Source organism: Cololabis saira, chromosome 2 (assembly GCF_033807715.1).
Source record: "Cololabis saira isolate AMF1-May2022 chromosome 2, fColSai1.1, whole genome shotgun sequence".
Classification (NCBI taxonomy): domain Eukaryota; kingdom Metazoa; phylum Chordata; class Actinopteri; order Beloniformes; family Belonidae; genus Cololabis; species Cololabis saira.
The window spans coordinates 2,334,661-2,399,428 of NC_084588.1; the positions used below are offsets into that span (position 1 = coordinate 2,334,661).

Here is a 64,768-nt window from a genome sequence, read left to right on the forward strand (position 1 = left end):
TTTTAATCTCATATCTGCTTAAGGTCCCCGAATAAAGAATTGGAATTCTAGGACATTGCAAAATTGCAGGGCATGACTAATTGATTGATTGATTGATTGATTGATTGATTGATTGATTGATTGATTGATTGATTGATTGATTGATTGATTGATTGATTGCTCCCTCTGGCAGGAGGCTGCGGTCCATCAGGACCAAAACCTCACGCCACAAGAACAGTTTTTTCCCGTCTGCAGCTCATCATCAACAAGGCCCCGGTCCCCCCTCTCCCCGTCTACCACGGACTGCCCCCCCACCCAACTCTACGTTACATTAACGTAAAGATTCCAATCCCGTAACTTTTGTACAGACTCATATCCGGCACTTTAAAAACCCCATATTGTACATTTCTATTTATACATTTTATTTTATCTCTTATATATTTGTTTTTATATTTTTATTGTATTGCACCAATAACCACAACAAATTCCTTGTGTGTGTTCAACAAACTTGGCAATAAACCCTTTTCTGATTCTGATTCTGATTCTGACATTCAAAAGAGAAAGACAGAAAAACAGAGTATACAATGCAACAATAAATATAAACACCCTGTTGGTCCAACAAACTAAGGCTGCTTTCAGACCTGTGGCGCGTTTGATTTGTTCCGATTCAGGGGCTAAATCTATACAGTTGTTTCGTTTTTCGTTTGTGGTGTTTGTGTTCACAAGGCAACCGTCTGTAGCGGTTCAAAGCTGTTAACAAATGCCATGAGAATGATCATTGGTCATTCCTCATTGGTCAGAAATGAACGCGAAAGGAGTTTCCTCTTCCGTACCCCGGGATAAACAACAATGGTTATAAATCCCCTTTCACATAGAGGGCGCAAAGCGCAGACCGTCGCCGGTGATCCCGTTCATTGTGTATGTGCTACCGCGGCGCAAGAGCAGACCGCGTTTGCGCCGCGCCTGCCTGCCCGAATTGAACATTTTTTCATTTCAACGTGCCGCGCTGTGACGACGTCCAATAGGAGAGAAGGGAGAAGAGAGAAAGTTGTGTCCAATAGGAGAGAAGGTGGTGGAGGCTTCGCCGACTCTTCTCCTTGCGCCGGGGTAGCACATACACATTGACTGCGTTTACATGCAGTCAATAACCCTTTTAAAACCCGAATATTGGCAATAACCTGAATTTGCATGGCCATGTAAACACCAATAACCCCTTTGAATAACCAGAATTTGCTCATATTCCGAATATGACCCATGGGTTACTCCTTTTAAAACCCGAATATTGGGTCATGTAAACACCAAACGGAATATCCCCATCAAATGGAACAGGAATTTGTTTTCTGCACATGCTCTGTTCACAAGGAATCCTGGTCTTTTGAGTCCAGGAAGTTCTTATAAACACGGAGAAACCAAGACCAGGAGGAGACTAATCACTTCATAAATGTAATGAAGGATATGAACATTTCTGCATTTGTAGACGGTAGAAAGTACCGGGATAGAAGATTTACAAGAAGGAGAGTGAAAAGTTGCGTGAAGCAGCATTTGTTTTGAATTTGGATACAGGAAGAAGAAGCAGAAATGACGGGAATTGCGTCATGATGTTGTCTGTGCGTCGCTGGTTTGATCCAGATATCCTGAATGATTAATTACCATGTAAACGGAATATTCTGAATGTTTCAGTAACCGGAATATTAGCAATAACCCAAATTTTGACTGCATGGAAACGTAGTCAGTGTCTCCTTTAGGTATGTCTTGAAAATTTCAGAAAGACAATGGAAAACCACATCCTGCATCCATCACAACAGCAAGACTTCACAGAAGAAGCGTCCAGGTGGTAAACTGGTCTACCTGCAGTCCAGTTCTTTCACCAACAGAAAATATTTAGAGCTTCATGAAGCGAAAAATCCAGCAATGTAGACACAGGTAGAATCCTGCACCAAATCAGGATTGGAGAAAGTTCCTCTCCTAAAACTCCAGCATCTGGTCTCCTCACTTCCCAGATGTTCACAGACAGCTGTTAAAAGACAAGAAGGTGGTATACAATAAACATCACTCAACGTGTTTGAGACCTTTTAAGAAATGAATACCCCATTAAATTTAGTTCAAGTTCAGATCTTGTAATGCTCAGGGAAATGTATGTAGATTTCTGAGTCCCACACCTTTGTTCGATTTTCTAATAGTTTCTAATATATATATATATATATATATGATGTGGAGCTGCCATAACCCGCGTCAGAGGGTCATCTTAACTGTGGGTCAAGTCTAATTCTATACACAAGCTCCTCGGCCTTTTTTCTCTTTTGTGCATGTTTGCAGGCCGGAGCTTCGGGAGCTGCGTGCTGGCCTGCGGTCCCGGTACCCCCCCCCCCCACCCCCGGTCATCCCGTTGCTGCTTCCGCCTGCCTGCGCCCCCCTCCCACTATGGGAGTTTTTACCTGCCATTGTTTATGTAATAATTGCTCGGGGGTTTATGTTCATGTTCTGGGTCTCTAGAAAGCGTCTAGAGACAACATCTGTTGTATTAGACGCTATACAAATAAAATTGAATTGAATTTGACAAACTGGGTCTTTACAAAAAGCTAAATGCTCATCCTGATGTTCATCCATCCTCGTTTTGAAAACTACACCTGTCTGACAGTGCATATCACCCTGCTCATGTAGGGACGATACGTCATTCTACATGCCGACGCATCTTATGTTACGCAGATAACGCCTCCCGACTCGCCTTCAGGCATGGGGTGGCAAATAACACGCCTTGCATTCTTATTACCCAACGTGTTCATCATTCAGCGATAATAGCAGGGGGTATCTTTTTTTTCACTCGCCCAGATGCTGATGCATCTGAGCATCTCTGAATGCACAACACCGGAACCTGCAGCGTGGGAGTGAGAGGGGCAGGGTAACGGCCCGGTCAGGCGGGGGAGAGATTTGTCCGTCAAGACTCCTCTCCCTGGGGCCGCTCGGTGGCGCTGTGGGTTATACCCTATTATCATACCCTATTATTATGGAGTTAGAACAGTCTCATAATTTGCAAACGCACACACCGATTCGCAAATGCACACAACGTTTCGGAAATGCACAGGACAAGTTTCACAAATGGACAGAACAATTCACACGTGCGTAGGACAAGATATACAAATGTATTTTTGATGCACACACAAATATAACCTGATTTACAAACGTTTTTTTTTTTATCTGTGAGCTGCGCTGGATTTGCGTGTGACTTTTGAGACTCCCCTGACGTGACTCGATCCACAAATACGTTTTTTTTTGTATTTGTATTTTTTTTTCTGATTGGTTGCAGACGGAAGGATCTGCAACCAACCAGAAATCTTCCTTTGTTTCAGCCAATCATAAGAGTGCACCCCACGTGGGGAACAAGTCACTGATTGTTCTGTGCATTTGTGAAACGGTGTGTGCATTTGCGAATTATGAGACTGTTCTAGCCCCATATATTATCATACAATCAATACACACACACACACACACACACACTGCAATAATACATCTGTTACACTATCATATATTATATGGGGGGTGCAAAGAACCAAACAAAAGCCCAGTAATAATAGTTACACTAATTTGGTGTCAATTACAATATACCCGTACAGTTTATCACAGTATTTTTTTATACCCGTTGATAGTCTTAATTTTAAACATTCTTTTGAAGGTATAGATCGAACTACACATTCTGTCCTTTTCAAAACAATTCCATAGTTTTACACCATTTACTGAAATACAATGTTCTTTTGACTTTGTTCTTGCCTTTTGGTTTTTGAACAACCGGCATTTCTCAGTTCATATTTGTTTTCCTGGATTCTGAACAGCTCCTGGATGCTGTGTGGAAGGAGATTGTTGTGAGCTTTGAATGGGACCAATAAGGTTTGCAACTTGGCTATTTCCCAGAATTTGAGAGTATTTAAATTTATAAAAAGAGCGTTGGTGGGCTCATGGAACGCTTTTCTCTTTATTACACGTATTATTCGTTTGTGTAATATAAAAATTAGTTTTAGATGGGTCTTGTATGTGTTTCCCCACATCTCCACACTGTAAGACATGTATGGAACTACAAGGGAACAATACAAGAGGTTGAGTGACTTTGAGTTTAAAAATTATTTTGATTTATTTACAATTGCAATGGTTCTAGACATTTTTTCATCTTTTTGACATAATTAATGTGTGATTTCCATTTTAATTTATGATCAATGAGTGTTTGTCATTATAACTATGTACATGTACAACGAAATTAAAAGTGCTCCAAATCCCTGTTGTGAGTTGCAGAAGGAGGTTTACAGCTGAGTCAGCTCAGTCATCTCTCCTGAGGAGCTCTTATTGTTTCAGCGTTGTTCTGCTTCTGTGTCAGAGATCTTATCAATGATGAAAATGTCACTTCATCTTCCCCTGATCAACTGCCGATCAGACTCCCTCACCTGAGTGGGAAGTGAAGCAGATGTACTACAGAGATAACAGGAATCTCCCTATCAGATGTCAGAGCAGATCTGAGGGCCATAAAGACTCCAGAAACCCTGCTGGTCTGACAGAAGGACCTGAGCCGGACCCGATCGACAACATGAAGCTGCCAGGGATTCTGCTGGTGAGCATTGATCAGCTTTAGTCATTCCTGTCTGTCTGTTGGAGCTTCCACACTAGTATGACGTACAGGACTGTTTCAGAAAATTAGAATATTGTGATAAAGTCCTTTATTTTCTGTAATGCAATTAGAAAAAACAAAAATGTCATACATTCTGGATTCATTACAGATCAACTGAAATATTGCAAGCCATTTATTATTTGAATATTGCTGATTATGGCTTACAGTTTAAGATTCAAATTCCCAGAATATTCACATTTTTTGAGATAGGATATTTGAGTTTTCTTAAACTGTAAGCCATGGGTCCTCGGCTGCAAATGTAGCACACTAATGTCTTTCCACATGACTCTTTGTTACGCAAATCTATGGAAGATTGTTAGGGCCAGGCAGGAGAAAAATAAAATAATATTTTAGAGGAGGAAGATTTTTTGTTTCATTATGCACTTCGAGAAAAAGTCAAAATGTCGAGAAAAAAGTCAAAATTTCGAGAAAAAAGTCAAAATGTCAAGATTAATGTTGAAATACAATCTTGAGAAAAAAGTGGAAATGTCGAGAAAAAAGTGGAAATGTTGAGAAAAAAGTAAAAATGTAGAGAAAAAAGTCAAAATTTAGAGAAAAAAGGAGAAAAAAAGGACAAAAGTAGAAAAAAGGGAAAAAAAAGAAAAAAGGAAAAACAGGAAAAAAAGAAGAAAAAAAGGGAAAAAAAAGGTCAAACATTTTTGAAAAAGCTCCAGGAGCCACTAGGGCTGCGCTAAAGAGCCGCATGCGGCTCTACAGCTGTGGGTTGCCGACCCCTGGTCTAGACACTAGACATCCATAGACAGGTGGAAGCAGCAGTGGGATGATCAGAGGGGGGACTGCAGGTCAGCACGTTCAAACAGCAGAATATAAACAAGGCACGCATCATAAAACGTTTGTTGAAAAGTTTGTTGAAAGTTAAAATATGAAATAGAGCAGCAGAGCAGAGCAGTGCAGGTAATAGTTTCTTTATTGAGGAAACACTAATTTCAGCTTTGCAACCTCCGGGCCATCGCAGAGTCTGGTGTTTGGACTCGATGCTGATATCATTTTCAGGTTATCCTCTTCCTTTTCAGTCAGGGGCACACAGCACAGAACAATCCAAAGACTAATGGGGAACATAAATCAGAGTGTCATCTGCATATAAACTGACATTTGTATGAATTAACAGGTCTAGAATTGAAAAAAATTATGAATTGTTTTAACAGATGAAATTAAATTCATAAGAAATATATTTTGTGTTTTTGTAAAATCACAAAAGTCAAAGGAAGAATCACTGCCTGTTTTTCACTTTTTATTTACATTTCATCTCCTTATTTTTATCTGACATAACTCTTACAAAGATGTTACTAACACATTTTCACTGAAGATTAAGCTAAATGTAGAGGAAATTGCATCAATATTGGAATAATTTATGGGACTGGAATTTTTAAGTTATTGATGAATGTTTTTTTTTTTTTTAAAGTAATAATGATATACCATCAAATAGATGCAACAATTTCGAGCTTAAAGATGCTTTTATCCAGAGCGACTTCCAGCAGAGGGAAACAATCAAAGTAGGTGCAGATAAGAACATATTTAAAAAAGAGCCACTGAGACAACGAAGACTTATTTATTTAGGTTGATAACTGAATAAATGTCTTAAATTTTCGGATCTTATGAGGATTTTATCAAAGATAGATATTTTATTGGACAACTTTAGTGTCATATGACATATGACGTGTCTCTTGTTTATACTCCATGTTTAAGTGTGTTAGGATGTGACCCAGTCAGGAACCCACACCACTTGAATCTAAAAAGAGGACGTTCTCAAATGAAATTAAATTCTGGTTCTGGCTCAGCTCTCTTTGCTCTTCTGTCCCCAGCTCTGTTTCAGTGCAGTGTTGGACTGCTCGTCCTCTAAGGAAGCAGCTCCTGATCCTGGCCGCCCCCCCGTCTGCGGGTCCACGCTGACCTTCTCCTCAGGGGTCCGGTCCTGGTCTGAAGGGAATGGAAACATCCACCGGACCTCTCTGTCTCCGTGGAGTTGGAGGTCAGTAAATGGCTCAGATCAGGGGTTTTCAACTCCGGTCCTCGGGCCTCCCTGCCCTGCATGTTTTAGATGTTTCCCTGCTTCAGCACACCGTGATACAAGTGGCTGTGTCATCTACAGAACTGTGCAGGCCTTGATGACAAGCTAATTAGGACCATAAACTAGAATCAGGTGTGATGATGAAGGGAAACATCTAAAACATGCAGGGCAGGGAGGCCCGAGGACCGGAGTTGAAAACCCCTGGCTCAGATAAACCCTCTGGTTCACAGGTTTTTCTCCCACTAGGGGAGTTTTTACCTGCCATTGTTTAAGTAATAATTGCTCGGGGGTCATGTTCTGGGTCTTTGGAAAGATCCTAGAGACAACTTTTGTTGTATTAGACCAGGGGTCAGCAACCAGCGGCTCTAGAGCCGCATGCAGCTCTTTAGCGCCGCCCTAGTGGCTCCCTGGAGCATTTTCAAAAATTACCTTTTTTTTCCTTTTTTTCTTCTTTTTTTCTCTTCTTTTTTTCCTTTTTTTCTTCTTTTTCACTTTTTTTCTTTTTCTTCCTTTTTCCTTTCCTTTTTAATCTCAACATTTCGACTTTTTTCTCGAAATTTTGACTTTTTTCTTGACATTTCAACATTTTTCTCAACATTTCGACTTTTTTCTCTAGATTGTACTTCAACATTAATCTCGACATTTCGACTTTTTTACTGAAATTTCGACTTTTTCTCAACATTTTGACTTTTTTTCTCGACATTTCAACTTTTTTCTCGAAGTGCATAATGAAAAAAGAAAAATCTTCCCCCAGTTATAAGTAATATAGAAACATGCAGCATGTGTTGTCTTCATTCTAAGGCTGATACAAAACTTACTGTTTTGTGGCTCCAGACATATTTGTTTTTTGTGTTTTTGATCCAATATGGCTCTTTCAACATGTTGGGTTGCCGACCGCTGTACAAATACAATTGAATTGAAAATTGAATTGAATTGGTTCTGGAAGAGCTGACGTCCCTGTGTCCCGATTCACCTGTGAAATGTGTTTGTTCAGATCGACCACGGTGAAGACCCGGATCCCGTCCACCCTCTGGGAGGCCGAGTGTACCAGCCGGGCCTGCTCTAGTCCGGACTCAGGACAGACGGACGTCAAGAACCTGAACTCCGTCCCCATCTACCAGAACATCCTGGTCCTGGAGAAGAACGGCAGCCGCTGCTACACGGCCCTGTACCGCTCCGTGGCCGTCGGCTGTACCTGCGTCTGGGCCGAGCAGAACTAGACCAGCAGGAACCAGAACAACCTGATCTCACAAAAATCTGTGAAATGCCCACGACCTCTCACCACTATTTTCCGTGGCACCAACACGGAAATGGTATAATTCTGTGTGAGCACCACGGATATTGTACCTATGTGAAGTCAATGGGATCCGTGGTCGTGATATAGACACGGATTATTACATTATTATTATGTATATATTATTCTTTATTATAGTGGCTAAGTTATGAGTTTTTGACGCGCAAGTTACTGTTTGTTACTGTCAGTTTGTAAAAACATGTTTTTAACGCTGTTTTAACAGTGTTTTAATGGTGTTTTGATGATTTTTAACAGTATTTTGACGGCGAGTATCTAACCGTGTTTTGTAGTATTTAACGTAAATTCGATTATTTAACCATGTTGTTTGCTGTCGCCATGACGACGGAGGTGGCGTAAGTGATGTGAAATTATTATTTTTAGCAAAAACCACAAGCGTTTCCTACTTCTAACCAATCATAAGTGGTGCCTTAACCTAACCAGACCTTAACCAGAGCGTCGTCCAGCCACAAAATATCATTTTTAATTGATTTTGAACCAGGAAGTGGAGACAGGCGACAACGGATCCCATTGACTTCACATAGGTACAATATCCGTGGTACACACACGGAATTATACCATTTCCGTGTTGGTGCCACGGAAAATAGTGGTGAGAGGTCGTGAGGGGTTTTGTGAGATCAGGTTGAACCAGAACCTGAACCTCAGGTTTTTTTTTACTTTATTTTATAGAGATTTTACTAATAAACAAACAGGAACATGCAGCAGGTAATACAAATAATCTGTAGATGAACAGAGAAAATCCACATGGACTGGGTCACTCCGTGTCCTCCTGCAAAAAACAGGCCCCAACATTTACCTCCCAGGACCAAGCCTGTCTTCAAAAACATCACATGAAGTCCATTTGGGGACAAAAACTGTCTTCTCAGAGGGAGCGTCTCATGTTTGACGAACGACAAGAAACAAACAAGGGAGCCACATACCAGCGGCTCAGCATTTTAGGCTTTTAAAGGTTTGATTTGATTGATTCGATTTGATGGAATTTGATGATTTGATGATTTGATGGAAAGGTATAGTCTGTAATGTTGGAGAGCTAGCAACATTTGAAAGTGGCACTTCCTCTAAGCCCCGCCCCCCATCTAAGCCCCACCCCCTCCCGTCAGTGCTCCGTCCAAAGCCACGCCCCCACAAACTTTGGGGAACGCACATTTGCAGGAGTCGAGTTTTCCAGGACCTTTTTTGACAGCACATTTTCATGTTTATTTATTGTTATTTATATTTTGTCATATTTGAATAAAAAATAGAAAACGATAAATGCCTTTCCTTTACTATTTCAGCATAAACAAGCTATTACATTTCTCACCTTCTTACATGCTAAATGAATAATGACAACGAATGTGGCAAACACTTTGTTTTATTAAAAAAATTACAAAATAGAACAATTATAAATACTATTTTTACACAAGTATCTATCCACCTTATTCCTACGGCCCATGAGGCTTTGCACGAATTGTGGGAGCTCCTTCCGGTGCTGCCAGAACCGCGTTTGTTTACATGCTGAGTGAACGCGTTAACCCTCTTTCTCTGAGCGTTGGGGATATAAAACATGTGGAAACACCACCTGTCACAGCTCAAACGGGACAATATCATCTTACCGCTGCCTCCTGCTGTTGAGGGATGGGAGGACGACCTGAAGAAGTGAAGAAATGCTTAGAAGATGAGAAGTATCTCATTCTTCCCAATGGGCAAAGTGGATACTCCTCCAGGTGGGTAAATATTGTTACTTATCAGTACTCGAGATGAGAAATAAAAACGGTCCAAATCATCCCCCCTTTCCATCCCTTATGTCATTTCATTAATGAATGTGGTTTTACTGCTATTTCAACATTTAGAGTCATCACCAGAAAAATAACATTTGACAATTTTCACCTGAAATAAGTAGAAAAATCTGCCAATGGGACAAGATTTATCTTCTCATTACAAGCAATAACATCTTGTTCCACTCGCAGATTTTTTTTACTTATTTCAAGTGAAAATCTACTTGAAACAGGTGAAAATTGTTGTTTTTTCCAGTGATGAGTCTTGTTTTAAGTGTAATGAGATTTTTTTTAACTAAAATTAGACATTTTAAATAGAAATAAGACAAATATTCTTGTTAAGATTGTGAGTTTTTGCAGTGATCCATGTTACTTATCCTGTGAAGGACAGAGTCATATTGATAAGTTCAGAAAACTGTTTTTTATTGTTGTGTTTTGATGTATTTGATGTAAGCCCAGTGGATATTTAAAGCTTACAGAAGGCTGCATTTAACTGCTGCTATGTCATTCCTGCAGTATTTCTGGTGTTTTGGTCACTGCTATTATTTGTAATATATTATATTATTTGTAATCAGCACAAATAATGCCCCATATGATAAAATCCACCATCCCCCCCTGGTTTTTTTTTTACAACTCGAGTACTGCTTATAATCTATGAACTAATGTGACAGGTAGGCTACTTGTGAACCTTCATTAAGACAAACTGTAAGCCATCTTTTATATTTATTCTTTCAGGTCCAGCTGGCAGTGATGTTCCTGGGGCTGCAGAGCTGCAAGCTGCTTATCTGGACCAACTGAGCACCTGGAGTTACAAATTTCATTTGACAAAGACTTCAGATACACACATGAAACACCTCCAGAACTTTCACATACTTCCAACATTTGTAGATGAATTTGGTACAAAGAAGATTCAGCTCTGCCCCTCTGTATAAAGCTAGGGGGAAAACAGTACAACAGACTTCATTTTTGATTTCAGTTTTATTAAAAACAGAACCTGAAAGATCCCCTCCTGACATATTAGGACATACAATATAGGGACATGAATCAAAACATTTTAACACAAAAATATTGTTTAACAAAAGCACATTACATTTGTGTCTTAAGTGAGAGAGATTCAGTTTACTGTCAGAGGACTATTTGAACTTTTATTTCCTCAAAAAAAATAACAATTGCAGCTGGACCTCAGTTGTTTTCAGAAAATGTTAAATGAATGAAATATGTAAGTGCAGCTCTACAAACTACATACAGCACTTAACCTGTTGAGAGTTATGTGTTAAAGATACTGTAAGTTTAACTGAACCTCAATTGTTTTCAGAAAATGTTAAATGAATGAAATATGTAATTATGTTTAAGTGCAATATTAAATGTCTTCTCACTTTTCACTTGAAATAAACTCAGCTCTTTAATTCACTAAACCAGCACAGATCTTGAGCATTTTGTCAATTTTGGGCACAAAGTTAATTTGGTCCTGTTTGAGAAAGAATCTTGTACATCTCCAGGTTCCTTATTCAACATGAATGCGGGCATGAGCAATGCGGCGTGTGTGAGTGACCTCCTCACTGGTCAGCTGGCATCCTTTGCGTGTGAATGCTGGAATGATTAGCTTCCCCCTACACTCCTCCAGCAAGTCTCTAACTGTGAAACCACAGTCACCCATCACCTCATCTCCAGCACGTAAATAATAGAATAGGTGTGGTCCTCCATCCCTGGGTCTGACCACTGTGTTTGGGCATCACAGGAAGCTTTGGTGTTGATCACAGCTCCTCGTTCTGATCCATCTGGTCAGGCTCATCTGAGGGAGCAATACAGTACACAATTATTAACCACTAACACCCCCAGCCCCCTCATCAAATGTACCTGGGGGAAGACCCACAACCCCCAACCTGCAACCACATCACCTAAGCCCTCCAGAAGTTTAGGAAAATACCGGTACATTATCACAGCCAGTACTGGAGTTGAGGGGGGATGAGGGGGATGGCATCCCCCCCTGAAATAAAAACGGTCCAAATCATCCCCCCTGTAAACTGCCACCCCCCCTTTCCATCCGTTATGTCATTTCATCAATTAATGTGGTTTTACTGCTATTTCAACATTAACATTTAACATTCTGGTTAGAGTCATCACCACAAAAATTTGACAATTTTCACCTGTTTCAGGTAAATTTTCACTTGAAATAAGTAAGAAAATCTGCCAGTGGGACAAGATTTATCTTCTTACAAGAAAAAAAATCTTGTTGCACTGGCAGATTTTTCTACTTATTTTAAGTGAAAACCTACTTGAAACAGGTGAAAATTGTTGTTTTTCCAGTGATGAGTCTTGTTTTAAGTGTAATGAGATTTTTTTAACTAAAATAAGACATTTTAACTAGAAATAAGACAAATATTCTTGTTAAGATTGTGAGTTTTTGCAGTGATCCATTTTACTTATCCTGTGAAGGACAGAGTCATATTGATAAGTTCAGAAAACTGTTTTTTATTGTTGTATTTTGATGTATTTGATGTAAACCCAGTGGATATTTAAAGCTTACAGAAGGCTGCATTTAACTGCTGCTATGTCATTCCTGCAGTATTTCTGCAGGTGTTTTGGTCACTGCTATTATTTGTAATATATTATTTGTAATCAGCACAAATTGTCTGTCCCCATATGATAACCCCCCCTTATTTCTTTTTCACAACTCGAGTACTGATCACAGCTAAGATTTAAAATTAAATTAACAAAAAACTTTTTTCTTATCAACATGTCTGTAGTGAAACTATTGTATTTTTATTCTAATGCTGCCCTGCAGTCCGTGCCATAAACACACTTTGTATTTTAACTGCACAGAAAATAATAATAAATAATACTAAAGGTTGTCATTACAAATACTACAATGCTGTGTCCTCCATACACCTGAAATCATACCTGATATTTCATAACATTAACCTGAAATCATACCTGATATTCTCATGACATTAACCTGAAATCATACCTGATATTTCATGACATTAACCTGAAATCATACCTGATATTTCATGACATTAACCTGAAATCATACCTGATATTTCATGACATTCCTGTCATTCCTCTGAGGATTCGGCGTGTCTCCTCCGGTGGTTTGTCGGATCTCAGCCACAAAGTATGATGCAGGTTTTCCTCCACAAAACGACGTACCCGAGCTCCGCAAGGACATTTTAGTAAATGCTACGGTTGATAAACATGTTAAACATTAAATGTCAGAAAACAAAACCGTAACTTCTCTGCTAGATTGAAAGCAAATTGCTTTAAAATAAACCGCTGTTCATGCTCAGCTGCCCATGTTAGTCAATGGCGTTACGCAACTTCCGGCGTCTAACCGGAAGTAGCTCCCACAGCGGTTTCTACAGTAGAGCCTCCAGGAATAAGGTGGATAGTTTTGCCACCTCTGGGTGTCAAACAATCAAGCTTTGCATGAGGTGTCACTGTGAGCTGTGGCCATCTAGTCCTTGGGCAGTGATTTACCTTTAGGGGGAATATCACAATTAGACATCTACGGTGGCCGACAAGGTGGCCCTTGTCGGCCAACAAGGTGGCCCTTGTCGGCCACTGCAACGGCCTAATGCGTCTCAGTTAAGGAAAACGGCTTCAAGTACAGAAACGATTAAAATTCACAAACTCAAAACGAGGTACAAAAAGAGGAACGTGGTGCAAATGAAAAAACGTGCTGCAAAAAACAAAGACAAATGCAGCATCATCAAACGCTGCAAATAGAGAAACGATGCAAAGCACAAAAGAAAAACGCTTCATAGGCGGTCACTACAACCGGAAGTGCTCCAAACCTGCAGGGGGCGCTCTCAGCGTAACAGCTCAATGGACAGACACACGGTATGTAGAGAGAGACCGAACAGCTGACTGAACCACAGTGTTTACGTCCATGGTTTAAACTTACAGCGGGAACGGTAATGTGATATAATTTGGTTTATATCACATATCATAGACGTTTCTTTATTATAATTTTGTCAGGCACACAAAGAATGGACACAAATGCAGACAAAGGGAAAACGGTTCAAAAGATTTATTTGAGTAAATCTGAGCAGGCAAGGGTCAGGCAAAAATCCGTCGAGGGGCAGGCAAAGGTCAAGGTCCAAAAAGGCTGTCAGCAAAGGCAGAGGTACCGGCAAGGGCTAGGCAAAAACGTGGTCTGGGGGCAGAAAAAGATCAAAAGGTCAAAAAGGTCAAAAACTTGAAAAACTCACTTGGCTTGATAAACGGCTTGAAGGCTTGGAGAACACAAGACAATCTGGCATGGACTGAAGAGTGACTGAGGCTTAAAGGACACCTATTATGGCATTTAATGTATATTTTAAACAGGCCTTGAATGTCTTAAAAACAATCTAAAGCTTGTTTTTTCTACATAAATCAGAAATCCGGCCTGTGGGCCCTGTCACTAGTTTTACCGCTTGTAACCCCTTTTTCTGTGCTCCATTCTAAGGGAAGGGGGGGGTATGATAATGAGGCTCTAACCCCATGGCGGGCACAGATCCGCTCCGGGGCGCATCCGCGGCGCATCGCCCGTTACCGGGGATCAAACCGACAGATTTGGCTGAATATCTCGGAGGGTGAAGCTGGTCCGACCTGGGACGGACCCCCGAGGACCCAGCTCCCAAACCACCCGGGAACCTGGATGATTTAACCCGGATCCGCTCCGCCGCGGCGCCGCGTCCGACTGGCTCAATGAAAGCACCGCTCCAGCCAGAGCCAGAGAGCTGTCTTAGGGACATCAAGGACTGGATGTCCAGAAATTTCCTGCTTCTAAATTCAGATAAAACAGAGGTTATCATTCTTGGTCCAGAGCATCTTAGGAAGGGATTAGATGGTGTTGCGATGGCTTCCAGTGCAACTGTGAGAAACCTTGGTGTTATTTTCGATCAGGATTTGTCGTTTAAACCATATGTCAATCAGGTTTGTAAAATAGCCTTTTTCCATCTCCGTAATATTGCAAAGATTAGGAAAATCCTCTCACAGAGTGATGCAGAAAAACTAGTTCATGCGTTTGTATCTTCTAGACTAGATTACTGTAATGTGTTGTTAGCAGGATGTCCAAGTAATTTGCTGAATAGGCTCCAGCTGATCCAAAATGCAGCAGCACGAGTACTGACAGGAATTAGCAGGAGAGACCACGTCTCTCCAGTGTTAGCGTCGCTCCATTGGTTACCCGTAAAATTCCGAATCCAATTTAAAATTTTATTACTTGCGTATAAAGCCCAAAACGGCTTAGCTCCGCATTATTTGCAAGACCTGATAGTGCCTTATGTTCCTGTCAGAGCTCTCCGTTCTCAGAGTGCAGGTTTACTCGTAGTTCCTAGAGTATCTAAATGTAGATTTGGAGGGCGGGCGTTCTGCTATCAGGCACCACTACTATGGAACCAACTTCCAATCTGGGTTAAGGAGGCTGACACCACCTCCACCTTTAAAACTAAACTTAAAACATTTCTGTTTAGTAAAGCCTATAGTTAGTGTTTAGTAAACCTCTAGCTGGTGTTGGTAAATCTCTAGGTAGTGTAAACTTTAGTGTGTCAGAGTCGCTCCTGTAGTTTCTTGTGCTGGCCCCCCCTTCTCCTCCCTTTTCTCTCTTTTGTCCATGTTGCAGCATCCTTTGCCGGACACCGGAACCTGCAGGTGGTCGTGGGTGGCTTGTAGCTTGCATTACGGAGCACAAGTCTTTCCCCGACCCTGCACCCCAACCTGGGACTTGCTGATTGGGCCGGAGCTTCGGGAGCTGCGTGCTGGCCTGCGGTCCCCACCCCTGGTCATCCCGTTGCTGGCCCCCCCTTCTCCTCCCTTTTCTCTCTTTTGTCCTGCAGGTGGTCGTGGGTGGCTTGTAGCTTGCATTACGGAGCACAAGTCTTTTCCTGACCCTGCACCCCAACCTGGGACTTGCTGATTGGGCCGGAGCTTCGGGAGCTGCGTGCTGGCCTGCGGTCCCCACCCCTGGTCATCCCGTTGCTGCTTCCACCTGCCTGCTGTGCTGTTGCCGTCCCTGACCAACCAGTCTGGCCCTCGGCAGGAGGGTCCCCCCTTATGAGCCTGGTCCTGCTCAAGGTTTCTTCCCTCCTAAAGGGGAGTTTTTCCTTGCCACTGTTTGGCTTAAGGTTTTTCTCCCTCTAGGGGAGTTTTTACCTGCCATTGTTTATGTAATAACTGCTCAGGGGTCATGTTCTGGGTATGGGTCTCTGTAAAGCGTCTAGAGACAACTCTGTTGTATTAGACGCTATATAAATAAAATTGAATTGAATTGAATTGAATTGGTTGTGGGCGTGGTTTCAGCAGCGGAGGCTGAACCTATGGAAATCTGCTCCCGTCGTGACGTCACGACGGGAGCAGATTTTAATCGGCTCAAAAAAAAACACGTGACACTGGGGGACTCTGTAAGGCGGGGGTCAGAGAGCTTGCAGAAATTCATGGGATTTTGTCTCCCCTGTGCTGGCAGGGTGAGGGGAGACCACTTTATATATGTTAAAACAAGAAAAAACTTGTTTTTCATAATAGGTCCCCTTTAAATGCTGTGGGCCTGATTGCACCAGAGTGATTGCAGGTGTTGCCAGGTAGGTGGGAAGGAGCCAGACACACCCACTCAAACTCAGACCGTGACAAATTTAACGTTACAGTCAGCTGTTTCCGGCAAGATTTTCGACGTGACGAGTGCGCGCATGGGACAGAGGGGGGCGTGGGCGGGACTTAAAATGAAGGCATCTGATTGGTTCTTTTCCCCCTGCCAATCCTCTTAGCTGCTACAATGCTGCCTCTAGCGCCTCGCTTATTGATTCATTTTGAATTTTCTGCAAACCGGCCACTAGGGGGCGTCCCAATTTGTTTGTGGTGGTTTTTGAAAACCTTATATCCATAACTAACACCATGCCAAATATCAAAAACTTGTCACCAAGTGCACGATTTTCATAAATTCCCTCCCAGCTATCTGGTCCTCTGACCAATCCGTGCCACTCGGTGCGCAAAAAACAGATTGGTCAGAGTTTTTACAGGATTAAAGCTGTCAGAGAGGTCGGATTTTTTTCTTTCCTTTTTCTGAACACATTATTCACTGGCTACTCTCAGGATGGAAGGACCATTTCACCCAGTATAACAATAAACGTTTTTGAATACGATCACAGACTATACCTTTAAATATCACAATATCAAGCTGCCACGCAGTGCGACGTGATAGTCGCAATGCTGGCGTGCAGTTAGGACAGGCTGTTAGCGTCAAACATGAAGAGAACATCCGTCAGCCTCCACCCCTGGTCAAACATGAAGAGATCATCCGTCAGCCTCCACCTCTGGTCAAACATGAAGAGAACATCCGTCAGCCTCCACCCCTGGTCAAACATGAAGAGAACATCTGTCAGCCTCCACCTCTGGTCAAACATGAAGAGAACATCCGTCAGCCTCCACCCCTGGTCAAACATGAAGAGATCATCCGTCAGCCTCCACCTCTGGTCAAACATGAAGAGAACATCCGTCAGCCTCCACCCCTGGTCAAACATGAAGAGAACATCTGTCAGCCTCCACCTCAGGTCAAACATGAAGAGAACATCCGTCAGCCTCCACCTCTGGTCAAACATGAAGAGAACATCCGTCAGCCTCCACCTCTGGTCAAACATGAAGAGAACATCCGTCAGCCTCCACCCCTGGTCAAACATGAAGAGAACATCCGTCAGCCTCCACCTCTGGTCAAACATGAAGAGAACATCCGTCAGCCTCCACCCCTGGTCAAACATGAAGAGATCATCCGTCAGCCTCCACCCCTGGTCAAACATGAAGAGATCATCCGTCAGCCTCCACCCCTGGTCAAACATGAAGAGATCATCCGTCAGCCTCCACCTCTGGCCTGTCACCAACTCTCATGTGCAGCATCTGCTAACATAGTCTTGTAAATACATGAAGTGGAATTACATTTACTGTCTTCCATTAGTTTCCACCTGAAGCATCTGCACTAGTCTCCTCTACCCACTGCTAACTAACAGACTTGTGAAAATCCAAACATCCATCTGCAGTCTCAGCTGCTGAATGTTTTTTTTCTATTTCAACTTACCATATTTGTGTTTTCTTTGTCTATTATTGTGTGGTGAAAATCCGATCGCTTCTGATTGCAGTTCCTGCAGAAACCCAGTTAATTCCTATTGGGGGTGGGGGGGGTGACATCCACTGCCAATCCAGGAAGCAGGAACACACGGAGACACACGTCAAGGACTGGAAATCTGCAACAAAAACCACAAACAAAACACAAAACCGACACGGAGCCGACCAAAACACAAGCAGCAATCAACCCAAATCACAGTCTGAGCTAAGCTACCACTAACTAACCCCAAAACTACAGAGCAAGCATGCAGGTGAACAAGCCAGTGTGTATGTCTATGTGTGTGTGTGTGTGTGTGTGTGTGTGTGTGTGTGTGTGTGTGTGTGTGTGTGTGTGTGTGTGTTTGTGTGTGTGTGTGTGTGTGTGTGTATGTATATGTATATGATCATCCGTGTGTGTGTGTGTGTGTTTGTGTGTGTGTGTGTGTGTGTGTGTATGTGTGCGTGAGTGTGTATATGTCTATGTAGCTATGTGTATGTGTGTGTGTGTGTGTGTGTGTGTGTGTGTGTGTGTGTGTGTGTGTGTGTGTGTGTGTGTGTGTGTATGTATATGTATATGATCATCCGTGTGTGTGTGTGTGTGTGTTTGTGTGTGTGTGTGTGTGTGTGTGTGTGTGTGTGTGTGTGTGTGTGTGTGTGTGTGTGTATGTATATGTATATGATCATCCGTGTGTGTGTGTGTGTGTGTTTGTGTGTGTGTGTGTGTGTGTGTGTATGTGTGCGTGAGTGTGTATATGTCTATGTAGCTATGTGTATGTGTGTGTGTGTGTGTGTGTGTATGTGTGCGTGAGTGTGTATATGTCTATGTAGCTATGTGTATGTGTGTGTGTGTGTGTGTGTGTGTGTGTGTGTGTGTGTGTGTGTGTGTGCGTGTGTGTGTGTGTGTGTAATAAACCAAACAAAGCTCCACCTGAAGTGTATCTATAGTGGGGTAGGGGGGGAGCAACCCCGCCACCCGCGAGACCAGAGGCCGACACGGAAGAACCCGGAACCCAGGCCACTAGCAACCCCACAGAGGGGAGAAGTAGGAGGGAGGCAACCCACCGCCAGCGAGGCCCCCCCCCCCGGCGGCGGCCGAGGGGCCCCCGCAGCCAGAAATACAATGTTTTTTTTTAAATCAAATGTTTCATTTTATTACGCGGATTGGCCCGATGACGAAGAAGCTCGCTCAATGATTGGCAGAGGTGGGTAGTAACGAGTTACATTTACTCCGTTACATTTACTTGAGTAAGTTTTGGGAAATGTTGTACTTTTAGGAGTAGTTTTGAATCACTATACTTTTTACTTTAGTACTTTGAGTAGATTTGTGAAGAAGAAACTGTTCCTCTTGACCGCTACATTAGGCTACATTGAGCTGTTACTTTCCTTTTATTCCTTTTATCCACCTACGCGTCAATCTCATGACATCACTGGGTGATTCTTTGGGAAAAATGTTTGTTTTTGCATGTTTTGTCACATTTACACAGACTCAAACACACACAGAGTTTCTATGAGTTCATGGGCTTGTTCTAGTTCTGCCTGGTTAAAAAAGAAAAGTACAAAGGCTTGAAATTTTGTGCTACTTGTGCTTAATTTATTTTTTTATTCTGTTAATATTTTATTTATTTTATTATTTACTAAAGTACTTAAATTTACTTTAAGATTATTTTAATTTAAGCTATTTTTTATTAATTTTAATTTATTTTATTGATTTAATTTGCCTGAAGATGATTATTTTGTACTTTTGTCTGTTTGAATGGTTGTGTTAAAAAAAACATCAGACGTTACTCAACAGTTACTCAGTACTTGAGTAGGGTTTTCACCAAGTACTTTTTTACTTTTACTCAAGTAATTATTTGGATGACTACTTTTTACTTGTACTTGAGTCATATTATTCTGAAGTAACAGTACTTTTACTTGAGTACAATTTTTGGCTCCTCTGGTGATTGGTGGGTTGAGCCCCAACTCTGCTCAACGATCAATGATTGGTGGCTGTAGAGACTTGAGGAGAGATCTGGGGACAGCAGGAGCTGAAAGCTTCATCAACCAGCAGGGGGCGCTCTAGTTCAGTGTATGGACACATCTTTAACATGCCAGCAGGCAGAGGAACGGAGCAGTGACATCCTACAGTTTTCTGTACAAGGATAAGGCATCTTTACTCTAAAGAATAAGTGCTTTTAGAGTACCATCAACATCATCATACTATCATGACATATCAAGAAGATGCATTCAACCATTCGCACAACGTTGTACAGTATACTGATTCTACCAAGTACTGGAGTACTGGAGTTGAGAATAAAAACGGTCCAAATCACCCCCCCTGAAATAAAAACGGTCCAAATCATCCCCCCTGTAAAACTGCCATCCCCCCTTTCCATCCCTTATGTCATTTCATCAATGAATGTGGTTTTACTGCTATTTCAACATTTAGAGTCATCACCAGAAAAATAACACCAGAAAAATAACTTATTTGACAATTTTCACCTGTTTCAAGTAAATATTCACTTGAAATAAGTAGGAAAATCTGCCAGTGGGACAAGATTTATCTTCTTATTACAAACAAAAAAATCTTGTTCCACTGGCAGATTTTTCTACTTACTTCAAGTGAAAATCTACTTGAAACAGGTGAACATTGTTGTTTTTTCCAGTGATGAGTCTTGTTTTAAGTGTAATGAGATTTTTTTACTAAAATGAGACATTTTAACTAGAAATAAGACAAATATTCTTGTTAAGATTGTGAGTTTTTGCAGTGATCCATTTTACTTATCCTGTGAAGGACAGAGTCATATTGATAAGTTCAGAAAAGTGTTTTTTATTGTTGTGTTTTGATGTATTTGATGTAAGCCCAGTGGATATTTAAAACAGAAGGCTGCATTTAACTGCTGCTATGTCATTCCTGCAGTATTTCTGCAGCTGTTTTGGTCACTGCTATTATATATTATATTATTTGTAATCAGCACAAATTATCTGTCCCCATATGATAAAATCCACCATCCCCCGTGATTTTCTTTTACAACTCAGGTACTGTGTACAGGGCTGTCTCAGAAAATTAGAATATTGTGATAAAGTCCTTTATAATATTTAGCAATATTAAAATAATAAAAGGCTTGCAATATTTCAGTTGCTTTGTAATGAATCCAGAATGTATGACATTTTTGTTTTTGTAATTGCATTACAGAAAATCACAATATTCTAATTTTCTGAGACAGTCCTGTATGTGATAACAGCCCCCTCGAACATTTCCATAGCTCTCAAGCACAGTAGTAATTTCAACTTGCCAAGTCTTTGCTCGGGGAACCAATCACCGCTCGACTCTGTCCCGAGAGCGGCATCTGATTGGCTGAACGCGGCAGCTGTTCGTCTTCTGATCGCTGATTGGCTGAGCGGACCCCCGAAGCCCCGCCTATTTTCCTTTCTCAGGGGTTGTCGTTTTCCGTCTGGATCCAAGAAAAAAAGGGCCGAAAGAGGACAGCAGAGGCAGGAAAAGAAGGAAGAAAAAAGCTCACCAGAGTTGCTTCCCAAGGCTTTAAATACATTTTATACTAGTGCACATCAACATTGTTCACCGACGTTTTCGTTTCAGGTATGTGGTTGTTTGCTTTTGTTGTCACAGCGGCAAAAGCGTGATTTATGGTTCCGCGTCAAATCGACGGCGTAGCTTACGCGTCGAGGCGCACCGTACGTTGCGCGTCGACGCGTACTCTACGCAGTAGACTACGTGTTGGTGTAACGCGGAACCATAAATCAGCCTTCATGGTTAAACTGAGACAGAGGTGTCAGATTACACCAAATCATGCTCTGCTTTTCTCTCTATCTTTACACTTCTGCTTACAGACCTGAAGTGCAATGTTCCTGTAATTTTAGTAAATATTTGTTGTTAATTAAAGTAATATACATGCATTGTTGTTACAATGTAAACGTACTTTTGTCTGTTGAAACAGCTGTTGAGTGGATACAAGGGGTTTCCTGTTTTAGGCTATAATATTAACAATTCACTGCATTTACTGTAAAGCTGGATTCATGTGTTCAGGATAAAAGCTGCTTTTTGAGGCTTTCATTGGGCCAGACAGGGCAGGGCTGGCACCTCAAAAAAAAAAGGGATTCCAATTAATGTCATAGCTATTTCCAAAGATGGGACAACCTTTTATGAAAGTCCTGCGTGGCCTCGTTTAACCAAATTTAGTCCATGGGCCAGACCAGATATCAGCACCACTCAAAGTCACCAAACTTGCTTATAATTGTTGAAAATATCCATGTCTGATGATATTTTGGTATGATAACCTTCCTGAGTGGCAGCTGGATCATCCTGTATTTGCAGATAAAGACCAGTTTGTGGCTGTTATAGTTTCATAGGAGCCTAATGATGCTCTTCTAGTTTAAGGCTCACAATGACCTGTAACAATGATATAGTAGGGGAATATTATACATTTCCTGAATCCTTATGGCCCTGTGAGTATTCCAGTTTTTGTATTTTGTGTCTCTGTTGTTCCTAGATGACAAAGGGATAAAAGATAGTATATAATTTAGGCGAAAAAGGTGTAAAAATGTGTGTTGTTTATAGTTTAAAGAGCTGCAGTGACCTCTATGTTGGTCAGAAAGATTCACATCTTAGCTTGAATGAATGTTTAAAAGGTCCCCTTTAAAATGATACCAAAGACAATATAGTGAAACATTGACAGATTTCCTGTACATGAGTCTAAACCAGGATATGCAGCAGCATCTAAAATGTAATTTTCTGAACTTCATGATCTGATAACACTGATCAGCTGCCACTCAGGAAGGTTATCATACCAGAATATCATCTACAGACATAGATATATTCAAAAATTATAAGTAAGTTTGGTCACCTTGAGTGGTTCTGATACGCGAAACTTTGGGCTCTGGCCCCTGGACTAATATTAACAATTCACTGCATTTACTGTAAAGCTGGATTCATGTGTTCCAGATAAAAGCTTTCATTGTGCTGACTGTTGGGGCAGACAGGCCAGGGCTGGCACCTCCTCAAAAAAAGGATTCAAATAAATGTCATAGCTATTTCCAAAGATTTTTTTAAGTTTTTTTATTTTATTAGTTTGCACACAATAAAAGTAAGACTTACAATCAAAATAGTAAAACAAATGTGACAGGAGAGGTCAAAAAGCCAACAGGGTTATGCAGCAAAACCTCCCCTCAATTTAGGAAGTAAAACAGAAAAAACACACAACAAGACGAAAACTATAAGCTATAAACAAAGAAGGTTAGACTACATACACAGATCATCAACACACAAAAAATAATCAACCACAAAAAAAAATCAGCAAAGAAAACTTTTTAAATGAGATGATACATTTCTTTTAAAAATCTCTAGAGAAACAGAGCTTTTGATAATGTGAGATTTGGAGTTCCATATCTGTAACACCACAATATCTGAGGGAAAACTGGCCGTGTTTAGTTTTATAAAAAGGAAGATGAAGATGATTAACCTGTCTAGTATTATATGAATGTATTTAAGAATTATATTTGAAAAAATTACTAAACTATAGTGGTAAAGAAAAAGGCAAAAAACATGTTTGTATAAAAACACACATATCTGATGACTATTTTTATCATATACTGAAAGAATTTTGAGTTTTCTGAACAGAGGAGTAGAGGGTTCCGTCCAGTTAGAACAAGTTGCCAGTCTTACAAATCGTTTTTGCATTAAATAAAGATGGGACAACCTTTTATGAAAGTCTTGCGTGGCCTCATTTTACCAAATTAGAACTAAGGCGTTGTTAATAAGGTCATCAGTGAACGAGTTCCCCCACAGGAACACAAGATGTTAAAGTGTAAAAGCCAGAAATCAACAGTCTTCCAAATGTCATCTGAATATTTCAGATTTCTTTTTTAAATTTTTTTCTTTCAAGCTTTCAAAGTTGGTGCCAGTTTATTTTCTTCTCAAAAATTTAAACGAATCCTTTCATTAACACCCTGTTTAAAAGAACTGCAATCCAAATAATGACAGATTTGTATGTTGTATTCCAGCCCAAAGATACAGGACTGTCTCCGAAAATTAGAATATTGTGATTAAGTTCTTTATTTTCTGTAATGCAATTTAAAAAGTTTAAGATTAAGATTCCCAGAATATTCTAATTTTTTGAGATAGGATATTTGAGTTTTCTTAAACTGTAAGCCATGATCAGCAATATTAAAATAATAAAAGGCTTGCAATATTTCAGTTGATTTGTAATGAATCCAGAATGTATGACATTTTAGTTTTTGTAATTGCATTACAGAAAATCACAATATTCTAATTTTCTGAGACAGTCCTGTATGTTGTCGGCATTTGTTTTTGATTTTAAAAGGGTGAAATATTCTTGAGGGTCTCTGACATTATGTTAGTATAAGGTGTTGCGATATCTCATCGAATAGTTTCAATCTTTGCAACAATCTCTGTTGCAGAGCTTAAGTTCATATAGGATTCATCTGAGAGAAAGGCAGCTGATCTTCAACTGATTATCAACTACTTCCTGGGAAATTCAAGAAGCTTGTGCTTTCCTATAAGATTAAATTAGCAAAATGTACTAACTGTTATTGAAGTAGTTGAACTAGCATCTCACTATAAGAAAATTAATTTCAGATCCCAAAATGACATGAAAAATTGAGAAAAGGCAAACAAGAAAATTTAATTAGGGACTTTTCCCTTTCAATTCTTAGATTTTGTTAAAACCGATTAAAGGGAAGGTCTTTGAGTTTACTTCTTTGTTGGCATGATTAATTAATTTCTCTTCTGCGATTAATGTTAATTAATTGTAATTGAATTTGAATGATGGCATTGCCATTCGACTTTCATTCCCTCTCTGTTATCAGCTGTCATACACTCCTGTACTCCATGTATTTTTGTACAGGCTACTTCTTCTTCCCCACTGTTTTCAAAATGGACAGTGAGAAAGATGGAGCAGATTGATGAGTGATTTATTGAAGAAGTATATTCTTCTATGGTACATCTTCTTTGTACTACAAAGATGACCTTCTCCTATCTCTTTGTTGGTGTATTTTCATTCAAATGAATTGCTGTTCAACGTTTTGTCCAACTTGCACAAGATCTCCTCTGTTGTTGCAAGTTTTGATACGTGTACATGAAAGAAGTAAGCAAAATAAAGATCTACACAGCCAACTAAAGCTGTGACAATCAATGTAGTCGAAAAAAATCAATTATTACATTGATTGCTAATGAATTTATTATTTGATTTGTTGGTTATATGCTGTGGATTGGCACTTACAACACTTTTCAAAGGAATATTGCTATTCAAGCTTCCTTTAATATCATCAGTCATTATAACAACTAAGTTACTTTAAAGTTACTTTAAACCTTAAACAAAAGCTAATACTTTTGTCTCTAATATCTATTTTTTATAAACCTATGAGCAGCTAAATCTGCTGATCACAACTCACATATTTTTGACCGAAGAAATAATTTTCAAGCTTTGCTTGTTAGTTTGCACATATCTTAAAAGAGCAATGTGTAATGTGAAGCAAAAAATAAAGTCATACTCCCCATCGATTCAGGGAAAAATGTAGTGTGACACAAAACACAAAGTCTGAGAATCAAAACACAGTCTGTACCCAAGAAAGTAAAATCTCTAGTGAGAGTGCAGTCATTTTTCTCAGTTTAATCTTTTTTTTTCTTGCCATTAGTTCTAAAACTGTACTGCCCCTAGGAAAAGAGGAAAATCCTGCAACCCTTGTGTCCTTACATACAAACGAAACCGGCATTCTGTAACCGAAGTGTGACTCAGCGGTGTTTACCTGAAACGAGATGGAAGGGGTTAGTCATATTGATTGACCCCATCAATGTGACTGAATTTGAGGAAAAAAAAGGTTCCCCTCAACAACTTAATGTCCACTATGTGAAGGAGCCAAACACTTCTCCTCTCGTTAATGGAGATAAACTGCTGCCATGTTTGATTACATTACACTGGAAAAAACAAAATTTTTCACCCGTTTCAAGTAGATTTTCACTTGAAATAAGTAGACAAATCTGCCAGTGGAACAAGATTTCTTTTGCTTGTAATAAGAAGATAAATCTTGTCCCACTGGCAGATTTTTCTACTTATTTCAAGTGAAAATTTACTTGAAACAGGTGAAAATTGTCAAATAAGTTATTTTTCTGGTGTTATTTTTCTGGTGATGACTCTAAATGTTGAAATAGCAGTAAAACCACATTTATGAAATGACATAAGGGATGGGAAGGGGGGATGGCAGTTTTACAGGGGGGGTGATTTGGACCGTTTTTATTTCAGGGGGGGAGGATTTTGACCGTTTTTTATTTCATCCGCCCTCAACTCGAGTACTGCTCACAGGGAACTCAGAACTTCTTCATAAATAACTCAAAAATCACAGAGAGAAAAAAAAACACCAGCAAACTAACAAACAAACCAATAAAGCTCACAGAGACAAAACGAACCAGCAATGAACAATTCGCAGCCGCTCTTTAACTTCTCCTAATGAGCTGACGGCTGCAGGTGGTTTAAGGCTGATTTATGGTTCAGCGTTACACCAACGCAGGGCCTACGCCATAGGGTACGCGGTACGCGCATCGTACAGCGCGCGTCGCCGCGTAACCTACGGTGTAAGCTCTGTGTCGATTTAACGCAGAACCATAAATCAGGCTTTACAGCGCGACTGTCCACCCGGCTCGTGCTCGGCGCCGCGCGCAGCTCCTCGCCACGCCGACTCCGCGTTCATATATTTAATACATTTATAAAGCCCATATATTTATAAAGCCCTGCCTGGCCGAGCCCTAACACTGAGGCCATGGTAGATACAGTAGGTTACACGCGGACACGCGGCACTGTTGACTTTTTTTCCCTGCCGGCAACATGACCAGATCACGTGACTGGTCAAATCGCAGCCTTTGCGGTTAGAAAATCTCTTTTTATCACATCGCGATATTATCGCAAATGCAATTAATCGTTCAGCCCTACCCTCTAGTGTATCTCTCCGTTGCCTTGAACAGGCTGTGTGCTGCAAAATGTGCTGCAATTCGGTCCCGAAGTTCCCGCGCTGTCCTGCGGATGTGACGTCACATGACGCTGCATGCACGTTCTCCCCGTTCTCCCGTGCCGGCTTCACTGTTGGCTGCAGTACCCCCGACGGCCGTCGTGGTGAAGGGTGGCGCTAGAGAGTCTCATTTCTTAAAAGGAGCCTCATGCTCCTTTAAACACAGTCTTCACTTTTATACCTCAAATAAACTATGTCTTTATATTTCTTCTTACATTGTTTTATATTTGTACATTGTTTTAACTCCAAATTCAAATCGTTCCACAGTTTGATTCCACAAACTGATACACAAAAACTTCTTTTTGTTGTACGCACAAATACAGATTTGAAGTTTAGGTTTCCCCTTAAATTCTAACCCCCTTCCCTCCCATTTCTGAATGTTATCTGGTAACTGAACTCAGCGGCAGCGCCTCACGTGACGGCAGGGAAAGGCTAAGCCAATCACAGTGGCCATACATGTTACGGGAGGTAGGACTCAACATCGGTATTTTTCTTTCTCTTTTTTCTTTCGATCGGGTTTGTTTTTCTTTTCTCAAGGAAATAAATTGTTAGTGGCGAGAATTCAATAATCGCTAGATATTGGTGGGGACATTTCCCTTCCGTCTATGCTAATTCTACACCTTGCAGAAGTTTATTATATTCTTCTTACGGAATCGGGGGGTGGGGTCCCTCCTTTTTAATGCTTTTTGGAGAATGGGACTGCAGCTCAGCATGTTAGTGTGTTTCCTACACATGTAGGTGAAGGGAAACACTGGGACTGTTGGTGTGCGTGCAGCTCTGGAAGCTCCGGCCTGCAAACATATACAGGAAAACAAGGGAGCAGAACAGCACAAGAACAATGGAGGTGTGTGTGTGTGTGTGTGTGTGTGTGTGTGTGTGTGTGTGTGTGTGTGTGTGTGTGTGTGTGTGTGTGTGTGTGTGTGTGTGTGTGTGTGTGTGTGTGTGTGTGTGTGTGTGTGTGTGTGTGTGTGTGTGTGTGTGTGTGTGTGTGTGTGTGTGTGTGTGTGTGTGTGTGTGTGTGTGTGTAAGACGCCACAATACTTCTTATACAATATAACAACTTTTGGAATAACTCAATCTGTCATATGAAACATAGTCGAGTGGTTGAAAAAAAGTCTTCTGTGATTGCTCACAATTAATTTGCATGCATGGGGTATACAGGACTGTCTCAGAAAATTAGAATATTGTGATAAAGTTCTTTATTTTCTGTAATGCAATTAAAAAAACAAAAATGTCATACATTCTGGATTCATTACAAATCAACTGAAATATTGCAAGCCTTTTATTATTTTAATATTGCTGATTATGGTTTACAGCTTAAGATTCCCAGAATATTCAAATTTTTTGAGATAGGATATTTGAGTTTTCTTAAACTGTAATCCATGATCAGCAATATTAAAATAATAAAAGGCTTGCAATATTTCAGTTGATTTGTAATGAATCCAGAATGTATGACATTTTTGTTTTTGTAATTGCATTACAGAAAATCACAATAATTTTCAGAGACAGTCCTGTAGAGCTGTGTGATATATAGATATAATAAAATAGTGCAGCTGCCTCACAGCTAGAAGGTCCTGGGTTCAAATCTTACCGGGGACGCTGTGGGCGCTGAATGCGTGTTTACTTCCCCCATGACTTCCCTCCCTGGGTGGGGTTGGTGAAAGGTTCTTGTTCTCCCTGTGTTCCCTTGGGTAGCTAATGTTCTCTACCCTCACAAAAACATGCAGCAGTCCTGGGCTATGCTGCCCCCTCTGGCCAACCGGGGAACAGATGGGGTGGGGAGGATCTGGCCGGAATAACGTGATCCTTCCACGCGCTACGTCCGGCTGGAGAAACCCCACCCTGTCTGGTGAAAAGATGCTGCTCACTCCTCAGGTTAAGGAGGAGACCTGAGCTCAGTGCAGGAACTCCCATGGTTGGTAGAGGGAGCAATGCCCAGGACTGACTTAGGTAGGAGCACTGGGGGATTAAAAAATGGGGAAAAATCTGCGACAAAAAATTTGATTTAAAAAAAAAAACAACTTGTGTTCCCCTGGTTAACAGCAGTTTCTTGCTTAGCAGTGAAATGCATAATCATGGACTACGTTTACATGCAGTCAAAATTCGGGTTATTGCTAATATTCCGGTTACTGAAACATTCAGAATATTCCGTTTACATGGTAATTAATCATTTGGGATCACCTTCTTTTAAATCTTCTATCCCGGTACTTTCTACCGTCTACAAATGCAGAAATGTTCATATCCTTCATTACATTTATGAAGTGATTAGTCTCCTCCTGGTCTTGTGTTTCTCCGTGTTTAGAAGAACTTCCTGGACTCAACAAATTCCTGTTCCGTTTGATGGGGATATTCCGTTTAGCGTTTACATGACAGAATATTCGGGTTTTAAAAGGAGTAACCCAGGGGTCATATTGGGGGTTTTAAAAACCTGAATATGAGCAAATTCTGGTTATTCAAAGGGGTTATTGGTGTTTACATGGCCGTGCAAATTCAGGTTATTGCTAATATTCGGGTTTTAAAAGGGTTATTGATGCATGGAAACACAGTCATGGATGAAGTATTCTCATGACACTTGAATTCAGTCGAACACATCAAGCACTGGAACTGTAGAGAAAGCTATTTGTAAATAGCAATCCAATTTCAGCCTGTAAAGCTATACCCTAATGCATACACTAATCATATACATAATTGACTGTAATGCTACTTAATATAGACTTGAGATAGATAGATAGCTAGAGAGCGGTACTGATGGATACTGTTGTATATGTAACTTTATTATTCCTACGTTGCATATTAAACGGCCAGCACACCTACCTTATCGGGGACAATCACTTCCCACATGTCAAAATGTCTCCATAATGATCTGACTCAAAATCAATATCTCAACAAAGCATCTACGACGACACCCCAATGTATTGTTTAGAGTAGTTATGGGTTAGGAGTTGGGGCGCTCAGATGCAAAACTGTCTCCAAATATCAGCTGTGAGAATCAAGGCCAGGCAGAACCGGTGAATAACACAACTGGACCGGGAACCAGCCAACTGATTCATTCAGGCAATAGTCCCTTTTCCATTAGCCCTAGATTTTCGCAAAATCCAAATGTAAAAAAATAAATAACGGAGCAGGGGGCCCCCTTCAGCTCGGGACCCCCTGCTCCGTTGCCGCCCTCTGTGTCAACCTAAAGTAATCCAAACTTAGTTTCCAGCTGCATTTGGCCTCATTAATACCATGTAGTTGTGCTATAAACCTACTTAATGCATTACATAAGTGCCTTTTCTCTGAATAATCATTTGCATGATCATCCGCTGCTTTCATCATCTGACTATTTACTCCGCTGCGGCAGCAGGAACCGGAATAATTTGTCAAAGAATAAATATCTTTTTGTCCATCTTCTCTAACGTTGAAATTTCCTTTTTTTGTTTTGAAGACTTGCATGACGAGATACAGAGAATTTCAAGAATTGTGCTTATTCGAACACAAACTAAGAAGTAATAATAATAATAATAATAATAATAATAATAATAACAAAGTATTAAATACATTTTTTTTTCTATCTCATTTAATTTAATACAGATAATTAAAACTTAAAAAATAGAGACATATTTTTTCATCAACAAAACAAATTAAAAAAATTCAACAAAATAACATATTTGAACAATTTTTCAGACAATAAAATAACAATAAAATGTAATGTATAAAAATGTAAAATATGCTTTGTTGATGAGAAAATATGTTTCTATTTTTCTTATTTTTGTGAGGGGGATATATATTGTTTTGCGGCACTACCTTGTTCTCTATAGCTGATACAACATGAATTACTCCTATGTGGGATCAATAAAGTTCTTATTTTTGCCGTCTGAGAAAATTAAATATATTATATTTGGTGCCTAACTGTTTCCCAAGTATATTAGTGCGTGTGTGAATGAATAAATGAGACGTAAAACGTACATTTCTTTGTAGAAAGGCGCTTTATGCGATCCTTCCACGCGCTACGTCCGGCCAGAGAAACCCCACCCTGTCTGGTGAAAAGAAGCTGCTCACTCCTTGAGCTCAGTGCAGCCTCCCTGGGTTGGTTGAGGGGGCAATGCCCAGGACTGACTTAGGTAAGAGCAAATACAAAGGGCAGATGTTTATCTGTTTTAGGAGTAAAACTGTGGAACTCATTAGATAACAACCTTAAACTAGCAAACTCAATAAAAGCATACAAGATATTATTCAAAGCAAAGGTAATGGACACATATATAGGAGCACAATAAGCATTATTACTATTATTATTATTTTGTGTAGACTTATGATACTTCATTTGTTCTTTTTGTATATTCTATTCTGTTAAAAGGTGGGCAAGATAAGCTTTATGCTTCAAGCCCAGACCTTTTAGCACTGGGTGATAAAATGGGGAAAAAATCAGGATAAAATGTTTTTTTTTTTAATCGATACTTGGATTTGTGTATCGATAATCGTTCCTAGACATGTATATCAATAAAATATCGATATCTTTAACCCACCACTAATCATGCCCACCCCTAGTGCTCCTGTAAGAGTCCTAGGGGTCTGCTGGAGCCTATTACAGCTCATTAGAGCTACACTCAAAAAAGAATCCTGTCTTTGTTTAATTGAAATAACAGGGAAGATTTTTCATGTGTGTCATCATGCTCCACTATTGCAGTGTTTATATTACTACCTTCTGTAATATTGGGAACATACTGGGACCGTTTTGTCCACCACACTTAAGAAAAGAACGCATAATAGATACTATACAAGACTGGAATCCATACAGCAAGGGTAGTATTTCAAATATATATATATATATATATATATATATATATATATATATATATGACTATACAGGATATCGGCCCTCCTCTCCTTGGACAAAACCAAATCAGCCTGGGAACAAGATCTAAATTTAGAGCTGGAAGAGGGGATGTGGGAACGCTCTCCGGGGCGCATTCATACCACCTCTTTAATTCAAAATAATACATCGTTTGCATTTCTCGAGAGAAAAACGATCTAAAATTCATCCTGATGTTGATTCTACTTGTATCAGATGTCACCTGGAGCCTCTGTTGGACATATGTTTTGGGGATGAACGTCTTTGACAACATTTTAGAATATTTTCAATGCCACCATTTGTCATATAATTATTGAACCCAGTCCTATAACTGCTATATTTGGAGTTCCTACGGATGATGCACCAGTTACCTCTTCTCAAGCCAATTTTATTGCATTTTCTTCTCTCATAGCCCGGAGACTTATCCTCCGCAATTGGAAATCTGACAAACCCCCAACATTCACAGAATGGGTCAAAGATGTGATATCTTTTATACCTTTAGAAAAGCTCAGATACAACAGATTCAAATCTCACCAAAAATGTATAAAGGCTTGGTCCCCTTTCTTAGAATTCATCCTTACGTTGTCTTTCGATGATGTTGCTTAGCATTCATTTTTGTCATGTTTACAGTGTTACTTGGATGTGTGGAGACCCCCAATTGTACTACTAACTAACAGATGTTTGGACTAAAGTGTAACCCTTAATCATCCATGTGTTACTCATCTTTTTATTTATTTTATTATCATTATTACTATGTTATTTATGTATTTATTTTAATTTATCTTTATTTCCTTGTTTATATATTCTGTTTTATTGCTATTATCTTTGTATGTGGGAACCGGGGAAGGTGGGATATACAGGACTGTCTCAGAAAATTAGAATATTGTGATAAAGTTCTTTATTTTCTGCAAAATAAAATGCAATTTAAAAAAAAAAAAAAAAAAAAAAAAAAAAAAGTCATAAATTCTGGATTCATTACAAATCAACTGAAATATTTCAAGCCTTTTATTATTTTAATATAGCTGATTATGGCTTACAGTTTAAGATTAAGATTCCCAGAATATTCTAATTTTTTGAGATAGGATATTTGAGTTTTCTTAAGCTGTAAGCCATGATCAGCAATATTAAAATAATAAAAGGCTTGCAATATTTCAGTTGATTTGTAATGAATCCAGAATGTATGACATTTTTGCATTACAGAAAATAAAGGACTTTATCACAATATTCTAATTTTCTGAGACAGTCCTGTATGTGAGGTTGGTTTGTCTTAAAAAATATTGAAAAATCTTATAAATAAAGTTATTTAAAAAAAAAAGAAGAAGAACAAATCACTTGCTTTATGGTTTATTTTCCATCTCTGAGGGGATTTTTGCTTCTACATTGAACTGACACATCACCATTTGTTTCCTGTGCTTTTATTACCAGGTTGTTTTTGGTGGCAGAAGAGGACAATGCCCTCCTGAATCTCAACATCAGTCTCTCCGTCCCTTCCAACTCCTCACCATCCTTGCCGAGAGCCTCCCCTCCATCATGAACTACACCCCCAGCCCCCACCTGTCCGAGGGGGGGAAGTCCAGCGGGAGTGGTCTGCTGTGCAGCCTGGGTCTGGGATCTGACCGGGGCGTCCGGTCCCCGGACAGCCTCACCCACACCCCCAGCCCCACCGGGGGGACGCCCAGCTCCAGCCCCCCGCTGCTGCTGTCGCCCGGCCTGGGAGGGCTGGGGGGCCTGGGGCTGGGCTCTCTGGGGGCCATGGGGGACGGAGCCGGAGCCGACTGGGAGAGCAGAGAGGAGCTGAGGCTCCGGGAGCTGGAGGAGGCTCGCGCCCGAGCCGCTCAGATGGAGAAGACCATGAGGTGGTGGTCCGACTGCACCGCCAACTGGAGGGAGAAGTGGAGCAAGGTGGGTGCTCTCCGGAGTAAGGACCAAAAAATGAGCCGACTACACTTCACTGGATAACAAGGCATTCAGTGCGTTTACATGGGAAGTTTAATTCCTCTTTAATTCAGAATTAAAATTGAATCTGATTTAAAATGAGTAAAAAATTACCATGTAAACACCTAATTCCGAATGAAAATGGCCATTCCAAATTAGACTTAATTCCGAAGTAAGTGGCTGTTTTATTCCGATTTTAAATCTGAATAGAATAATCCGCGATCATGTTTACACTCAGTGCGTCCGAAATGCCAGACTAAACAGTATATACTAAAAAGTATATTTAAGTTCGGCACACTTTTGAAATAAATATCAGTAGTGTGCAATAATTTGGACGTACTATTTAGAGCCACACGGCACTTCCTGCCGTAGGGAGGAAGTGACGTGTCACAGCAGCAGTAGCAGCTGTTACCATGGTAAGAGCAGCAGTAGCAGCTGTTACCATGGTAACCATGGCGTTGAGATGAGGGAGGTGTGGTTATCAGCAAGTGTGTGTGTAGCGGTAAGTCCGTGAACTTCGCTCAGAGCTGCTCCTCAGCCAATGTCCTTGATGTTATCAGGCGGCTCGGTACAGTTCTGAAAACAGGTCCACAAATGTTCGTGTGAGAGGGGAGGGTTATTGGGGGCAGGTCCCTTGTTTTCATTCCACCAGGGCGATTGTGGCTGGAGCGATTGGCCAAACCTTTTTCCATCTGCCTTCAGTCTCTGGTTCATCAATGGCGACTCCAAACAGACGAATTTGTGATCAATTTCCGCCAAGCCGAGCTTCCAACTTCTCCAAGGTCTTATCCATCTTGCCAATGAGCTCAAAGACCGCCGCCAGCCTGCGATTCTGCTCAAGAATCGCATCCAGCGATTCTATCCAGCGATATTATACTTATGACATATACGTATCACTTAGCAACCAAACACCGCTGCATTGCATTGTGGAAAGTTTCTGCTTAGCTAGTGTGCTAGGACGCACAAAAACATGTTGCATACTCATTAGGGTGGAAGTATGCGATTTCGGACTTAGCGACTCATTCGGCTTTAAATTAATTCCGGTCTTTCTGCGCTGCTCATTCCCTCGCCCGTCTGTCTCCATGACGCTTACTGTATATTCCACGCTGGGCTGGTTTTCCAAACAAAGTTTCAAGATGGCAGCATACAGTAAACGCAGGTCAAGAGCAGAGACCATTTATTTAATAAATAGCTTGGAGGACCTGGAAATAATTAAAAGAACTAAGTTAGTTTTTCTTCCGGTAGTTTTTCTTCCGGTAGTTTAACTTCCGGTCCCCCCCCTATCCAATCAGAACCTTCCCAACCCCCAGACCTGGAGAGGAATTGGAGAAAGACCATCAAACGTGTTTTCCATGTAAACCTCGATTCAGAATTACTATTTCTATGTAAACTTGAAGGAAAATAGTTTAATTCAGAATTATTTAATTCAGAATAATTAATTCTGAGTTAAAAAACATCAGGTAACCGTGGCCATTGTATATTTTATATAACACTATGATTGTGCCATATCTGACCTATTGCATTGGAGTATGGGGGAGATGCTTGCAAAGAATATACTTAGTCTATTTTCATTTTACAGAAAAAAAGCCATAAGAATGATTAGTATAAATCAATATAGTCATCCTTCAAATCCATTTTTCCTTCAGTTAAAACTGTTGAAATTTCTTGAATTAGTGGAGCACAGAATTCTGCAAATCATGTGGAAAGCCCATAAGAAAATTTTGCCAATCTATATACAGAAAACATTTGAAAAAAGAGAAAATAAGTATAACTTAAAAGGAACAGAGATCTTTAAAAAAAAAACTAAATTCAGGACAAAATGAATGGAACGTTGTGTTTCTGTAAAAGGAATCAGTTGATGGAACAATCTGGATACAGAAGCCAAAGAATGCAAATCAAACATTACATTTAAAAGAATAATACAAGCCAGTTTGAAGGAATATCATGATAATTGTTAAGTTAGGTGGGTTCTCTTTTTTCTCTCTCTCTCTTTTTAGCACTATTGTCATATTTTTTTTCTTTGAATCAAAAAAGAATACGACTATCTGTGTTTGACGACAGCTATTTTGTAGTATTATATAACTTTGTTGTAGTTTTGGTTTTGTTTTTGTTTTTAAATTATGTTCATTGGAAAGTGTTTTTGTTCTAAATTGCGTAATTAGTTTTTTTTATTATTACATTAATTGAAATTTGATTTCTTAGGAAAAAGGGACAGATAAAATAAGCTTAGTCTTCTTTCTGTTCCCTTTCATTCAAGGAAAGAGATTTGTTGTCATTATATTGAACTGTTTTGTGTTTCTTTTAATGAATGAAATAAAAAATAAAATGAAAAATGAAAATGAACTAGAGCTCCCCAGTTGTCACTCTACTGCAGCGGTTCCCAACCTTTTTTGCATGGAGCCCCCCTTACTTGTGTCTAAGACCAGCCGGGGCCCCCGACCTGTACGTACTAGCAGCAAAAGAGTAAAGTTATTCGTTACAAACCTTTAATTGTAAAAATGAACATTAATTATGTTTTTTTGATACATTTCTCTTTGGTTTACCCTGTACTTTGTTTTTCTCACCTTCCTTTTGTGTCACCGATGTATAAAATATGGACAAAGAATAATTGCAAGGACATGCAAATATTTATGAAAAATGTCTCTTTTAATATGAGAGCAACATTTTTTTAAATTTCTTCCTTTAAAGGAGCTTGAGGCCGGATTGTGGCAGGATTCATGAAAAAAATCCGTATACGTTTTAAGTTTTCTAGTAATAATGTCAGATGAAGCGTTCCAAACCCAAAAGAATGTTTCCTCTAGTGTATCTCTCCGTTACCTTGAACAGGCTGTTGCTGCAAAATGTGCTGCAATTCGGTCCCGATTTTCCCGCGCTGTCCTGCGGATGTGACGTCACATGACGCTGCATGCACGTTCTCCCCGTTCTCCCGTGCCGGCTTCACTGTTGGCTGCAGTACCCCCAACGGCCGTCGTGGTGAAGGGTGGCGCTAGAGAGTCTCATTTCTTAAAAGGAGCCTCATGCTCCTTTAACAACCTGTTGGAGTAGTAGTATGATTAAATGTTGAATAATGATATAATAATATGTTTTTAACCTGATAAATAACCAAAATATATTTCTAAGTGGGTTTATACAGACTTGGATTACTGTATTCCATTAGGTGTGTTATTATGATTTTTTTATTTATTTAACATGTGTAAATATAATTTTTACAACTGCATATCCTCAAAGCAAACAAAGTTTGGCGCCCCCCAGTGGGGGGCCCGGACCCCAGGTTGGGAGACACTGCTCTACTGTATTACTAGTTTGGAAAATCATAGAGCATTTTTTAACATAACTTCATAGTCTTGAATGAAATGTTCAGGAAAGCTTTGGACTCACTTGGGTTTATTATATTATTTGTATTCCTCAGGTCCGTGCTGAGCGTAACAGAGCTCGTGATGAGATCCGGACGCTCCGGCAGCGGCTGGACTCCCTCAACAAGGAGCTGACGAGTGTCCGACGGGAGCGGCAGGAGCTGGCGTCAGAAAACGAGACTCTCCGGCAGCAGACTCTGCATCTCTGTGGAGACGGCACAGCTCACCCTGCCAGCGCTGCTTCCTCTTCCTCTCCGGCACACTGTCACTGTGCTCTCTCCACCTCCTCCTCATCCGTCCCCGTCTCCCCCTCCACCTCCACCGTGTCCTCCTCTAAGGTCCACGCCGACGGCAGGGACGACAGGGTCGGGGACGAGTCTCTTCCTTCTCCTGAACCAGAACCAGTGAGAGATGTGGACTTGGACAAACAGAAGATGCGCCAACAAAAGGTGATTCTCTTAACACAACAAAGCAGTTCCATTTTGATTTTCCATTTAAAGGAGCTTGAGGCAGGATTGAGGCAGGATTTATGAAAAAAATCCGTATACGTTTTAAGTTTTCTAGTAATAATGTCAGATGAAGCGTTCCAAACCCAAAAGAATGATCCTCTAGTGCCGTGATTCCCAACCCCCGGTCCCCGGACCGGTACCGGTCCGTAGAGCCGTTACTACCGGGCCGTGGAATGGCTTGTGTTCCGATCATAATTAGGGCTGCAACGATTCGCCGACGTTGTCGACAAAAAGCAATAATCAAAATGGTCGGCAATTGTCACCAGACGGTTTTTTCCCAATGGAGTGAGGCATCTTACTTCACTTTAACTCATACAATCTCTGCCGAGAGCCGCGTGTCAGCGCAGCTTTTTTTTTTTTTTTTTCTTTTTTGCGTCTCCCCGCACCAGACGACTGCGCTCACTGATCAATACTGCAGATGCTGATCAATGATCTGAGCAGGGGTCCGTTTCACAAAGCAAGTTTAGTGAAAACTCTTGAGTCTGTTAACCCTGAAATGAGGGAAACTGAGTTTTCCGTTTCACAAAGGGAGGTAACTCAAACCAGAGAAAGAGGAGTAACTCTAGCCTGTTTCACAAAGAGAGGTAACTTAAGCTCTCAGTTACTGTAGTAAGTTACAGACTCTCTGAATCTAACCTGGTCAGGTTTATATGAATGAACCTGGAGTTTCTCTGCGTCTCCGCCTCTTTCAGAGCCGAACGCACATTTGATTTCCTCATTCATTCAGTCAGAACGCGAGTTTTGGCGAAGTTCGGCCGTCTGTCATTAAAAACAGAGTCAGTATATATATACATTACATATACATTATTATATACATTATACATAGTCTCATAGTCTCATTACAGGCAAAGCAATATATGTTAATCCTTTATTTGTTATAATTTTGATGATTGAATTGTTTAATGATTTCATAATATATTCTAATTTTTTGAGATTTTTTATTTGGGGTTTTCATAAACTGTGAGCCATCATCAAAATTATAACAAATAAAGGCTTGAAATATCTCACTTTGCATGTAGCTAACGTCGCTGATGATAGCCTGCATTTTAAAGGTATTGTGACATCATTTTTAACATGCTTTTAACACTATTAAAAGTCTTGGCCAACATCCCTCAAATGTGTCTAAAAGAGTGTAACACGAAAATATTCACTCTAGTACTCTTTTCCTGGCTTTTTATTACAGTGTTTTTTTGCGCTGTGAAAAATGCTTCCTTTTGCCCCTTTCCTGTCAATCATTGCTCCGCTCCTCCTCCAAACCTCCTCCTCCTCCAGCCATACGCTCACAGCGGCGTCGGAGAGAGCCGGGAGCGACAGGCGAAGCATGCACGGAAAAGCAGCACGGCGAACCAGAGCAAACAATCATAAAAATAAAGGCATGCAAGCAGCAGTGTCACCTTATCTTAAGTCCAGTCAGTGGCCGCGGGTGTTCTTAGCAGTTTTCCTCCGGTGATTAGAACAAAAGAGGCTCTAATCAGCTCCGTGTTAAGCCTGATTTATGGTTCCGCGTTAAATCGACGCAGAGCCCTACGCCGTAGGGTTCAGCGTACGGTGCGCGTCGCCGCGTAACCCTACGCCGTAGGCTCTGCGTCGGTGTAACGCGGAACCATAAATCAGCCTTTATGGTGCGCTGGAGAGGAGAGGAGACAGGGAGCTGGGTGGAGGGGGCGGTGATTTAGCGGGCCGTTACGTAACGGCCCGCCACCAAACCACATGCGCCGTTTTTGCACAGTTATGCGGAAAATCCCAGAAAGCACACAATACACTGAATGTTAAAAGTTCGTTGTTTTTTGGGTGTAATTGATGTCAAGACACCCAACAAAACACAAAAAATCAAGAAAAATTTGTTTTTCATGTCACAATCCCTTTAAAATGCATTGTTTTTTTCTAAAATGTTAATTAAAATTGACATAAATTGTCAACCGGTCCCTGAGCTTTTTGTTTATACTTCTGCTGGTCCTTGGCACAAAAAAGGTTGGGAACCCCTGCTCTAGTGTATCTCTCCGTTGCCTTGAACAGGCTGTGTGCTGCAAAATGTGCTGCAATTCGGGCCCAAATTTCCCGCGCTGTCCTGCGGATGTGACGTCACATGACGCTGCATGCGCGTTTCTTATTGGAGCCTCATGCTCCTTTAACTCCCCTGTTGTCCTCATTTTCTGAATACACCCCGTGTCCTCTGGGTCTAAATGACCAGTTTTCAGTAAACCCCCATTATAAGCACCTTAATTGAATTTTAAACAATTCAATTCAATTCAATTTTATTTATATAGCGTCTAATACAACAGAGTTGTCTCTAGACGCTTTCCAGAGACCCATACCCAGAACATGACCCCCGAGCAGTTATTACATAAACAATGGCAGGTAAAAACTCCCCTAGTGGGAGAAAAACCTTAAGCCAAACAGTGGCAAGGAAAAACTCCCCTTTAGGAGGGAAGAAACCTTGAGCAGGACCAGGCTCATCAGGGGGGACCCTCCTGCCGAGGGCCAGACTGGTGGGTCAGGGACGGCAACAGCACAGCAGGCAGGTGGAAGCAGCAACGGGATGACCGGGGGTGGGGACCGCAGGCAGGTGGAAGCAGCAACGGGATGACCAGGGGTGGGGACCGCAGGCCAGCACGCAGCTCCCGAAGCTCCGGCCCAATCAGCAAGTCCCAGGTTGGGGTGCAGGGTCAGGAAAAGACTTGTGCTCCGTAATGCAAGCTACAAGCCACCCACGGCCACCTGCAAAAACACCAAATTTCATCTTGCTTGAAGAAACAACTTGTCATTTATCACAAAATGCGTGAATCCTTGTTTTCCCTCTGCATTTGTATTTCTATAGGTAAAGAAAAAAATTTGTTTTGAATGCATTTTTATTCATCCCAATGACTCAGTTTCTTTTTTTTGTCTCCAGTGAACAATTTTCATTAATCTATAATACAAAAATATGAAATATAACATATCCCATTCAACTAATTAGCACATATAGGGCAGTATGCAAGTGCACAGCCTTTGCAGATATTTATTACACCTGCAGCACACAGTGTAGTCCTTCTTTTGAGGGCAGAACTCACATCTCTTCCTCTTACTTGCCCTAGCTGGGGAAGTTACATTTCAAGTTAAAAAAATATCGTTTAAAGTATTTTTTTTAACACGGTGGCAGGTCATTGTGACCCGAGGACAACAGGAGGGTTAAGATCAATTTATGGTCTTAAGCTCTGTCACAAGCCAAAAGATGGACTCTCAATTTTTTTCCATATATATATATATATATATATATATATATATATATATATATATATATATATATATATATATATATATATGGTATATTTTTGAAAAAAGAAAAAAATCTGAAGTTTCTGCTATGCCTGTTCTTTTAAAACTTATTTACTGCTTAATGAATTGCACTTCTCTTAAAATAACAAATCTAGACAGCCTGAAAACTGGGTTAATTGCAGTTGAAGTCAATTTAGGATATTTGAAAGTCATGAAAAGCATCTTTTAAGACATGTTTGAAGTGTGGGTACGCAGGTGCACGCCCACTGGGCCAGGCTCATTCCTGGGGATATAGCAGACTCTTCTAAAAATAAATACTCAAACACCACAGCAACTTCCCTTTGCTTAATCTATTGTAATTCATATACTTCAAAATTGTAAAGGATGCTAGCATTAAGAACCATCCCTTTTTTCTTTTTTTCACACAAATTTTGACCATTTTTATATATGATAATATACTTGATAATACACGTGTGCAGGACTCTTTATTTTGCTCCTGAAGTACCTTACATTTGAATATCTTGAAAAAAGCTTGGACATCAAACGATTCACATTCAGATCCTTCATTCTCTTAACATTGTAGAATCCACACACCGCCTAATTGTGTCCCTTCACAGCAGATGGGGCCGGCTATACTAAATGTATTTTATTGTACTACTAACTCATTTTAGTTTAACATGCTACTGTCCAGGTAATATCATTACAGGACTGTCTCAGAAAATTACAATATTGTGATTATCTGTAATGTAATTACAAAAACAAAAATGTCATACATTCTGGATTCATTACAAATCAACTGAAATATTGCAAGCCTTTTATTATTTTAATATTGCTGATCATGGCTTACAGTTTAAGAAAACTCAAATATCCTACCTCAAAAAATTTGAATATTCTGGGAATCTTAATCTTAAACTGTAAACCATGATCAGCAATATTAAAATAATAAAAGGAAAATAAAGAACTTTATCACAATATTCTAATTTTCTGAGACAGTCCTGTATGAAACACTTGCATTGTTGTGTCAACCAACTAACCACCTCTACCTTCTATTTATACATTTAAGAAAGCTTAGATTAAAGATTAAATTACATTAAAGATTAAAGCCTCTAGTTTTGTTAGATGATGGCCTTTGTCCTAGTAGATGAAGTAGAAGTAGTCAGTTTTTCTAGGTGAAGTGACACCGTGTTACTGATATTGTTGTTGTCTCTTGTTCCCCAGTCTTTGGTACGGATGTTACTGGAGATCTGTTTTGTATTTATACCAGGAGTTTCTTGGCAACAGTGCAGAGTATATGCATAATACAGAGCATATGAAGCATATTTCTCCTCATAATGAAGCTGCCTGTGTTTAGATTTCAGGGAATAAACATCAGTGTCATCAGTTTCCAGTCTTGCAGACTTTGAGTTTACTGAAGCCTGGTTTCAGCCTTTCATTGTAAAACACGGACAGACAAAACAAATCCCTTGTGTCCCTGTTTGAGGTTTGATCAGAGGTGGTCTCGGAGTTGAGGGGAAATACTGTGTAGATTTCCTGTCTCTTTTCATTGTCCTCGTTTTCTCATCCTGTGTGTATTAGCGCTTCCACATCTGGTGCAACACAGTTTGTTCCTCACAAGCTCCCTCTGTTGGCAGTTACCTGCAATCAGTACTGGAGTTGAGGGGGGATGAAATAAAAACGGTCCAAATCATCCCCCCAGTAAAACTGTCATCCCTCCTTTCCATCCCTTATGTCATTTCATCAATGAATGTGGTTTTACTGCTATTTCAACATTTAGAGTCATCACCAGAAAAAATAACACCAGAAAAATAACTTATTTGACCATTTTCACCTGTTTCAAGTCAATTTTCACTTGAAATAAGTAGAAAAATCTGCCAGTGGTACAAGATTTATCTTCTTATTACAAGCAAAAAAATCTTGTTCCACTGGCAGATTTTTTTACTTATTTTAAGTGAAAATCTACTTGAAACAGGTGAAAATTGTTGTTTTTTCCAGTGATGAGTCTTGTTTTAAGTGTAATGAGATTTCTTTTACTAAAATGAGACATTTTAACTAGAAATAAGACAAATATTCTTGTTAAGATTTTGAGTTTTTGCAGTGATCCATTTTACTTATCCTGTGAAGGACAGAGTCATATTGATAAGTTCAGAAAAGTGTTTTTTATTGTGGTGTTTTGATGTATTTGATGTAAGCCCAGTGGATATTTAAAGCTTACAGAAGGCTGCATTTAACTGCTGCTATGTCATTCCTGCAGTATTTCTGCAGCTGTTTTGGTCACTGCTATTATTTGTAATATATTATATTATTTGTAATCAGCACAAATTATCTGTCCCCATATGATAAAATCCACCATCCCCCCTGATTTATTTTACAACTCTAGTACTGCCTGTAACGACGGCAGCAGCAACGGCTGCTTCATGTCACTTTTGTGCAATTTTGAAGCCTTGAAGTTTTTGCTTTTCACTCCTGCCTTTCACAAAACAGTAAGAAACTGGGAGGTGCTACTTTGCTTGCAGATTTCTAAATTAACTTTAAGTGTAGATTCCAATTATTTTAATCCTATTTTTGATAGCTGAAAGTTTTGTTGTTTGCCTATTTAACACTGACTGATTGAATGAATGATGTCAGTATTCTTTATCCGGGTGTTCTTGATCTTTTAGGGCACAGAGGGTACGAGGGCCTTATTGATTTTGTATTGTTAATAATTATTATTAGGGCCCAGCACTGATGCTGGGAGGACCCTATTAAAATCATTATTATTGTTGTTAGTGTTATTATTAGAACCTGAGCACCAAGGTTGCTAGAACCCGATTGAAATCGCCCTGTCTATTATTATTATTATTATTATTATTATTATCATCATCATCATCAGGGCCCGAGCACTGAGGAAAAGTTAATTTCCTCCTTCCCCATGGAGGAGAAGTGTATTGTTGCTGTTGCGGGTTACAACAGAACATCAAACTGCTGTGTTGACATTCTTCACTACCAATTAAAACTAATTAAATTCAGAAGAGTTGTTGGACGAGCCGGACTGTTCTCCGCAGGATTGATCCTCCCGTTCTTTACTGGAACATCCTCACAATCTGAACCGGGGAGCCGTTGTTCCTAATGAACTCAAATCCAAGGGGCAAATACTCAAACTATTTTATCCGTTAAGTGTTTGTTTGATTCATCCCGGATCACATATTTCAATGAGAGTAAAAGTTTATTATTTCTCCCTGGCCGTTTGGTTTAATTTCTGTTGCTGTATTGATTCAGGACATCAGAGTAGCAAAGTTAAACCCAGATGTGGCTGAAATATTAACATGCTTTCCTCCACGCAACCAAATACCCAATGGTTGAATTTCGTCTCTATTTTCTCCATTTAATTTAAGATGCTGTAGCAAGACTTTATACTGGTCCAAACAAGTATGACCACATCTTTCCTGTACTTGCTTCTGTACTTGCATCCCTTCACAGGCTTTCTGTTGAATTTAACTTTGATTTCAAAATCCTACTGATCCCCTTCAGTACGCTGGCCGAGACCCGCCATTGCTGAAAATAAAACTAACGCTGCAAACAGAAACAAACGCCGCTGCAAATAAAATAAAAAAACGACGCAAATAAAAAAGACACAACGGAAGTGAATTACCGGGGACTATTTTTGCCAATGCACCGGTGTTGCACATTAAAAATTACACGTAGCGACTTGAAACACTAACCTTTTCACTTATTTTCTCGTTCGTTGTTCTTCTTATTCCTCGCTCTTCTTATTTATTCCTTTTTCTTTTCAGGACTGTCTCAGAAAATTTGTATAATGTGATAAAGTTCTTTATTTTCTGTAATGCAATTTAAAAAAAAAAAAAAATGTCATCCATTCTGGATTCATTACAAATCAACTGAAATATTGCAAGCCTTTTATTATTTTAATATTGCTGATTATGGTTTACAGTTTAAGAATAAGATTCCCAGAATATTCAAATTTTTTGAGATAGGATATTTGAGTTTGTTAAAATAAAATCAGGGGGGATGGTGGATTTGATCATATGGGGACAGATAATTTGTGCTGATTACAAATAATATTATATATTACAAATAATAGCAGTGACCAAAACACCTGCAGAAATACTGCAGGAATGACATAGCAGCAGTTAAATGCAGCCTTCTGTAAGCTTTAAATATCCACTGGGCTTACATCAAATACATCAAAACACAACAATAAAAAACACTTTTCTGAACTTATCAATACGACTCTGTCCTTCACAGGATAAGTAACATGGATCACTGCAAAAACTCACAATCTTAACAAGAATATTTGTCTTATTTCTAAATAAATGTCTCATTTTAGTAAAAAAATCTCATAACATTTAAAACAAGACTCATCACTGGAAAAAACAACAATTTTAACCTGTTTCAAGTAGATTTTCACTTGAAATAAGTAGAAACATCTTTTGCTTGTAATAAGAAGATAAATCTTGTCCCACTGGCAGATTTTTCTACTTATTTCAAGTGAAAATTTACTTGAAACAGGTGATAATTGTCAAAAAAGTTATTTTTCTGGTGTTATTTTTCTGGTGATGACTCTAAATGTTGAAATAGCAGTAAAACCACATTCATTGATGAAATGACATAAGGGATGGAAAGGAGGGATGGCAGTTTTACAGGGGGGGATGATTTGGACCGTTTTTATTTCAGGGGGGGATGATTTGGACCGTTTTTATTTCAGGGGGGGATGATTTGGACCGTTTTTATTTCAGGGGGGATGATTTGGACCGTTTTTATTTCAGGGGGGATGATTTGGACCGTTTTTATTTCAGGGGGGGGGTGATTTGGACCGTTTTTATTTCAGGGGGGATGATTTGGACCGTTTTTATTTCAGGGGGGATGATTTGGACCGTTTTTATTTCAGGGGGGATGATTTGGACCGTTTTTATTTCAGGGGGGATGATTTGGACCGTTTTTATTTCAGGGGGGGGGTGATTTGGACCGTTTTTATTTCAGGGGGGATGATTTGGACCGTTTTTATTTCAGGGGGGATGATTTGGACCGTTTTTATTTCAGGGGGGGATGATTTGGACCGTTTTTATTTCAGGGGGGGGTGCCATCCCCCCCATCCGCCCTCATCCCCCCTCAACTCCAGTACTGATTATAGAAGACATTTTCAAATTTAAACTGGACAACAAACAATCTATTTTATGAAGGGATGTTGCCTTGCTATGGATTTTGTTGGGGCAACATTCCAATGATTTCATGGTTTTAGTAATATATCAGTTTAAAATATGGCCTCTTATATTAGCAAAGTGCCATTCTGGTCTCAATGTGCTTGTCACTCTGTGTCTCCGGCTCCACCAGGACCTGGAGCTGTTGGAGTCGGTCCTGTGTTCCGGCGTGGCCGGGCCAGACTCCGAGGCCTGGGACGGGCGGGGAGGAAACGCCTCCAGTCTGCGTTCGACCTCGGGCCTGAGCCGGCAGGAACGCAGCCGGCAGCTGTGGGGGGACATGGGCCTGGTGGAGGACGACTCCAGCAAACTAAACGTCCTGCAGCTCCGCCTGGACGAGTCCCAGAAAGTGCTGCTCAAAGAGAGAGAGTAAGAAAGACAAACTCACTCACACCATGTGGAGAATGAAATCTCATGTAACATGGTAGCATGTCACTTCTATTGTGTGATCTTTTCTACTGTGCTGCATTCATTTTAGGAGGAAACCTCACTAGTTAAACGTCAAAATATTAGAAATGGATTAGATTAATCTGTAAACCGACTTTTTTGAATTTTCTGTAATTTAAAGTTCTTCTGTTTGAATGCATTTACCTAATGTGTTTCATCATAGTTCATCTACACATTGCAGCTTTTGTTGTTTGATTTTAAATGTGGAATTCAAATCAAAAAATAATGGCTGCGTCCGAAATTCCAAACTTCCACACTAATGAGTAGCAAAATGAGTATGTGAGATTTTTTAGTACGTCCGAAACATTAGTACGTACTCAATAGTATGTACTATCCATACTCATTCTGGAGAAATCTATTAGTGTGGATTGATGGACACTAGCTAAGCAGAAACTTCCCACAATGCAATGCAGCGGTGTTTGGTTGCTAAGTGATACGTATATGTCATAAGTATAATATTAAGTATAACAATATTATTATATAATATTAATATTATAATATTCATATATAATAATATTATGTAATGTCATCTTGTTTCGGCCAGAAAAAACGGGAAAGAGCGGAGCGGTGCTGCTACTGCAGCTGTTACCATGGTAACAGCTGCTACTGCTGCTGTGACACGTCACTTCCTCCCAACAGCAGGAAGTGACGTGTGCGCTCTTAATAGTACGTCCAAATTAATGCACACTACTGATATTTACTCAAAAGTGTGCCGAACTTAAGTATACTTCTTAGTATACAGGACTGTCTCCGAAAATTAGAATATTGTGATAAAGTTCTTTTATTTTCTGTAATGCAAAAAAAAAAAATGTCATACATTCTGGATTCATTACAAATCAACTGAAATATTGCAAGCCTTTTATTATTTTAATATTGCTGATCATGGTTTACAGTTTAAGATTAAGATTCTCCAGAATATTCTAATTTTTTTAGATAGGATATTTCAGTTTTCTTAAGCTGTAAGACATGATTTGTAATGAATCCAGAATGTATGACATTTTTGTTTTTGTAATTGCATTACAGAAAATCACAATATTCTAATTTTCGGAGACAGTCCTGTATACTGTTCAGTCTGGCATTTTGGACACACCGAATGTTTTGTTTTCTGTTGAAGTCTACTGAGCTCTGTAAAGTGGAAATGTAAAATCCATTAAAAATCAATTTTGCAGAAAGTAGCTGGTGCACATAATGACCCAGACCCACTTGTGCACTGGAGCAATAAGAGTTGAATAATCACTTGAGTGTGCTGTGTCTTCCCCAGGGACAAACTCTCTCTCAGTAAGAGCATTGAGAAACTGGAAGCTGAACTCAGTCAATGGAAACTTAAATATGAAGAGCTAAGCAAGAGCAAACAAGAGGCTTTGAAGCAGGTGAGACTTGCAAGATTTAGTTTGTGTGTGTTTGTGTCTGCCCTTAGTATAAAAATGGAGTATATTACTCTCTCAATTATTGTATGTTGTACTTACTCTCTTGACTAACGTAGCAACATATAACTCTGCAGCTCATCAATCTACAGGGTTTTTATGATCTTACACTGTTGCCCAAAAAGTTGGAATAAAATGTTTTTTTACCTCTTCTCATGAAACGATTGAAAACTAAATTATTTCAACTCAATGGGCAACAGTATACAGGACTGTCTCAGAAAATTAGAATATTGTGATAAAGTTCTTTTATTTTCTGTAATGCAAAAAAAAAAAATGTCATACATTCTGGATTCATTACAAATCAACTGAAATATCGCAAGCCTTTTATTATTTTAATATTGTTGATCATGGTTTGAAGTTTAAGATTAAGATTCCCAGAATATTCAAATTTTTTGAGATAGGATATTTGAGTTTTCTTAAGCTGTAAGCCATGATCAGCAATATTAAAATAATAAAAGGCTTGCAATATTTCAGTTGATTTGTAATGAATCCAGAATGTATGATGTTTGTGTTTTTGTAATTGCATTACAGAAAATCACAATATTCTAATTTTCTGAGACAGTCCTGTACACTGCTGCAATAGATCTGAAATAAAACAAGTGGCATGGTATTAAAGTGTTGACTTATAGCGTTAATTCAACATGTGTCCCAGTGTTGCTGGATGTGACTCAGCCGGTCAACCCAAAGTCATCAAAATCTAGTTTTCAGCTGTTTCTGGCCTCATTAGTACAATGTAATCACGCTATAACCCAACTTAATCATTAACGTTTACTGACTTCATCATCTCACTATTTTTCTCAACACTGGTAGCGGCAAAAAACAATCTTCTTCAACCTTAAGTTTTTGTTTTCATTGTTTTGAAGAGAAGTCTCGCACGACGAGATATGGAGAGTTACGAGAATAATTTTTATTCGAAAAAACACCATTCAATGGAAATGCACACCACCTGCAGCGCTGCCTTTTAAAGGAGATTGAGGCAGGATTTATGAAAAAAAATGCGTATACGTTTTAAGTTTTCTAGTAATAATGTCAGATGAAGCGTTCCAAACCAAAAAGAATGAGCCCTCTAGTGTATCTCTCCGTTGCCTTGAACAGGCTGTGTGCTGCAAAATGTGCTGCAATTGTGACCGGAATTTCCCGCGCTGGGCTGCAGATGTGACGTCACATGACGCTGCATGTGCGTTCTCCCCGTTCTCCCGTGCCGGCTTCACTGTTGGCTGCAGTACCCCCGACGGCCGTCGTGGAGAAGGGTGGCGCTAGAGAGTCTCATTTCTTAAAAGGAGCCTCATGCTCCTTTAATTGAAAATTCTGAGTTTTGATTCCCTTGCCAAAAAGTGTAATAAAAATGCAACTTTAAAAACGTGACTAAGGAGGCAGATGAAGCAATGACAGGGATGCAAAGACAAGACAGAGAACGGAAAGAATGTAAAAGGATGTTAACTAAACTTCACAGGATATGTTTGCTTTCATAAAAACAGGCATATGTTAATCTGATTGTTGTGACATTAAGCAGTACGGAAGAGTATTAGGGCCATGCAGGAGAAAAAATATTTGAGAGGGGAAGATTTTTTTTTTATGGTGCACTAAAAAGTAGAAATGTCAGTTTGACTTTTTTTCTCGAAATTTTGACTTTTTACTCGAAATTGTACTTCAACATTAATCTCAACATTTCGACTTTTTTCTCGAGATTTCAACTTTTGTCTCGAAGTGCATAATGAAAAAAAAATCTTCCTCCTCTAAAATATTATCTTTATTTTTCTCCTGTCTGGCCCTGATATTCTTCTGTAAAGCAGTGATATTTTGTGAGTTGTATTATCTTTTTTTTTTTTCATTTCTAAAGTACACTGAATTTGTCCCATTTCCACTACAAATATTATCATTTTCTAATATTCTATCACTACCACAGCACTAATGTTGACGTTGTTGATGAAAGAATAAATAAAAGGTCACTCTTCTGCTCGGCTCTGTGTAGCTGAACCTGCTGAAAGAGATTCACCAGGATGAACTGGGCCGGATGTCTGAAGACTTGGAAGATGAACTGGGAGCTCGGACCAGTATGGACAAGAAACTAGCAGAACTCCGATCTGAGGTGAGGAAACAAGCAGAAAAAGCTGTGTGAGGTGGACAAATACTTAGCACCCAGAAAGTGTGGGATTCCTAGGGCTGTAACAATACACTAATCTCACGATACGGTACGATACACGATATTGAGGTCACGATAACGATACGATATTATAGCATTATTTTTTTATAAACCTTGAATGAGGAACATATGACTGGAAAAAATGGTCTTTTATTTGAAAGACACAAAATACAAAACAATGCTGTGCGTTTGCCCTATTGTTCCAGTTTGTAATGCTTTATAACTGTTTAAGTTTTAAAGAGAAAGCCAGGCCAACCATTTTCCACAAACTGAACTAAAAGTAAATGTCAGGTTTGCATTATGCATCTTCATTTTCAGACGATAAAAATATTTTGCCACAAACTGAATAGTTTCTCTCATGTATGATTTGACTTTTTTCTTTTCCAGAAATTTAACAACTAAAATTAAATAAATAAAAGTAAATAAATACATACAATTTGACATCATAAAAAAGATTGATTCATGCTCACCTTTCTGCCAAATAGTATACTTGCATATGCACAACAAACAAATCAAACGGTACATTTAAAAGAATAATAAAAGCCAGTTTGATAAAGAAATATCTTTTTTTTTTTTTTTTGTTTTTAAATTAAGTTTATTGGAAAGTGTTTTTTTTTTTTAAATTGCGTAATTTGTCTTTTCTTTTATTATCACGTTAATTGAAATTTGATTTCTTAGGAAAAATAAGCTTAGTCTTTTTGTTCCCTTTCATTCAAGGAAAGAGATTTGTTGTAATGATATCGAACTGTTGAATGTTGTTGAATGAAATAAAGAATAAAAATTAAAAATACATATGCTTAAAGGAGCTTGAGGCTGTTTTTTTTTATTTGCAAAATGTGCTGCAAGTCGGTCCCGATTTTCCCGCGCTGGGCTGCGGATGTGACGTCACATGACGCTGCATGCGCGTTCTCCCCGTTCTCCTGTGCCGGCTTCACTGTTGGCTGCAGTACCCCCAACGGCCGCCGTGGTGAAGGGTGGCGCTAGAGAGTCTCATTTCTTAAAAGGAGCCTCATGCTACTTTAAGTAATATACAGGACTGTTTCAGAAAATCAGAATATTGTGATTTTCTGTAATGCAATTCAAAAATAAAAATGTAATACATTCTGGATTCATTACAAATCAACTGAAATATTGCAAGCCTTTTATTATTTTAATATTGCTGATCATGGCTTACAGCTTAAGAAAACTGAAATATCCTATCTCAAAAAATTAGAATATTCTGGGAATCTTAATCTTAAACTGTAAGCCATAATCAGCAATATTAAAATAATAAAAGGCTTGCAATATTTCAGTTGAGAAAATAAAGGACTTTATCACAATATTCTAATTTTCTGAGACAGTCCTGTAAATGATGACAGCACTGTTCTATCAGTTCTGCAGCATCGTGTCGTATAACCTGTTCACGTTCCGTTCTGTTCCCACCATCACTACACCAGCACATAGAAGTGATTTGTGTGTGTGTCCACCAGATGGAGAGGCTGCAGGTGGAGAACGCTGCAGAGTGGGGTCGCCGGGAGCGTCTGGAGACGGAGAAACTGGCCCTGGAGAGGGACAACAAGAAACTACGGGCCCAGGCGGAAGACCTGGAGGAACAGTTAACAAAGAAACGGAGGCAGGCGGCCTCCGCTCTCGACACAGATCTCAAGGCCATCCAGACTGAGCTGTTTGAGAGAAATAAGGTAGGCAGAATCTTTTTAAACCTCACACTGGTTTTATCCTGCCAATAACAATCTATTCCCACCAGAAAGCTTTACATAATTACATTACTTAAATATTTCAAACCTTTTATTATTTTAATATTGCTGATTATGGTTTACAGTTTAAGATTAAGATTCACAGAATATTCAAATTTTTTGAGATAGGATATTTGAGTTTTCTTAAGCTGTAAGCCATGATCAGCAATATTAAAATAATAAAAGGCTTGCAATATTTCAGTTGATTTGTAATGAATCCAGAATGGATGACATTTTTGCATTACAGAAAATAAGACTATCACAATATTCTAATTTTCCGAGACAGTCCTGTATGATGCAGTGTGTTGTACCACACACGCACACACACACACACGCACTGCATTTTTGAATCTTCATCGTGCTATAAAGTTTCATGTCTTTACACTATTTTTGTTGGTTATTGATTCCAAAAGTCAAACAAAATCCACAAGCTGACTGAAAACTAATGTCTAATGTGTTCTGTGTTGGGTTCCCAGGATCTGGCTGATCTCCGCCACGTTCACGCCAAGTTAAAGAAGCAGTACCAGGAGAAGATTGCAGAGCTGGCTCACGCCAACCGGAGGGTGGAGAGCCACGAAACAGAGGTGAAGAAGCTTCGGCTGAGGGTGGAGGAGCTGAAGAAAGAGCTGGGACAGGCCGAGGACGAGGTACGAGCATCGGCTGATATTAGGGATTTGTTTATGTGTTGTTCAAATTACACTTTAAATGAATCAAACAATACATTTCTGGAGTTGCTTGGAATGATTCTCAAGTCCAACCTCCTTTTCCCTCCAAGGACAACTCGATTCCAATTTCCAACTCAAACTTTTATTTTTCTTCAGGTTGGTTGGTCACTTCATCTACGGAAGAGTATTAGGGCCAGGCAGGAGAAAAATACAAATAATATTTTAGAGGAGGAAGATTTTTTTTATTATTATTATGCACTTCGAGAAAAAAGTCGAAATGTAGAGAAAAAAGTTTAAATTTCGTAAATAAAGTTGAAATGTTGAGAAAAAAGGCGAAATTTCGACTTTATTCTTGAAATTGTATTTCAACATTAATCTCGACATTTCAACTTTTTTCTTGACATTTCGACTTTTTTCTCGAAGTGCACAATAAAAAAAAATCTTCCCCTCACAAATATTATTTCTCCTGCCTGGCCCTAATACTCTTCCGTACTTCATCACATTTTAAATAAACATAAACATTTTAAACATTTTTAAATTAATCTTTTTAGCCTTCTAAATTGAATGAAGAAAATAAAATTTAATGAATTTCCCCACATTTTAAGCCTTTTAAATGGAATAAAGAAAAATCTTATTTCATGAACTTTCTACATTTTTAGTAAAGTTTTAACATTCAACCGAATTTTCATTTTTCATTTTCATTTACATTTTCACCTTTGTATTATCCTTCTGTATTCTATACTTAATGAAATATTATCTTAGTACAAACTCAACACAAAACCAATGAAGTCAATGCTGCAATGCTTTCATTAACCATTAATCTACACAGCAGTTAAACATAAACTTCACCATATTAAGCAGCATTTCACAAACTCTGAAAGCAGATAAAACATTTCAGCGACCGTTGGCGTGTTTGGACTGAGTCCATGAGTGACTTGGAGCTTCTTATCTCTGAAGTTTGTTAGTTTGACTGACGGAGCTTCCCCCAGTCTTTATCTGGTGTTCAGATCAGTGATAGTGACTGGTCAGGTGACCAGCAGCCTGCTGGTGCTACTGGTGCATTCTGGGAAGTGGAGTCGGTATCCATTCCTGAGATTCAGCTCAACCAGTAATAAAGGAAGATACAGAGCATAAGCTAAGAGGGAGGGGAATGATCCACTGTGTGGACCCCTAAAAAGGGAAAAGTCCAAAGAAAAAGAAGAAGCTGGATCTGTATTTAAAAATGAATAGTATTGGTGAGTGTTGCTTTAGGCCCTGTCCCAAAACTCCCACTACCCCTCGTTTTCATCCCTACCCCTAAATTTTGTGCGTTCCCGTGAGGGTAGTGGTGTCCCAATTCCTCTTTGCATCTAGGGGTAGTGAAGAAAACTAGGGTAGTGGATATGAATCTGTCCCTACGGATCGAGGGTTTTCCGATCCTCACTAGCTGATCTAGGGACAGAAAAAATTCCCAGAATGCTTTTCGTCGTCATTTGCGGACTGAATCCAAAAAAAAAAAACATGTCGGACATTTCTTATTTTTTAGTGAATAAAATCAAGATTTTGAGTTAGTTTCTGCATAAAAATGCGTTTTGATTACATTTCTAGCGAGAAATATATATTTTACTTTCATAATATTCAATCAGTGAATGTACATTATCACTCGTTTGCCGAAGATCACGCCAGAATAAAGGCTGATTTATGGTTCCGCGTTACACCAACGCAGAGCCTACGGCGTAGGTTACGCGGCGACGCGTGCCGTACGACATAGGCTCTGCGTCGATTTAACGCGGAACCATAAATCAGGCGTAGCTACAACTGTTAGATTTCACCTATTAAACCAACATTTATCTTCCTAAATGATTTATTTCAGCCAGCGGTAATTCTCCACAGAGCTGCAGGTTTCTCCCCGGGACGACGGCGCAGGTTGACCCGGCCGTGAGCTGCTGCTGCTACTGCTGCTCCGAGCCGGCGGCTCTTCCCCCAAAACATCGGGTCAAATTTCTTAACAGGCTAAACTGGATAAACTGAGCCCAGGTTGGGGATCTTAACGGTTACTTTTACGCCTGAAAAAATATTAAAACTTAATAAAGTGGCATATTAACAGCGCTACAGCTGAAATTAAAACAGCTTTTGGCTCTCAGCTTCCTGATTAGGGGTAGGGATGAAAACGAGGGGTAGTGGGAGTATTGGGACAGGGCCCTGGGAAGATTTCAAGTGCCCTAAAATCTGTTCCTTCTTTTTTAGGGGTAGTGAAAGAAAGTAGGGGGAGTGAAAGAAAGTAGGTCGAGTGAAAGAAAGTAGGGGGAGTATAGGGATTGGGCCTAACATCAGACTCCTTTGCAGTTGTTTTTGGAGTTGATCACAAAATCATGCTCCAGGTACATCATAAAACCTTTGGATGTGGTGATCAGTGAAAGCCTTAGCCTCAACTGACAGTTCTGAGAGACCTTCAAATGTTGTTTTCATAAATAACCAGTACTGGAGTTGAGGGGATGAGGGGGGATGGCATCCCCCTTGAAATAAAAACGGTCCAAATCATCCCCCCCTGAAATAAAAACGGTCCAAATCATCCCCCCTGAAATAAAAACGGTCCAAATCATCCCCCCTGTAAAACTGCCATCCCTCCTTTCCATCCCTTATGTCATTTCATCAATGAATGTGGTTTTACTGCTATTTCAACATTTAGAGTCATCACCAGAAAAATAACACCAGAAAAATAACTTATTTGACAATTTTCACCTGTTTCAGGTAAATTCTCACTTGAAATAAGTAGGAAAATCTGCCAGTGGGACAAGATTTATCTTCTTATTACAAGCAAAAAATCTTGTTCCACTGGCAGATTTTTCTACTTATTTCAAGTGAAAATCTACTTGAAACAGGTGAAAATTGTTGTTTTTTCCAGTGATGAGTCTTGTTTTAAGTGGAATGAGATTTTTTTTACTAAAATGAGACATTTTAACTAGAAATAAGACAAATATTCTTGTTAAGATTGTGAGTTTTTGCAGTGATCCATGTTACTTATCCTGTGAAGGACAGAGTCATATTGATAAGTTCAGAAAAGTGTTTTTTATTGTTGTGTTTTGATGTATTTGATGTAAGCCCAGTGGATATTTAAAGCTTACAGAAGGCTGCATTTAACTGCTGCTATGTCATTCCTGCAGTATTTCTGCAGGTGTTTTGGTCACTGCTGTTATTTGTAATATATTATATTATTTGTAATCAGCACAAATTATCTGTCCCCATATGATAAAATCCACCATCCCCCCTGATTTTTTTTTTTTTACAACTGGAGTACTGATAATAAGGGTGTTGCTTGTTTGTTCTGTGTGTAGTTGGATGAGTCTCATAACCAGACCAGGAAGCTGCAGAGGTCTCTGGATGAGCAGGTGGAGCAGACGGAGAATCTGCAGGTCCAGCTGGAACACTTACAGTCCAGGTGACACACAAACCTCACACTGCTCTGGACGCCAGAGAACATTACACATTACACATCTTACATACTTTTTATTTAGGTGATATTTTATGTCTCTGTAAAGCACTTTTAATCTCCTTGTTGTTGAATTATGCTTTACCCGTTAACGTGCCTTGCTTTACTGTAGTATTATACGGAAGAGTATTAGGGCCATGCAAGAGAGGGGAAGATTCTTTTTTATTGTGCACTTCGAGAAAAAAGTCGAAATGTCGAGATTAATGTTGAAATACAATTTCAAGAATAAAGTCGAAATGTCGAGAATAAAGTTGAAATTTCGCCTTTTTTCTCAACGTTCCAACTTTATTCACAAGATTTTGACTTTTTTCTTGAAATTGTATTTCAACATTAATCTCGACATTTCAACTTTTTTCTCGAAGTGGATAATGAAAAAAAAATCTTCCTCCTCTAAAATATCATTTTTATTTTTCTCCTGCCTGGCCTTAATACTCTTCTGTAATTATTATAACCTTTTGTAGTAATTAATAATGTAACCAATTACCAACAGAATTTTAGTAATAATTTACTTTTAGTATGAAACTTAAAAGCTCATAATTGTTATGGATTTTTGTATGAAATCAGTAAAAAGTCATGATGTGATTATGAGATGAGACTTAAGTGTACAGAGCAACAGCTAGGACATTAGCTGTGTCAAAATCACACCCTCACTATATAGTGAACTGTATAGTGTATTTATCATTTTGTAGTGCTGTTTGAGTATATAATTAGAATTATTATACTCTGTAACATACAGGACTGTCTCAGAAAATTTGAATATTGTGATAAAGTTCTTTATTTTCTGTAATGCAATTACAAAAACAAAAATGTCATACATTCTGGATTCATTACAAATCAACTGAAATATTGCAAGCCTTTTATTATTTTAATATTGCTGATCATGGCTTACAGTTTAAGAAAACTCAAATATCCTATCTCAAAAAATCAGAATATTCTGGGAATCTTAATCTTAAACTGTAAGCCATAATAAGAAATATTAAAATAATAAAAGGCTTGCAATATTTCAGTTGATTTGGAATGAATCCAGAATGTAGGACATTTTAGTTTTTTTTTAATTGCATTACAGAAAATAAAGAACTTTATCACAAAATTCTAATTTTCTGAGACAGTCCTGTACTGTATATGAAAGGTGTGTGTGCTGTCTGGACCAGGACCCCCCTGGAAGAAGAGATCTTGTATCTCAACGGGACATTTCCTGGATAAATAAAGGCTAAATAAAGAAATTAATATGGTTATTTAAACAGAGGTGTCTTCAGTATTCACATTCATTACTAAGGTAGAAGTATAGATACTAGAGTTTAAAAATACTTGAGTTGAAGTATCAACTCAAGTTTTTTACTCAAGTAAAAGTATAAAAGTACTGGTTTCAAAACTACTTAAAGTATAAAAGTAAAAGTAATGTAAGGGGGAAAAAAGCCATTAAGGACAAAAGCCATTGAAAATGAATGTATCTTAGTATAATGCAAATAGAAAAGAAGCATATATGTGTACTATTGAGCATTAACATGTGTTTCAGAGAGCAGGAGATATGATGACTAGTTGCCTATAAGTATTGTAATGGTGCAAAAAGTCAAACTTCATGTTCATGTTATCATTTATCCTAACCTTTATTGGAATGTACATCCAAGTTTAGTTGCAGGAATCTGAGGGAACGGATGTAAGAACAAAACTGGACAAGAACATCTGAAACAACCACAACCAAATTCACTCTATCCGGATGGAGCAATTTAACTGGATAGTTTTTATTTAAAGGCCGAAATGAAATAGAGTAACAAGGCTGTTTTTAAAATGTAAGGAGTAAAAAGTGCAGATAATTTCATGAAAATGTAAGGAGTAAAAGTAAAAAGTCGTCTGAAAAATAATTACTCCAGTGAAGTATAGATAACTAAAATTTCTACTTAAGTAAGGTAACCAATTATTTGTACTTTGTTACTTGACACCTCTGTACAGGGCCGCCGCAAGGGGTGTGCGAACCGTGCGACCGCACAGGGCCTCGCGCCCCAAGGGGCCTCGCGCTATGGGCGTTTTTTTTTTTTTTTTTTTTTTTCCTTATAAATATCAACAGTCACGTTCCATTACACACCTAAATGTGTACTAGTCTGTGCATATCAATAAATATATGTGCAATGATGCGCGTGTCTGTTGTTCAATACAACTGATCAGACCAAGCCCAGACAAAAGCTGCTCTGATCCAGACGGTTGGAGTTGGAACATACTGTCACACAATGTCGAGAGAACGAGACAGAATCAGGAAATTTCCATCAGGGGATGAAAAAAGAAAAAAAACTAAAGAAAATGGAAGAGTTTAATGCCTCTCTGAAAGGCTCGTTTGATAAATTTGTTACAAAAATCACCGATCCGACCGGGTCTCAAGCAGCCGTGGGGCCCCGCGTCGAGGCAAGCCCAGATGATGATGAGGCAGGGGAAGATATCCAGTATTTTGCTAATTGGAGAGTTAAAATTGCGCATATAGACACCCGATCCGACCCGAAAAACCCCAAAAATTTCGCGGGCCCCCCCCAGCCATTTCGCACAGGGCCTCGCAAATCTCCCAGGCGGCTCTGCCTCTGTATTTAAACACCGTCTTCTCTGTCCGTCTGTGATTGTGTCTTAGACTGCGGCGGCAGCAGCACAGTCCTGGTTTCTTCGGGAAGATGCGAACCGCTCGGTTCAACCCTGAGAGTTCGGAGGGTCCGAACAGCGACATGGACGAGGAGGAGGAGGAGCTGCAGCTGCAGATCCCATGACACGTGCACACCCTTCAACAACCACATTTCAGATAAACGCACCATTCGCATCAAAAATGTGAACAATGTTGCTCTTGAGAGACAGTTTTCAGTCACCAGATATTCTAATGTTTTCCTGGCGACAATACTTTCCTAATCAGCGAGCGACACATGCCAGAGACTGAGAACAAACAATTAGCATCACATTTATAATTCTTGCAACGTTGTCAAGACACAAAATAATGCTGGTCATATCATCAACCACTTAAGCAACAAAGTAGAAAGGAAGCTTTGTCAAATAAAAGCTCAAGCATGTATCTTCTTATAGGAGACTTAAAGTTTTGTATACAGTCATCCTGACCCCAGAGGCTGGTTCAGATTAATCCCTGTCACGGTCATTCTAAAACGCTTTGAAGGAGGGCAGATTTTTTTTGGTTCTTGACATAGACTGTTTAAAAAGAACTCAACAAACCCTCTGTGATATCAGCCGTAGGCTCAAAGACATTTCTTTGTATTATTTCTCTGGGCGACACCATATTAGCAGGAAATAAGTTTAAACATCCCCACCTACCTAATGTCTGAATTGAACACTAACCTTTTCACTTATTTTCTCGTTCGTTGTTCTTCTTATTCCCCGCTCTTCTTATTTCTTCCTTTTCACTTACGTCTTCGTCTTCTACTTCTCCTCTCACGTAAAAAACACCGGTGCATCAGCAAAAATAGTCCCCAGTAATTCATTCCATTGTGGCTTTTTTATTTGCGTGTTTTTTTTTTTTATTTGCAGCGTTTATTTTATTTGCAAAGCGTTTATTTTATTTGCAGTGTTTATTTTATTTGCAGCGTTTCTTTAATTTTCAGCAATGGCGAGTGTCGGCCACCGTAGAAAATGGAAATAGGAACAATTATTGCGGGAAGTGAAACAAGGCCAGCTGGAGCGAGTTCCAATAGTGCAACAGACAAAGGTTGGTTGTGCATCGCTGGTTAGTGATCCAGTTAGTCATTCATCGTCAGGGCCGGCTGACCCGGTCTCCTTCACCTTTCCTGGCGTGGTGAATTGTTTTAGCCCCTTTTTTTGTGAGTGAAACGATTTTTTAACTATTGGACTCAAACCTGAATTGAATTAGATGCATATTTTTGAATGCCATGAACACATGGAAAACTAATTATTATCCAGCAATTCACTTTAATACAAAATAACAAAATGAACTGAATAAAATAAGTATCTTTCTTAAACAGAAACCTGTCCTGCTTAACTTAAAATAGTATAAATTAATATAAAAAAATAGAAAGCAGAACATCCATCCTGTAATAGTGCACATTTTTAGTGCAATAACAAAAGTGCAAACAGAAAGTCTGTAGAAAACTTGCAAACATATTTGTGTCTCAAAGGCCATGACTGTAGCTACAGTTGTAGTAAAACAGAACAAAATAACTTATGAACTCATCAGCTCAATGCCGTTTTCCATTGGTATTTTATGACTATTTTTTGACTCTCAGTAATACGGGTCCCATTTCAGCTCAATGCGGGACGCTACTAGTTTCTAAATACGGGACGATTCTGTTTTTCAAGGGGAGGTTGGCCACCCTAGCCTGCTGCCAGGACTGACTACTACTTTGCTAAGCTTTTTTCCAGGATGTTTTCAGGCCAATTTTGAGCCAGTCACAACAGTCTCTTAGTAGATTTAACAGTAAAACAAGCCATGTTATCTCTAAAATAAGAATGACTGTGCTACTTTAAGTCTTTCTTCACAGCCCGGATAACAACTTCACCAAAAATACTAAGGGCTAAGTGGCTAAAGTGATGACAACTAGTCCTTAACATCGTAGCCGGCTGTCACTCAGTAAAAACACATTGATTCTTTTTTTTCTTCTTTTTTTTCTTTTTTTTCTCCTTTTTTTCTTCTTTTTTCTCTTTTTTCCCTTTTTTCTCTTTTTTTCTTCTTTTTTTCTTTTTTTCTTTTTTTCTCTTTTTCTTCCTTTTTCCTTTATTTTTTAATCTCGACATTTCAACTTTTTTCTCGAAATTTTGACTGTTTTCTCGTCATTTCGACTTTTTTCTCAACATTTCGACTTTTTTCTCGACATTTCGACTTTTTTCTCGAAGTGCATAATGGAAAAAATAATCTTCCCCCAGTTATAACTAATATAGATACATGCAGCATGTGTTTGCCTTCATTCTAAGACTTATACAATATTTTTGCGGCTCCAGACATATTTGTTTTTTGTGTTTTTGGTCCAATATGGCTCTTTCAACATTTTGGGTTGCCGACCCCTGGACTAGCCAATCAACAAGCAAGTTAAATGCACAGCTGAGAAAAAACAAAACACAGTGGTTGACCACAATGTTTTTGGAAGTAGAATGGGTGGCTTAAACATATTACAAACTAACTTGGGGTGTTTGCTGCTGGTGCATGCTACTACTCTGCCTAGCAACCTAGAGAACTCTCCGCAGGGCCACATCTGCTGGAGCCGGTTCCCTCACACGGCTGCAGTCACTCTCCAAACAGCAGCAGCAACGGAGAAACCAGGCCAGCGTGTGTCCCACACCAGCAACCAAACAGAAACTATGTTTTAAAACTGCTGTTTATTCGGCGTTTGGTTTTATTCACCGCCAACTTAATAGGCAGCCAGTGACCAGAGACACAAGGGACTTGTTGCTAACTGGACCGAAAAGCAGAGGAAATGGACCGTCTTGGGTTTGCAGGATGCTGTAACGCTTTATAAAAGCACACATTGAGGAGGGAATATTGCCTCTTTGTTGGATCACTGTAAAAGCACAGTAGTAGATAATGATTTCATATCTGGCTCCTTAAAGAGATGCGAGTATGTTCAGATCATTGACTACTGAGAATCGGCTCCAGTGAGTCTTTAAAGATCCTTCGGCTCGGTATTAAAAAGAAACCACATAAACTGCCAGTGAATCAAGTTAGTCCAAGGATTCATACGAATCGGCAGATTCAAGCAAATCTGCAGACTTCCAGACCAGCAGATAAAACGCTGTGACTCAGACAATGCAGGCAATCAACATGCTAACAGCTTGAGCAGAAAGCTTCAAACTGGTTAGTTAAGTTTCTGAGGAACTTGACAAAGTGCAGCTACAAGACAGGAGAAGAACACTGTAGAGCAGCGATTCTGACCCTGCACTCTTTCAATCAGCCCATCACTTGAGTCGTGTACATGTTGAGCCAACTGGGGTCTCTGGATGCAGAGGTTGTGAATACATCAGTAATGTAGACGCATGGACAAAGTTGTTGGTAGCTTTCCATTAAAGACGAGAAACCCCATGATGGTCATGGAAATAATGTGTAACTGACAAAAGTAGTAGTAATTTACGGGAAACTGACCTATGAAAATCAAGAAATTGCTCTTGAATCACCTGGACAAAAAGGATGCAACTCTCAACTCACTGCAATCAAACAATATCTGTAACACAATGGGACTTGTGTAACTGTAGACGGGTATTTTGGCCCACTCCTCATGAGCAAACTGCTCCAGCTGTATCCAGTTTAAAGGGTCCCTTCTCCAGGTGCTACATGCGCGGTGCATACATGCATGGTGTTCCAAAAGCCTCAACCATAACCAAGCCTTCTCCATGTTTCACATTCAGCACCGTATTCTTTGATTCTTGAATGCTTAATTTTTGCATCTGTGAACATAGTGCTGATGTGACTCGCCACAATGCTCCACTTTTCTCTTATCTGTTTAGAGGAAAAATCTTTTAGAAACTGGCATTTCAAAATGCATTTTGAGAAATTCCTGTTTGACTGATTTATGATTTGCTTTCAAGAGTGTGACCTTAGTCGTCCACTTTGGCTCAGACACTCGTCGATGGTGCAGCCTCACACTGTTGTACCTTGACCTTGGAATTCACCTTCAGTCTCTGAGGAGGTTGTTCTTGGCTCTTTGGTTACCATTTGTGTTATCCATCTCTTCAATATGTCATCAGTTCTTTCTGTCTTCTGCTACAGTCCTGAGGCTCCTAAATGTTGGAATGTGCATGTTTGCAGGCCAGAGCAGCCCCCCCTTTAACCAGCTCAGTAACTACGTTTACATGCAGTCAAAATTCGTGTTATTGCTAATATTCCGGTTACTGAAACATTGGGAATATTCCGTTTACATGGTAATTAATCATTCGGGATATCTGGATCAAACCAGCGACGCACGGAGAACATCATGACACAATTCCCGTCATTTCTGCTTCTTCTTCCTGTATCCAAATTCAAAACAAATACTGCTTCGCGCAACCTTTCTCTCACCTTCTTGTAAATCTTCTATCCCGGTACTTTCTACCGTCTACAAATGCAGAAATGTTCATATCCTTCATTACATTTATGAAGTGATTAGTCTCCTCCTGGTCTTGTGTTTCTCCGTGTTAATAAGAACTTCCTAGACTCAAAAGACCAGGATTCCTTACAAAAAGAGCATGTGCAGAAAACAAATTCCTGTTCCGTTTGATGGGGATATTCCGTTTGGCGTTTACATGACCCAATATTCAGGTTTTAAAAGGAGTAACCCAGGGCTCATATTGGGGTTTTTAAAAACCGGAACATGAGCAAATTCGGGTTTTTCAAAGGGGTTATTGGTGTTTACATGGCCGTGCAAATTCGGGTTATTGCCAATATTCAGGTTTTAAAAGGGTTATTGATGCATGGAAACGCAGTCAGTGTCTGCTGTCTCCATCTGTTGCTACAGCCCTGTCGTCCACTGACTAACTACTGTGTACAGGTTTCTCCGCTCTCTGTTCGTCATTCTCTCTGTCTATTTTCTGTTTTCCTGCTTTGTCCAGCTGGTCTTCAGCAGGAGGGTCCCCCCTTATGATCCAGGTCCTGGTCCAGGTTTCTACCCCCCTTATGATCCTGGTCCAGGTTTCTACCCCCCTTATGATCCTGGTCCAGGTTTCTACCCCCCTTATGATCCTGGTCCAGGTTTCTACCCCCCTTATGATCCTGGTCCAGGTTTCTACCCCCCTTATGATCCTGGTCCAGGTTTCTTCCCTCCTAAAGGGGAGTTTTTCTTGCCACTGTTTGGCTTAAGGCTTTTTACCTGCCATTGTTTATGTAATAATTGCTCGGGGGTCATGATATGGTCTCTGGAAAGCACCTGGAGACAACTTATGTTGTAATAGACGCTATATTAATTAAATTGAATTGAATGAAATTTAGGGCAGCACGGTGGCTTAGTGGTTAGCACTGTTTCCTCACAGCAAGAAGGTCCCCGGTTCCACTCCCAGGCCCGGCAGGGTCTTTCTGTGTGGAGTTTGCATGTTCTCCCCGTGCTTGCGTGGGTTCCCTCCGGGTACTCCGGCTTCCTCCCACAGTCCAAAAACATGCGTAGTAGGTTAACTGGTGATTCTAAATTGCCCGTAGGTGTGAGTGTGTCTGGATATCTATGTGACTCCGTGATGGACTGGTGACCTGTCCAGGGTGAACCTGCCTCTCACCTGAAATGAGCTGGGATAGGCTCCAGCAGACCCCCGTGACCCTGCAGAGGATAAAGCGGGTATAGATAATGGATGGATGGATGAAATTTACAACTGTAATCACAAAAACATCAAGCTGCCTAGAAAGATTGTCTATAATGCTTATCTATAATTTTCTTTCTGATCTCCTCAGATACCTTTCTCCTTTGCTTTCTTGGTCCATGTTCAGTGTGGTGCACACCACCAAACCAAATAGCCGAGAGACTCAGCTTCTCACCGTTTAATAGGCACTAAATGCAAGATTGAAGGCACCTATGTAGGATTAACAACTCATTTGCCCAGGCCCCTTCATTGGTCTTGTTTTATATATGTTTTACATTATTCGTTTGAGCCACAATTCAAAGAGCCATGCCTGAGCTTCATCTGCCAGTCTTCTGTAAATTATTTTTTTCTCTCGTCAGTTTCAAGTTATTTCAGTGACCATTGCAGGTTTTTCCTTCTGTAATGGAATGGTACCAAGTTTCCCATGTTTATGTACACGGTTGTGTGTATGTCCCCCCCTGATGTGAGTAGCAGACGTAGTGTGGATTTTCACTGTGTCTTTTTACTGCAATCAATACAAACCCCCTCCCAAACCCGGGTTTCACCTGTTCAGCATTTTACACTGCAGCCTTGAGCCTTTTCCCTGGACACTTTCACAGTAGTTCCAACTTGATTCAATTGACCAAAATATCTTCCGTGCAGACGACTTCTAGCTGACCAAGACTGTAATGACCCAGTGATGTCACTTGTGACTTCAACATCTCACAAGAATGAAAGTCCCGACAAACGGCTCATGAGCCTGAAACTCC

The 64,768-nt window shown here is 39.7% G+C and overlaps 2 protein-coding genes across 2 annotated transcripts; both read left to right on the plus strand.

Moving 5' to 3' along the window:
• Window positions 1-4,429: 4,429 nt before the first annotated feature.
• On the plus strand, window positions 4,430-7,879 carry il17a/f2 (interleukin 17a/f2). The gene is made up of 3 exons (XM_061707790.1): window positions 4,430-4,573; window positions 6,454-6,620; window positions 7,654-7,879. Exons 1-3 carry the CDS (start codon window positions 4,430-4,432, stop codon window positions 7,877-7,879), a joined length of 537 nt encoding a protein of 178 aa, XP_061563774.1.
• Window positions 7,880-30,846: 22,967 nt separating this feature from the next.
• On the plus strand, window positions 30,847-59,240 carry ccdc102a (coiled-coil domain containing 102A). The gene is made up of 10 exons (XM_061708160.1): window positions 30,847-30,916; window positions 33,070-33,546; window positions 36,989-37,381; window positions 46,025-46,260; window positions 47,600-47,708; window positions 49,735-49,851; window positions 51,375-51,584; window positions 52,115-52,285; window positions 55,618-55,721; window positions 58,387-59,240. Exons 2-10 carry the CDS (start codon window positions 33,175-33,177, stop codon window positions 58,517-58,519), a joined length of 1,845 nt encoding a protein of 614 aa, XP_061564144.1. The 5' UTR covers window positions 30,847-30,916; window positions 33,070-33,174; the 3' UTR covers window positions 58,520-59,240.
• The last annotated feature ends 5,528 nt before the right edge of the window (window positions 59,241-64,768 follow it).

Excerpts from the sequence above, each read along its gene's own strand:
- ccdc102a (XM_061708160.1), top strand. The coding sequence starts at position 33,175 with ATGAACTACACCCCCAGCCCCCACCTGTCCGAGGGGGGGAAGTCCAGC. Across the intron at positions 33,547-36,988 it reads GGAGGGAGAAGTGGAGCAAG|GTCCGTGCTGAGCGTAACAG; the intron begins GTGGGTGCTCTC and ends TGTATTCCTCAG. Across the intron at positions 46,261-47,599 it reads GTGCTGCTCAAAGAGAGAGA|GGACAAACTCTCTCTCAGTA; the intron begins GTAAGAAAGACA and ends TGTCTTCCCCAG.
- il17a/f2 (XM_061707790.1), top strand. The coding sequence starts at position 4,430 with ATGTACTACAGAGATAACAGGAATCTCCCTATCAGATGTCAGAGCAGA. Across the intron at positions 4,574-6,453 it reads AGCTGCCAGGGATTCTGCTG|CTCTGTTTCAGTGCAGTGTT; the intron begins GTGAGCATTGAT and ends TTCTGTCCCCAG. Across the intron at positions 6,621-7,653 it reads CTGTCTCCGTGGAGTTGGAG|ATCGACCACGGTGAAGACCC; the intron begins GTCAGTAAATGG and ends GTGTTTGTTCAG.